The sequence below is a fragment of the Podarcis pityusensis genome (assembly GCF_964106645.2).
Source record: "Podarcis pityusensis genome assembly, chromosome: 12".
Taxonomy (NCBI): domain Eukaryota; kingdom Metazoa; phylum Chordata; class Lepidosauria; order Squamata; family Lacertidae; genus Podarcis; species Podarcis pityusensis.
The window spans coordinates 29236891-29308979 of NC_138037.1; the positions used below are offsets into that span (position 1 = coordinate 29236891).

Sequence of the window (72089 nt, forward strand, 5' to 3'; positions counted from 1 at the left end):
GCTATGGTTTTCCCAGTAGTGATGTATGGAAGTGAGAGCTGGACCATAAAGAAGGCTGATCGCCGAAGAATTGATGCTTTTTAATTATGGTGCTGGAGGAGACTCTTGAGAGTCCCACGAACTGCAAGAAGATCAAACCTATCCATTCTGAAGGAAATCAGCTATGAGTGCTCACTGGAAGGACAGATCCTGAAGCTGAGGCTCCAATACTTTGGCCACCTCATGAGAAGAGAAGACTCCCTGGAAAAGACCCTGATGTTGGGAAAGATGGAGGGCACAAGGAGAAGGGGACGACAGAGGATGAGATGGTTGGACGGTGTTCTCGAAGCTACTAGCATGAGTTTGACCAAACTGCGGGAGGCAGTGGAAGACAGGAGTGCCTTGCGTGCTCTGGTCCATGGGGTCACAAAGAGTCGGACACGACTAAACAACAAACAACATGAGCACAAGTAGTTAACCTTGCCTAGGGCGCAAAAAAGCCTGGCTCCTCCCTCTTGCAGGCGTGAGCGGATGCTGCCCTTTCGGGAACGCAATAAGGTGCAAGCCCAGCGCGGCACAGAGCTTTAGGATGGGTCCTTCTCTCTTTAAAAAAAGAAACTTACTCACAGCTCCCTCGGTCTCCCCACCACCTCTGTCCCTCAAAGCGCAACGCAGAGGGCGGAGACGTCCTGCTCAGCCCTGCCCTCCTCCGAGGCGGAGCTAAGGCGCGATGCCGCCGCCCGGTGCTACAGCTTCACTGCGCCGGCTCCGAGCCACCCGACCTGGCTGCTCCTTCTCCGGCCTGCCCTTGGGAAGCGCCTTGCGGGTAACGAGCTCGCGGCCCCGGGATCCCCCCGACGTCGCCTTCCCAGACCCGGCGGCCTCAGGATCTGGGGCTGGGAGTCTGCGACGCCCGTCCTTTCCTTGCGCGCGTTTTAGGATTGCTCCCCGCCCCCTTCCCGGCTGCACGCCTTCCGATCTCTTCTGGATCCCCGCCGTTTGGTGTCCATAGCGGCGTCTGATCCGGAGTAAGCGCCCCACAGTTCAGTCTGCTGCTCCAGGGACTCGTTGGAAACCCGCTCTCCCGCAGCCTACTCGTGGTTTTCGATACGTTTGCTCGGGAGTAAGCCCCACCGTGATCCCTAGGGCTCACTCGTGAATCGGCCGCCCCTCGTTACGCAGCCATCTGGGAGTAAGTCCCACTGGGGGTGTGCAGGATCACAGCCTTCCATTGACCCGGGTGTCAGCAGGTAGAGTGAGAGGGAAGCATGGGTTTCTCTGAAGGGCCTCCAGGTGAATGTTGGACTCAAAGTCCCAATAGCCCCTCCCAGCGTGGCCAGTGGTGTGGGATGCTGGGAGTTGTAGTCCAACAACATCTGGAAAGCTGCAGGTCCCCTGTCCTTCCACTAGGGGGTGGTATTAATTGCGGTTTAATCCATCCAAGCTACAGTTAAAACTGAGCAAAAGACAAGCTTCCACCACTGTTTGATCAAACTCTGCTTAAAGATTATATATACCAAAGTGTGGTTAGAGTTCCCATTTTATACATAGGAAACTGCCTTATATGGAGCCAGATGATTGGTCCGTTTAGCTCACTACTGTCCACACTGATTGGCAGGAACAAACTTGGTACAATACCAACTATGCTGAGTAAGTTCCCTTGAATAAAACTGGGGCTTACTTCTGAGGAGACATATATAGGATTGTCACCCTGAAACCTCTCAAATGTGACAGCAAACCAAGGCACTTATTTCACAGGGTTTTGCGAGGAACTGTTCAGACCACACGAAAACCTAGTTCTCAGGAACAACAAGTGGAGTACAATCAAACCTCGGTTCCCAAACGGCTCCGTTTTGGAACGTTTTGGCTCCTGAATGCTGAAAATCCAGAAGTAAATGCTCTGGTTTCCGAATGTTTTTCAGAAGCCAAACGTCCGACGCAGCTTCTGCTTGAGTGCAGGAACCTATACGTTTGACAACCAAGGTTTGACTCTAGCAAAATGTGTGCGTCTGGTCTGTACTAGGCCACATTCACACCATACTTTTAAAGCGCTATGGTGCCACTTGAAACAGTCCTGGCCTCCCCCAAAGAATTCTGGGGAATGTGTATTGTTAAGGGCACTGACAGTTATTAGGAAGCCTCTATTCCCCTCAGCTATATTTCTCAGTGTGGTTTAACAAGCAATCCCACTGCCCAGGGAGCTCTGGGAATTGTCGCTCTGAGAGGGGAATAGGGGTCCCCTAACAACACTCCACATCTTTCAACAAACTTCAGCTGGAACAACCCTTCACTTAAAAACAAAGCCAAAACACCTCCTATACACAGAGAACCAGCCTGATGCTTCTCCCTAACATGCTAGCTTTCTGTGTATGGGGATTTTGTTTTAATTTTGTGCAGAGACAAGCAGTCAAACACTTCAGCCCCCTTCTTTCTCTCTCTCCACCCGACTGACAGCCTGAAGTGCTCCAGTCTGGACACAGGTTTCCACGTCATTCTGAAGTGGGGACCCTCTTGCATCTGGGGGACTCCCTGAGCATTTTGGAGAGAAAGTAGATAGCAGTATCCTATTACTTTAAGCAGCCATGACCCCCCCCCCCAATAATCCTGGGGACTGGAGTTTGTCAAAGGTGCTGAGAGTTATCAGGAGACTCCTATTCCCCTTACAGAGCTGCAATTCCCAGAATGGTTCAACAGTCAAGTCATTTCCCAGAGTAGTGAAAAGGTCCCTGGCTTAGTGAGAGAGCATCTGCTTTTTTCCAGGTTCAGTCTTCCACATCTCCAGTTAGAGCTGGGGAAAGATCCCTGTCTGAAAGCCCGGAGAGTTTTTCAAAAGGATGGCTGCGTTTCAGTTTGGATGTTTTTTCAGAAAGTGCAACTTAGATTTACCTTTTAAATGCAAACTCAAATCTAATTTCTCCCCTACCATCCCTAATTGTACCTTTGACACTTTCACCCTCAAGTTCAGCAGCGGGCATTAAAAAAGCTGCCCCTTCTCTCTCCTTCATCCAACTTACTGGTCTTTGAAATTATTTCCCCAGGGCAAACATTGGCCCAGACGCAACCAGCAACACCCCCCATAGTCCTGTTTAGCCTGGTGGCATTTCTCAGCGGTTATGCCAGGCAGCCTAAACCATCATGTATCCCGGGTAAGGACTTTGTACAGGAAGATCCTGCAGTTGCACCGAGCATTGCCACTGGAGTTGAAGACCCTGGGGGACCAGTATGTGAAAGATGAGTTCAGGAGACACAGATCTGTTGGTCCTGAAGAGGCTCAATGCTTCCTGCGGGAATGGGAGGCAAGTATATTTTCATCTTCTGCTTCCCTGCTTCAGTTTTTGGGGATGTGATTTGGGTCTGTCTTACTCACTGTACATGTATATCTTATTGCCCCTTTTCACACATAAAGTTAAGCCAAATCATGGTTTTAGTGTGAATGCTTCAACGTGGGGGCTCCCAGAGAGGAGGTTGCACTTGTTTTGCTACCCCGGCAGTCCTTTTAGCAGACTGTGATGTGGCAGCTAAGCCAAGGTCCAGCTTAGTTCACCATCCAAAACCAGCCTCATTATTAAGCACCCTCCTCTTTAACCACGAGCTGTAGACAAAGCTTACTGGGTCATGTGAACCAGGCCAGTGTCTGCTGGCCTTTTGAATACTCCTGTGTTAGAAGTGCATCAGCTGACATTATTATTTATCTACACTTTAGGTGTTGTTTTGCCAATGAACTGGAGGTTCCTTAAAGGATACTTGGTAGTCAATATAGGAGGGAAAATATATCTTTATTTGAACGGACTAGGAAAACCTCTCCAACAACAGCAACAATAAAAACCCTTCAAACAGTAAATCTTCTTACAACGAGAAATAACCCCAAAGGAACAATTCCCCATCAGACCTTCACCCACATACAACACCAGATCCAGCCATAGACAGCCTCAACAGCATTTGATCCATCATCTTCTTCCTACTTGACCACATTGTCCTGCACTATTTGTACCTGCCTCAACCAGGTGGGGCTGGATGTCTCCACAGCCGCTACCTGTGTCGATTAGGGCTCCTAATCTGGGCAGTCAAACCCCAGCTGGGCCACCCTCAAGGGTAGGAGTGCTCCTGCAAGGACTCACAGAAAGGGTTGGCTGCGTAAGGCCAAACCTACACATCTTCGATTTTTTTCCCTTCTGCGTTTTCCACTACAGGTGTGCAGAAAGCTATAGGAGCACTATTCATTTTCAGATACGTCACTACTAAAGACGCAAAGTCCTGGAAAGAAACCCAGAAAAATAAGGGAAAACTAGGGCCCCCCCAATTTCTCCTTCTCATTTTTAGTCACTGTTTATCCTGTTGAACTTATCCAGGCCAGCTAGGGAGTTTATGGCGGTGGGTGAGATTTGAACTCAGATCTCCAAGCCCAGTGCTTTGTTTCCTTTGGTTTTGCCATATGAATGTTAGAGGTTTAGCAGTGTTGGAAACAGAGATATGAAAGCTAGGAGCTAAATGGCACCTTAAACCTAGGTTATGGGTGCAACAACGGAATGTCTAGGTGCTCTTTTTTTATAACGAGAATACAAAGCTGAAAAGGAATGAACTGCAGCAAAAATATTATGTTCATTTTTCACATGGTCAAGTCCTTCCCTTTCCCACCGCGCTAATATTCTTAAGAAGGTCTCTTCTCCAGTCTTCAGAGTGTAGCTGGAAGTGGGGAGGCAGAAAAAGGTCCTCCTTTCCTTCCACTCTGCAGTTTTAATCTGAAAACTTAGGCGCAGTGCTGTGCCCAGAGCTCAGAAACTGCTTGCACTAATGAAATTCCCTGTCGCAAAATGTGCCTAGAACAATGGGAGTTTCGAACACTGCTCTCTAGCCAGGCAAGCAAAGGACATTTTTATAGTTCAAAGACACATTCTGGCTAGGCAAAAACACTCGCAGAGGGCACAAAGCATTGCATACCCTTCCTCCCAGCCTTGATTTTTTTGGTGTGTGGTTGTTTTTAGCTTTGAAATAGCAGGGAGTCTTGGTTAGCAGCTAATTTTTTATGTTTTCAGGCTTGCTTTCAGATTAATGGGTCCTATCTTGAAAGCCACAGGGAAGTATTCATACCAGAGGGAGGTGTACAAACAAAGTATTGTTTGTTTATGAGGAAATACTGCTCTTCAGGTAGATCCAATCAGCGGCATCTATTATTAGCACATCCTTCTTCCGATATAATACATGCTTACTTTTTAATTAAAATAATTGGCACTCTTTACAAAGAGGCAGTTGGCATGCGTGACTTGATCGTGGCTATTACCCAAGAGTGTTATTGAATTAACGTTGATAAGTCATGCAGCCCATAAGTCATGCAAAGCCCTGTGTGTGATAACTATGTTTTGTTGAGAAATTAATGATAACAATTAAAGGTAATACTTAATTCTCTATGGATCTGGTTTATCGTGACAGATGAACACAGGCAAGACTTGGATTTGTGTGCTTCCCCTTCTCCCCATTTTTCTGGCATGGCCACTTTCGCTTCCATTTTTGACCAGCCACGGTTTAGAATTGCTTTTGATCCCTAGATTGTGGTTGTTAACTGTGGTTCATAAACCATAGCTTGGCAGATTTGGAAGACATGTGCATCACCAAAGAATGTGAATCACCATTTTGAAGTTCAAAGGGGAGACTGTGCGGTTGTTGCTATAGTGATCTGCCCTGGCTTGATTTTTTAGTCAACATTTCTTCATCTGTGCAAGCCTTTACAGCAGTGATGGCCAAACTCGGCCCTCCAGCTGTTTTGGGACTACAACTCCATCACCCCTAGCTAACAGGACCAGTGGTCAGGGATGATGGGAATTGTAGTCCCAAAACAGCTGGAGGGCCAAGTTTGGCCATCACTGCTTTACAGGGTAAGAAAGTAGATCGCTTTTTTTTGCTTGCATACTTTTGATTCTTACCACTCCAAGCTGAAAATTCAATTGTTTTGCAGAAAAAAGACACTATGTAAGATAGAGTTGGCTAAAGTAGGCATAATGCAAAAGTGAGTGTACTGCCTGGAATTCTGTAGCCAGAACCTCAACTTACATATTTAATAGAAATTATGCTGACTGGTCCATTGGTCCATGTGCATCCTTATAAGTTCTATGCATTATTTCCTTTGCAAAAGGAACTGGGAGTTACTTAATATACTCCAGGATTTGTGCTGAGTGAAGAAATACCAGCCCCACTAAAGACAAGAAGCAATGCTCAGGTTTCTTTTTGTTTCTAAGAATTTTATGAAACTGGACACATATTTCCGTGGTTTTCTATGAAACAATAAGTTATACAATCCCCACCTTTTAAAATAGTCTCAGATCTCTTATCGTGGAGGCTATCTTTAGACACTTTATTGTACACCTACAAGTTGTAATTATGTTATTCTTGCTCTCTTACTCAGCACTAAATGCTGAAAATGTGGAAATGGAAATGAGAACACTTTATTTGTTTCTGGATCATAGGTAGGCCCAAGAGAGGTTCCTGAAGGGGGGAAAAGGGAGGCATTACATCGGCGGATGGAGTATCTGACAAGATAGCAGGGGGAAACCAATGTGGTACCCTCCAAATGTTGTGGACTCCAACTCCCATCTTCCTTGGCCGGTGGCCATTCGAGCTGAGACTGTTGGGAGTTGGAGTCCAGCAACATCTGTGTGCCTTCTCACATTGGCTTCCCCTGCCATTGAGGCAGTCGTCATGCTTTACTGCAGTAGTCTTCTACTTTTTCTGATCCAGGACTTGCCTTTGACTCAAAGATGCATTTGGGAAGCCACTACTTAATTATTATTTTTACCATATATATATGAATAGTTGTAGTGCTGCTGTTGCAATCAGGCTGTGACACCCAAGTAAGTAGATCCTGACCCACCTGCTGAAGGTCAGTGTTTGCTGCGCTGCAAACCCCAACACCCCTGACCATTAGGAAAGCCTAGGGCTTGCCAATTGGAGGTCAGCAGTTTGAATCCCCGTGACGGAGTGAGTTCCCGTTGCTCGGTTCCTGCTCCTGCCAACCTAGCAGTTCGAAAACACTCAAAGTGCAAGTAGATAAATAGGTACCGCTACAGCGGGAAGGTAAACGGCATTTCCGTGCGCTGCTCTGGTTCGCCAGAAGCGGCTTAGTCATGCTAGCCACATGACCCGGAAGCTGTACGCCGGCTCCCTTGGCCAATAAAGCGAGATGAGCGCTGCAACTCCAGAGTCGGCCATGACTGGACCTAATGGTCAGGGGTCCCTTTACCTTTACCTTAGTCTAATAACATCTGAGGTCCCAAGGTTGAAGAGCCCAGGGGGTCAAAGCAAGGGAACAAAACACTGGAAAGGCATGGGAGTAATTTTTCTTGTGGTCCTGGTCCGGGAGCGATCACTTTCTGTTTCCTTAGACCAGGGTTTCCCAAACTTAGGTCTCCAGCTAGTCCCAAAACAGCCGGAGACCCAAGTTTGGGAAGCCCTGCCTTAGACAAACATAGGAAGCTGCCTTGATGCTGTTGGTCCATCTTTCTCAGTAGTGCCTACACTGACTGGCAGTGGCTTTCCAGGGTTTCAGGCATGAGTCTTTCCCAGATTTACCTGCAGATGCCACTGGGGTTTGAACCTGAGAAATTCTGCTTGCCAGGCAGATGCTTCACCACTGAACTACGGTCTGTTCCCAAGGCAGTGGGTGTTCCGAGGTCCCTAGAGATTAAAGAAAAGGACTTAGATTAGGACCGGCCCTGGGAGATGACAACCCCAGCTCCTGAACAACAGGAGAGTGGGCTTTTTAAAATGGCAGCTATGCCACCACAACCAATTGACCAGTTTCTGCTAATGAAATGATGGGTCTTTAGTGGTGATGTTGTCCTATCAGTGTGCAGTTCCTGGAGCTTTCCACACGGTGGCACCAACAGTCTTTGCCAGGTGTTTCACAGGGCTCATGAGTTGCTGGGACAGATGTGGCCAAGGCGGGTCACGGCAACAGCTGCTCTGGCCTGTCATCATGATCCGTAGCCCGGTGGGGTTGATTAGCACTGCTTTTGACCTGAAAAGCAAGCATCGCCAGATGCTTTGTTGTTCCAGCATCACCCAAAGGCTTCCATAAACGCAGAAACACTGGGATCTGCCTTCAACCAGATCAGACTTCCTGTCTGTCTAGCGCAGTGTTGTCTCCTCAGATCGGCAGGGACTCTCTCTCAGGCAGAGAGCCTTTCCCATTGTCTATGATGTCAGGAGCAGAGAACCTGTTGCATTGACAGGTAGCACAGAACTGAGTGAGGAACCCGCAGCAATCCAGATGCTTGTGGACTCCCCTCTCCCATCCACCCCAGCCAGCATGGCCAGTGGTCAAGGATGGTGGAAGTTGTAGTTCCTCCCCTCTGTGCTGCTTAATCCTTTTAACAGGAGACACGGGGGATTGAACCTGAGACCTTCCGCATGCCAGGCATATGCTCTGCTACTGAGCTATGGCCCATCCCTATACCTTTTAGCTGTGATTCCTGCATTATAGGGAGTTGAACTAGATGACTCTTTGGGTCCCTTCCAATTCAACATTTCTTGGTTTCTGTGATTTTTAGATGCCCTTTAAAATAAATAAATAAATAAATGAGTTGGCTCTTAGTATAGGCTTCTGTATGCAAGCATGTGTTCTTCCTCTGAACTATAGTTTTTTCCCTTATACAGTGACGCCTCGGGTTAAGAACTTAATTCGTTCTGGAGGTCCGTTCTTAACCTGAAACTGTTCTTAACCTGAGGTACCACTTTAGCTAATGGGGCCTCTCATCCTGAAGCAAAGTTCTTAACCCAAGGTAATATTTCTGGGTTAGCGGAGTCTGTAACCTGAAGTGCCTGTAACCTGAAGCGTCTGTAACCCAAGGTACCACTGTAACTGCAGCAGTCTTTTCATTTGAATACAGTTCATTATAATAGGAATTAGGATGGAAGCAACGAAGCTAGGGTTTCAACATATGGCTTTTCCTAAGCACTTCAGAGGCTAAATAATGGCCATCATAGCTTTACCACAGTGCTAGTGTGTGTGTGTGTCTGTGAAAGAATTTTCCCTCTGGGAGATGTTTTTAAAAAGCTTTCTGATAGGGAAGGCTCCAAGGCATCATGAAAAGGTCTCATTGTGATTTCAGTGACATGGTGGAAAATTCGGTTGCACCTCTGAGTGTACATGCCTAATATATATTTAGGATACAATAAGTTTCTTTACGCAGCATGGGCTCCATTTTGCTGCGGTAACTTTCACCATTTATTTCCTTTGTATCGCTTCTCCCTTTTTCTGATTTTGCCATTATTAGAATAATGATCCAAGCTAGTCTCTTGGGAATGAGTCTTCTTGATTTAAATCAGTTTTGAGCTGGGCTTATATCATTACACTTCATGGAAGAAAACTTTTTATTTATTTAGGATCAGACCTGTATTGCTTAATTTGCAGTTTCAGAGAGAGAGGGAGAGACAAAATGAATGTAATTAAATAATTTAGCCAATTTAGCCAAGTATTTTTCGCCCTATAGGACGCACTTTTTCCCCTCCAAAAACGAAGGGGAAATGTGTGTGCGTCCTATGGGGCGAATGCAGGCTTTTGCTGAAGCCTGGAGAGCGAGAGGCGTCGGTGCGCACTGACACCTCTTGCTCTCCAGGCTCCAGGAAGCTATCTGCAAGCCTTGCACACCCAGGGGGAGTTCCCCCGGGCACGCAAGGCTTGCGGGCGGCAGCCTGCAGCGCGGAGCATGGGGCGCCCTCCGGAGGACGCCCCGTGCTTCGCGCAGGTGTCGGCAAGCCTTGCGCACCCGGGGGATCTGCCCCGGGAGCGCAAGGCTCGCGGGCGGCAGCCTGCAGCGCGGAGCATGGGGCACCCTCCGGAGGACGCCCCGTGCTTCGCGCAGGTGTCCGCAAGCCTTGCATGCCCGGGGGAGATCCCCCCCCGGGCGCGCACGGCTTGCGGGCAGCAGCCTGCAGCGCGGAGCATGGGGCGCCCTCCGGAGGACGCCCCGTGCTTCGCGCAGGTGTCTGCCGCCTGGCGCGTGGGGCGCCCTGAAGCAGAGCGCCCCTTCATGCCGGGCAGACATCGGCCAGCCCCACAAGCTCGGGGGACAACGGGGAGGCGCAGCACCGCCATCCCACTGTTCCTCGACCTGGTTTTGGGGGGAAAATAAAGGAAAAAAATTTTCCCTTTATTTCCCCCCCAAAAAAGTAGGTGCGTCCTATGGGACGGAGCGTCCTATGGAACGAAAAATACGGTACATTTTTTCTTTAAAAAAAATAATCTGTCAGTGTTCAGTTACTTTATGTATCATTTACGAAAAGAGATGTTTGGTTCAGTTTTCTTTTCTTTTCACACGCACCTATTTGACTAAGAGTCTAGAACTCAAAAATGATTCCTCTCAGCCCCATAGTGAGCATGATGGAACACTAAGTACAATTTTCCTTGATATATTGCTGAAGGATTCACATGCCTTTGGTCAAAATAAAGACAGTAAGGGTGTGAATGTGGACATGGGACAAGTCTTGCACTTTAGAAGTAAACAATTGCTATCTGCCTAGCTAATATACCGTATTTTTCGCTCTATAACACGCACCCGACCATAACACGCATATAGTTTTTAGAGGAGGAAAATCCGTAGGCATGCCACCCGTAGGCATTTCCTCCATAACACGCACAGACATTTCCCCTTACTTTCTAGGAGGAAAAAAGTGAGTGTTATGGTGCAAAAAATATGGTATTTTATTGCAAAAAGTGATTCTAGTGGTCTTGAAAACTCAAAGCTGGGGACATGGGTGTGTGATCTATAGGTGGGATCCAGAGTGTCCCATCTGTGGAAGTAGGAGGACTCCCATTGGAGAGACAGGGAGCCATTTTTTTGCAGATTCTCCTTCCTCTGATAGCCACCCCCCTTGCAGCACCTCTAATACTGTTTTGGTGCCCCCTGCCCAACCCTCTGAAGCAGCTTTTCAGGGAGAAGACATACTTGAAGTTTAAATAAAATAAATACGTTATTTTATTTTTAATTGGATCCTTTTTCTGCTTATGTGTTTGCTTTCCTGTGCCCTCTTCAGAAGGAAGGGCAGGATATTATTATAAATGATGATGAATTGTCAGAAATCACCCCCTCCCCTACCCGGCACACAACATCCTTCCTCTAAGCAGGGGCATGATCCTGATTTAGTGGTCTGGGTCCAAGTTGGTGTAAACTACCGGCGAAACATATTACGATCCAAAGACGAACTATTTTCTTATCTGAGCATTAAAAGGATAATTGCTTCAATCCTTCACCTCTGATGTGTTTATGAGAATGCTTCAGTTCTTGTGTCTGTACCAGAGTCTTAGTAATATGCAAGCGCTTAGGGAAGAAAAAGCCTTCTGATTCAAAGGCAACCGCTCTGCCAAAATTGGACTCCCCCCCTCCCCACAATCAGTGTCACAACTAGGTTTCAGTGATGGTATAAGAATTTAGTTGTCGGCTCTGTATCCCATTTTCTCAGATGCTCCTATCTATTCTCTTCCTTGCCTTGCGCTATCAAGTTCTCAAGAGCTGTCACTTTTACGTAGCCGCCTTCAGATTAGGGAGTGCTCTCTGTGGAATCTGAACGCAGTTCTAAAAGCTTTAATAGATACCTCTTTCTGAACTTCCTCCTCTGGTGTCAGGCTGTTTCCTGACTATTAGAGAAGTAGCCCTACGAGCCATTACCTTAGCAAAAAATAAAATAAAAAATAAGAGGATCTCTGAGCAGGGCAGTCTAGCTATTACAGAGAGAATAACTCTTGACTATTCCATAGAGACAGCTGCTCCCCACTCTTCCTCACCACCGTATTAAGGACTGTGATTGAATTGCTCTTTTCAAGAGAATTCATGTGTTCTGTGCAGCATCAGAAACCTTCCCAATTGCTTCTGGTGACAAGTAAATGTAATGGGAGAGCATTTAATTTGAACCATAGAGTTTCACTTCAGTTGCATTAAATTCAGACGCCCAACATGGTACTACTGCATGGCAGGGAGGTCAATGGGAAAGGAAGCCTAGTATATGCCGAGATTATGTTTTGGATGAAAAAGAACATTATTTGGACGAGGAAGACATTATTAGACCAGTGGTCCATCCAGCCAAACTTCCCCATCATTGGCTCCAACATGGAAGAAGAACATAGAGTTCCGCAGTTGTTTTTGGACTTCAGCCCCCATCACTCTTCAACGTTGGTCATGCTGGTTGGGGATTATAGTCCCAACAGCATTTAGGGACCCAAAGTTGCGGGAAGTCCGATCTATTCCATATGAATACATGAAGGTGCCTGGTCTCACAATGGCCAAGCAGGTGCCTATGGGAAGTAACAGCACATAGGTTGGCCAACACCTAGTATGCAGAGGCATGCTGCTTCCAAGAGTAAGGTAGAAAATAGTCACTTGCACTGATTGATCGCCTTATCGTCCTTGAATTTGTCTCTTGCCAAACTGGCAAAATCTTTTTTTTAATTCTTTTTTTAAAACCCATATAGAAAAACTCTGCAATTCCTTATTAGACTAGAGAAAGACATAATGGATTGACACATTAATTGTTCCCTTGGCGGAGAATAAATATTTAATTTGATAGAAAATTAAACACATTTTCTCTCGCTTGGCACTTTGAAATAGATGATGCCATGTTGGATATTATTCATTTTGGGTTTAATTCATAGGTTTGAACGTGTTTGCATTTTATTTTTTTTAAGATAAAGAATAGCATTATATCACTGTGTGTTTGACAGAAATAGCTTGTACAGGCACACACCCCCGACTTATGCGCGGTTGACTCACGCATACATGCGGCGCTGGGAAAAAAATACATAAATTCCGAGCTGAAATGGCGGGAGAGGGCTGGGAAGTCCTTGTGGCTTGCGAGGAGACCCTCCCCAGAGCCCAAAGATGACGCCAGTGAGCCAAAAAAGACTCGCAAGGCCTCCCCAATGGTGTGCAGGAGCTCTTGTTGCTGCCACACTACCCCGCTCAACAGCTGTTGGGCGGGAAGCTGCACGCTTACACGCATTTCACTCATGCACGCAGAGACCCGGAACGTAACCCTCCTGTAAGCGAGGAGTCGCCTGTGCTACAAAGGTAAGTAGCAAAAGGCAAGATCACAGCAACATCACACAGACAACTCCCCCATCTGATGCAGTTTATGCAACACTCCTGATTGCCTACACTTGGTCAGGGGAGGGCAACCCGTGTTCCTCAAGATGTGTTTGGGCCCCGACTGCCAGCATGGCCAGGGGTCAGGGATGATGGGCTCTGTAGTGCTGGCAGCATCTAAATGGCCGCCAGTTCCCTCCCACTGCTCCACTCTGGGATTTTTTTTTGGGGGGGGGGACAAGGTCTTCATTCAAGAACCTATCACCGCAACACTGACGCAAAAACTCCGCACATAGAGGAAGATGAAGAAGAAGAGGAAAATTTTGGACTTGATATCCCGCTTTATCACTACCCCAAGGAGTCTCAAAGCGGCTAACAATCTACTTTTCCCTTCCTTCCCCACAACAAACACTCTGTGAGGTGAGTGGGGCTGAGAGACTTCAAAGAAGTGTGACTAGCCCAAGGTCACCCAGCAGCTGCATGTGGAGGAGCAGAGACGCGAACCCAGTTCACCAGATTACGAGACTACCGCTCTTAACCACACTGGTTCTAAGTACACTAAGCAAAAGAATGAAAGACCACTGCCCACTTCTTTCTTCCCCCACCTCTCTCCCCTGATTTTCTCCCCACCAACCTAACAGTGTCTGTGACAGCAGCGTCTCACACTGACCTGTAGAAAGGACTCTCTGAACTGGAAACAGATATGTCGTATGTACCCTTGTTAGAAGTTGTACCAGGGCCAGGATTGTGCCTGTTTTCTCTGATCCTGACCTTTGCCATCTTTCTCATCTTCTGATCCGAGTCTATGTATACATGTGTTAGATTTCTGTGTGGTTCATGGCTGCTATTTTCCTATGTGCATAACTCTTTGGATCTGGACATGCATCTATCAGGGGAGATATTTTGTAGATGTTGCTTTATAGAATCCATTAGCAGCTGAATTAATAACAAAGAACTGCATGTGAGCTTAATTGGTGGAAAACCGATAATAGCGTGTAATGGGTTTTAATTGCTGTGTGAATAGGTGCTTAGAATTTGGTTTGTGGTCTCTGCTTAGTGCCTTTGTTCTTTTGCCCCATCAAATGTGTTCAGAGTCAGCTCTGCAGTTGGTGTCGTCATGCTCTTCTCCTAATTAGTCTATCCCATTGGTTAATTAAAGCTTTCCAGAGTGTAGTATGCCTTGCAGTGTCTGCCAGCCTCTATAAACATACCAGGTACGTTCCCCCCCCCCCCCCAGTGTATGCATCTGTTTGCATTTCTGTCCAGATAGCATCAAAACAGTTCCGTAGAAAATGGAACGAAGGAGGTAATTCTGAGAGAGGTAGTGGTAAACATTTCTCCAGGAAGATAATGAAATTCTAAATTGATGACACTTTGGCTTTTTAGATAAAATTGTTTTGCAGATATTGTGCGCAAGAAAAACCAGTAGTCATATTTCTGCTTGTGTATGTGTGAATACATTACTAAAATTAATTCCCTGCAACTGTGTGTGAGTAGATATATATATAGATAAAACAGAAAAAACAAAAGTAGTAACTAATTTCTTGTGCATAAAGGAGTAACCCAAAGGACTAGGTCTGCAGCATTCCGAGGCACTTTAAATGCACACACATATACCCACTGTGCAAATTAATTGAAACAAAGCATGTTTTCTATCTTACTTGTAATCCTGTACTCAAAACAAACACGAAAAGTCAGTTGATCATTATGGTGTCGGAAGCCTGCAGCCAATGGAAGGAATGATGCGCTTGCCACAATATATTGAGGTTCTACGAAAGAGAGTTATTCCAGAGCTGGAAAAGAGGTATCCTGATGGTACTGGGATATTGCAGAAGGACCTAGCCCCCTGTCACACATTGAAAGTGGTGAAGAAATTTGTGACAGAGCAGCAAATACAGGTACTTGATTGGCCAGGGAATTCCCCAGACATAAATCCCATTGAGAATTTGTGGGCTATATGCAAAAGTCGCCTCCATGCTGCAGACTGTGTGACTATGGAGAAGCTCATTCAGGTGCTGATTCAAGTGTGGTACAGGGATCCGAAAATCAACAGTGACTGTTCGAAACTAGTAGACTCGGTGCCAAACCGTGTTAAAATGCGGCTTTAAAAAAGCGGAGGTCGTATCGGTTAATAATGTATGCATATGTGAGTTTTGTACATGTATATGTGAGTTTTGTACAATAAACTACATTGTTTGTTTCAATTAATTTGCACAAGGGGGTATGTAGAATTTGTTTCCTTGGAAGTAAGCGCCATTGATCGCAGTGGAAAGACTGATCACAGTCTTTCAAGGATCTGTGCTTGGAGTCAGTCCCTAACACCCCATCAATCCTATGCACATTTACTTTGAAGTAAGAGGAAGTGGTTTAAAGTGCTGGAAGAAGCACGTTCCCCGATGGGGAAGTTCTTAGTGCAGCCAATCCCAAGGGGCTCCCTGTCGGCGCTGCCAGGGAGCCCTGTTTTCAAAGGAACAATCAGGAGCTCCATTTAACTGTAGCTGTGTCCGTACCTGCCCCACACCCAGTGTCACCTGATGTCAGGTGTGGGGAGGTGTGTGGGGCAGGTGGGCATGGTTTATGTGCTGGGCCAACTAGGCTGCAGACCAGAGGTCCCCTACCCTTGCTATAGGCTATAACCAAAATGTTGGTGTATCTAAGTGAATCAAAACTCATTAATATGACACGCCGTGCTTAACTTTTCTTGGTTCAGGGCTGCAAAGGTAGAGAACGCTTCATTGTATGAGAGTAAGTCACGTTGCTATGGCAGCTGAGGCAGAGGAGAAGAAGCTGAGATTTCTGTTTTATTTCTAAGAAGGTGTATTCATTTTAAACACTCCTTTATTTGCAGCTTCCAGAGCTACATAGTTTTTCAGGAGGCAGGGCTCGCACATTGTTTGATTGCTGTCAAGAGCTTAAAGAGTATTTGAAAGCTTTTCCTTTTTCGAAACTTAAAGAGAGGGGGGCAGGCTTAACCTTACAACTTCGTATTGAAATCCAGGCGTGACGAATGGCCTCCTGCATATAAATGAATTAACATTTGCATAACATTTTATCTCTTTTGAGCTCTTCTGTGCTTCTTCCTAACGAGTAGTCATTATTGTGTTTCCTGTATATTAAGTTGGAAATTAGAAATATTCAATATATAACAGCATAATTTGTGTGTGTTTCACTTTGAAATGTTCAGTGGGGCTCCTTGCTATAAATCTAATAATAAATAAATAACACATGGAGAAGAATGCTGCTTTGCTTCCCCAATGGGAAATCTATTGGGAAAGTGCAGGATGCTTGGAAAAGCAAATGGTGTTTTGAATTGCTATTTCATGGTGTATGGCAGAGATGGATAATCTCTCCAGATGTGGATGACAACTCCCATCATCCCTGCCCATTGCCTACATTGGTTGGGGGTCTAAAGGGAGTTGCTGGACGGTCACATATTCCCCGTCCTTGGGGTATATAAGTAGGGTTGCCACATAACAACCTGGGTGCTGGACATACAGCCAGTGATGCAGTAGATGAGATAGCTGCACCTGCTTCCACTTGGACCCTCCCTGGTCCAGTCATCTATCTTTCTTCTTCATCTGCTTTGTGTCTCTTGGCAAGTTAGGTAGAGGGATAGGTAGCAAGCCCAAAGAGGGAGTACATAGGAGTTGCTACAGCAGCTCATATCCTCCAGCATCAGACATCTACAGATGCCTAGGTAGGCATGCTATACAAAGCTCAAAATATTTGGCAATCCTATTTTTCTTTAATACAGTGCTTTAAGAATACTTTAGACCAGAGCTTTGCAAATTGTTCATGTTGGTGACACACTTTATCGACATGCATCATTTTGCAACACAGTAATTCAGTTTTACTAGCAAACTGGAGGTTAAACTTAACTCCTTTCCAGCCCCGGGAGGAGCACGGGGAGTGTTTGTGCGACACACCTATACAATGCAGCTGACACACGTAACGTGTCGTGACAGAATTTGGAAAACTCTGCTTAGGGGCAATCCCTTAGATGTGCACGTTTCAACAAAAATGTTACACACTTATTGGGTTTCTGTAGTCAGTAGGATTAATTTTTTTCATACTGTCCTGAAAAAAAAAGTCAGTGTTGCAATTTGATTAGATATCCTTCCCTGCGATCATTTCTCATGCATCTGGCCTCTCCCTGCAATGAATCTTTGTGACAGTAAAAGCAGAACGCAGTTCTCTGTGGAAATAAAAGATTTGTTCTTGACAAGAACGAGACTGAATACCGAGTCAAAGTAATGTATGGATTCTATGAGTTGAAAGTGCCATCTGGAATCAGTAATGTTTATATTTTGGATCTGGCAACTGGGAAACCAGTGGTGTTGGCTTGGAAACAGTATTTTCTTGGCACATTTAAAAACATACTGGAATAGGAGCGAGGGGTCCAAGTGCATACTGATAAATTTAAGTTTGCCCAGTTCAGATATTCTAGTGCAACAAACCCACTTGAAAAAAAAAAGAAACCATCTTTTTGCAGTTAGGAAAGTGATGAGGAAATCCATTGAAATGTGTGGTATGAACAAACAACCAACCAACAGGAAGACTCAGTGCAAAACAAGATTTTACACAGGAGATGCAGGAATTGTCTTCCTGACTGCAGGAAGCTGTGGGGTGCTCTACATTCCTCCCCTTTTCAAGCAAAAGACCATCACACAACGTTAAAGCAGTGTGCATATTTGCATGAAACATGTAGTTAAACGTTACAGCTGAAAACAAGGTGGTCAAAACAGTTTCAGTAGATCCCAAGTTAAGTTTTAAAGGAAGCTCTCCTATTCTTTTCCCCAGTGCTTGTTGTGGATTTGTACAGTGGAAATATTTTCACATGATTTGGGAAAGTTCTTTTACCCAATAAGCATGTGCTTATTTCTTTGGGTGAACACTCCCACAGGGTTTTCTGTCTGATTTGCTCAGTATTCTGGTGAGATACAACTCAGCTGCTGTGTGTTCTTTGGCATTAGCATGTGGAATACTTTGAAATACCCAGAGTGCGGAAGTGATGTTTTTCAAAGCTCTAAATGTCTTTGAACTGCGCAAGCCTTTCTATCAATTGAATTTTTAAAAGGATCCCCAAATTAGTACAGTACTAGATTCATTTTTTTTCAATGGACTGGGAGCATCCGATTCCCTTTGAACATCCCAGCCTACAAGGATGCCATTCTTGCTGTTTAAGGCTGGAGAGCTTCATACCTGGCCGGTTTACTTCTTGACTATGGAACATTGAGAACTAAGTTTCCTTCAGTACTTAGTTGTCATTGACTTCAGTTGCTCAAAGACTGAAAGTAAGAAACTTGATCATAACCCTTCTAGGTACCAGCAATCCTTTACAAGCAGTGGAACAAGAATTTATTTGATACTTGAATTTCTGGGCAGATCCACACATTTTTTCCCACCCGACTCCTTGGAGGTATTGGTGGATTCAGGCAACCTTCCCCACTTCCCCAATACGTACTGATTTTTGTAGTTTCCTATGGGCAGGAGTCAAGTTGAGTTAGGTTGTCTGAAAGGCTCCCATAAGTAATGGAATCCATAGGTGCTCATTTTCAAAATCATCTATGATTTTATTCACAATTTTCAGAAGCGGCTTGACTGGAGGAGAACACTGTTACTTACCGGGAGGCACAAAATGCTGGGCATGAGGCCATCTATTTTTGTCCCTGCCAATTCATTTGCACTGCACTGACCTCCTGCAATTTCCACACCCCATCTCTCTCCTAGTAAGCAGTAACTACCCATCTGCCAGAAAAGTGGCACAGCAGTACTTGTGATAATTTTATCTGTACTCATGATGCAGATTAACCATAACTTGTTGGGCTCATTTAATCAAAACTGGAAGCAAAATGATCTGCATTGGACAAAGAGGAACTAGGATGGAGTACGTGAGCTTGGCAGGAGGCTAGACTTCTTTCCACTAAGAAATCCAAACACAAACAATACAGTAATTTGATTTTCTCAAGGCAAGAGCAGTGAGGGAGACTGGAGCTCATCTCTTCCATACCTTTATTTGTGTTGAATGAGAAAGTGGTATTAAGTAGGCTCCCCCTTTCCATCATGCATCATTGCTGATTCTCATAAGTAAATCTTGTCCACATAGTTTCCCATGCGGTGTTGACTGATGCTGCTAAGGATCAAGGAATCAACAACGACACTTGTGACATGGTTTGATAAAAACTGTCTAGATGTGATGAGACAATCAACGTGGTTGGCAAATATCCACAGTGGGTGGATGGAGCACGGTCCTTGTTTACTTAAAAGCAAAGGAAATAAACACACAGAAAAGCATTCCATCCTTTGCCAAAAGGGGGGGGGCCCACTCACCCCGTGATACGTTTAATAGATTCATTTCACTAACAAAGGCAGCCTGAAATAACCTGATGATAAATTGCTGTTGGTGACTTGGTACAGGAGTTCAAATTGAAAAGCAAAGTAACTGTCAGTTCAAATTAGCTTCATTAATTGATTCTATAATTTGATCTACTTAAGTGTTTCTTTTGAAATCTTAATACATCCTTTTAAATTTCTTGCGGAGTGTGGGCTGCTGTGAAGTTGTAGCCATTGCAAAAGTGAAAAAATAAAATATAGCAAGTTAACCCGACGGGCTGGTAATGTTTATAGCATTTACTGTTATCAAAATACATCAGTAAGATGAAGGGCAATGAGGCTTATGAAGATTACAGAGGAATAACTTTGTTTGAAACAATTGCTTCAGAATGCATCTATTGACAGGATATATGATTAGGTTAAAAAGATAAGAGAATCAACAGAAAGCTGCTAATAAAATTTCTTAAAGGTACAAGTATTAACCGAGCATGCAATTATATAGAAAAGAAAGTATTAACCGAACATGCAGTTATATAAAGTATATGATGAATGTATTCTTAAAATTTATGGTGTCTTAGAGTGGCTGGGGAAACCCAGCCAGATGGGCAGGGTATAAATAATAAAAATACTATTATTATTATTATTATTATTATTATTATTAGACTGGGATGGGGAAGAATTTTCAGGCTGAGGACAAGCTCCTGAGAACCACATGACCATGGTGGGTGATACCACTGGCAAAATTAATGTGGGGCAATGAATAGAACCATCATCCACTCCACCCTCAAATCTCTCTGTCCAGACATGCAAGAGGCGTTATCATTGTTCAAGGTCAGAGCCAGGCAGAACCATTGGATAAAGGAGTGGAGGAGGGCTGGGAAACGGTGTGGCCATAAGAGAGTCACATAGACCAGCTAAAAAAGAACTGGATGGCCACATTTGGCCCCAGGCCTGAGGTTCCTGACCTCTGCTGTAGTCTGTATGCTGGTATTTTTTATTTGCATTGATAGGAAGGATGTATCTTTATAATCTTCTTCCGCTTCACATACTTAAGTTACAGTGGTACCTTGGGTTAAGTACTTAATTCGTTCTGGAGATCTGTTCTTAACCTGAAACTGTTCTTAACTTTAAGCACCACTTTAGCTAATGGGGCCTCCTGCAGCCACTGCGCCGCCAGAGCACGATTTCTGTTCTCATCCTGAAGCAAAGTTCTTAACCCAAGGTAATATTTCTGGGTTAGCGGAGGTTGTAACCTGAAGCGTATGTAACCTGAAGCGTATGTTGTTGGGATACTGCCAGGGAGACAAAAGCCATCATGCCCCCAAGCCGTCTCCGTTGCAATCCATCGACCTCCCGTAGATAACGCAGCATCAGTCAATTAGCGACACAAAGCTTCGGAAATAGCTTTCCACATTCCAGAGCTCGTGCACGTTCTATCAGCAGACTTTTGCACAGCGAAAGATGCACTCAGGAGAGCATATTTACAAGTTTATTCAGCGTTGGTCAGAACAAAGAAAAAAACATGACTGCCTGCTTCAGTGTCTCAGACACACAGAGAGAACAAAAGCAATAGACAAACAGAAACTTCCTGTGAGCAGGAAATACGTAGGCTGTGACTCACAACAGCCTGTCCCCTTTTTAAGGTGGAACGGAAATATGCTAACATCGTATGTAACCCGAGGTACCACTGTATAAGTAAGTTAGCCAAAATTCAGACCACAGTTAGTTACGCACACATGCACAGAATAGAAAATAAAGAAGCAATGGGACGTAAGTGTGCATAACTGCGTGTGAGTTAATGGGGTTTATTGGTAAATATATACATCATGACTAGGGATTTAAGACTGATCCAGAATGGGTTTGGATAGAATACTTCGGGAATCAAACTGAACATACCAAAATGTAGTTGGCAGCCGATGGCCAACCACAGGTTTCTATAAACAGTGATGCTTCTCTACCGCCCATCATGTTTTAACTACCTGAAGTGTGAAGCTGTTTTCAACATGGGAAACAGCGGCAGATAAATAAATATATGGGGGGGGGGGGTTTAAAACCATTACAAACTTTTGATAAATTATCTGTGAAAATAGTCCTGCTTTTTAAATAAAAGTCCCTCGTTATCTCAATCGCTTCATGGCTACCATGGCAACAAACAGGAATATAAACAGAAGACCCTGCCATACTGCAATTATAACGCCATGTCTGTTCAATGCCACCATTACATACCCCCCTTAATAAATTCTGCTCTAATATTAGAAGTTGCTGGAGCAAAATACACAACTGCTTCTGTGTAGAGAACACAATTATCACCAAGGAAATAAAGAATAATACGGACAAAGGTCAGATCTTGCCTAATTGACCTCAAGATAGGAGGACAGAATATCAGGTAATGCAAAAGATGTTACACTCCCCCACACTTATAAATAAACTTAATTGGCTGGCATCGTGACCGTCAAACACGGAGTACAAAAGTAGTGGTTGTTAGACTTTCTTCTCCTTCATGGACCACTTGAAAAATTGCTGAGGGACTTGAAGGACTACTTAAATGATTTTTCTGCCTGTTGTAGCAATTGTAATGCGCTGAGCAAAAGCCTGCATGACTTTCAGTCGTATTTATATTGCTTCTTTTATTGACTGTATATTGTACTTTATTGTATTACCATTTGAATTCCTCAGACTTCAAATTATAGCACAATAAAATGCAATATAACAAAAGAACCAGTAAAAGTGCAATTAAATATCAATATGAATATTTAATGCAAGGAATGTGCCATCTCCCGTCTTTGTCCACAAATCCATAGACACGTTGCAGATCATCTAAATAAAACAGAGGTCCACGGACCAGTTTGGGAACCTAAAGGGTTTATTTTTATTTTTTAAAAGCCAGCTATTTGGTTTTTTTTTATTGAATTATATACCGCCCTATACCCGGAGGTCTCAGGGAGGTTCACAGAACAAAATCAAAATATAAAACCACAAAATATGTAATCAGAATAAAAGAACCCAATAATCCCCCCCCAAAAAACCCCACAACCCAGCACATTTAAAAAGGGTATGGGATGTTGATCAGGTCAACCAAAGGCCTGGTTAAAAAGGAGCATTTTTGCCTGGTGCCTAAAGGTGTATAATGAAGGCGCCAGGTGAACTTCCCTGGGGAGAGCATTCCACAGATGGGGAGCCATTGCAGAGAAGGCCTGTTCTCGTGTTGCCACCCTCCGGACCTCTCGAGGAGGAGGCACATGAAGGAGAGCCTCAGAAGATGACCTCAGGGTCTGGGTAGGTGCATATGGAAAGAGGCGGTCCTTGAGGTATTGCGGTCCTGAGCCTTTTTATAGGTCAAAACCAGCACTTTGAATTGGGCCCAGAAACTAATTGGTAGCCAGTGCAGTCGAACTGGGATCAGTGTAATATGCTCAAAATGTCTTGCTCTGGTGAGCAACCTGGCTGCTGAATTCTGCAATAGCTGAAGTTTCCAAACCATCTTCAGAGGCAGTCCTGCATATAACACTTCACAGTAATCTAACCTTGAGGTTACCAGAGCATAGACAACAGTGGCTAGGCTATCCCTGTCCAGATAGGGACATAGCTGATGGAAGGTACTCTGGGCCACTGAGGCAACCTGAGCCTCAAGTGGCAGCAAAGGATCCAAGAGTACCCCCAAGCTACAAACCCGCTCCTTCAGAGGAAGTGTAACCCCATCAAGAGCAGGCAATCTCCCACCCGTCAGGTCTAGGGAACCACCCACTAACAGTGCCTGAGTCTTACCTGGATTGAGCTTCAATTTGTTGGCTCTTATCTAGTCCATTACCGAGGCAAGACACTGGTCCAGCATGTCCACTGCCTCACCTGCAGATGTAAAGGAGAAATAGAGCTGAGTGTTATCAGCATACTGCTGACAACACCTCTGGATAACCCCACCTAACGGGGTGTTAAGCAACGTGGGGGATAGGATTGAGCCCTGCGGAACCCCACATTGCAGGTTCGGTGGTGCTGAAAAACATTCCCCAAGCAACACCCTCTGGGAACGACAATCCAAGTGGGACTGGTACCACCACAACACTATAGGTTGTATGTGTGGAAAGGATGTTAAATGCATAGAGCCATTTAAAACAAAACAACAACAAACCTAGGGTGATCCATGGTCTTGGATTTCCAGTGCTAAATTGAAAAGCTATTTCTGAATTGCAGGACCATAATGGCTTGCTTCAGCCCTGCATCTTTAAGGCCCCATTTCCCCCTCATGAGAAGTTTCATTTCTACTTTGGCTTTGGCAAAGTAATGAAACAATCCACAGATCTCATCAGTGTTGCTCTGATACATTCATTCTAGGTTCAGCTTCAAGGGGGAATTTTTGCTTTTCATCTATACAGTGTTATTTGACTACAGTATGAGTTCATTTCATATTCTTTAAAAAAATATTATTGACCTACATTGTTATTTTCACTATCAATATTTACTGTTTCTTATATTGTTTGGGGGTCCTGTTGATCTGGTTTATGGATTCTGAGACCCATTTTCGTGCCATTATATATGATCTTGACAGCATGAATAGTGATCACAACTCAATGAAAAACAGTCCCAAATCTTACACTGGACACTGGTTCTACTCCCTCTGGAATATAGCCGTGATGGAGACATTTACACATAATCTGATATTTTGACATGGACTAGAACCCTCAGACACTTTTTACATGAATTCCTTTAGTTACATATACATCAGAACCATCATTTTCAAGACAACCATCAGCACTAGCCTGACAAATCTGGAACTATACTTGGCAACCAAATAACACTAACATTATTTATTTAACTCTTATCCTTGCTTTTCTTGCTTTCTTTCACGACCACACTTTGTTACCTAAGCCATATGCAACTGTATTTATTTTATGTGCCTGTTTTATAGTTCTGCTTTTTTATGTTTTAATTTTCACTGGTTATTAAAATTGTTCCGTCAGCTTTGTATATATTCTAAAATGAAATAAAAAATTATTTACAAATAAAAGGGAAAAGAATTCCCATCACCTCCTCCTTCCAGCAGCTCCCAGGTTGTTCAAAAGAGTCCCTGCCCTTTAAGAGATTGTTTTTTAGGGGGGCTCAAGGAAGAGAAGAGCGAGAAGCTTTCATTCTTAGTGAACTTCCTTAACGTGGGTCCAATCCACAATCACTGAAGTGTTTCCTCTTTTTCTTTCTTTTTAGAACTATGCAGCGACGCTGTCGCAACAAACTAACCCAAAGGCACAGAACTCTACAAGTCACCCTCGTTTTGGGTCCCACCTCCCAGAAGAAAAGCTTCATGCCCTACGAGATGAGCAAGTTGGGCAGCTCCAGGAACTGATGCAAGAAGCTACCAAACCCAAGAGACAGTTTAATATTTTGGATGACACAGATCACAAAAATTGACATATTACTTTGGATATGCTTTAAGTAGGGAGGTGGGGTTTTTTGTTTTTGTTTTGTTTTTGGTGCCTCTTTAGCTCTGTTTTGGAAGAGATTTGCAGCCCAAAGAATAAATGAAACTGATGTTCACCCTTTCTGTTTTATTTCAGCCTCCAGGGATATGTATGACAAATACACATGGCCCCATTTATCTTAATTACAGCCTAGCTAGTATTTAGAATAAAGGAACATTTTGGTTGTGTTAAATTTGTCAGATCCTGGGGTGGTGGTAATAGTGCAGGGATTAAAACTAATGTCTTTGTGCTAAGACTGGATTTTCTGGGCGAAGAACCCATTAGCATATATTCCCCAAATGATTGAACAGCCCTTCTCAGGGAACTCTGGGAATTGTTGCTCTGGGAGGGGAATACGGGTCTCCTATAATCTCTAAAGCACCTTTAACAAACTGCAACTCCCAGAATTATTTTGTGGAAGCTGGCTTCTGCAATGGACATAGCAGAAATGATTAGTGATTTGTTTTGAATGATCTTATTCGGAAGTATGTCAGCTTGTCAGAAAGCTGCATTAGTTATAAAAATATGTAGGGGTGTGTGTGTGTGTGTGTGTGTGTGTGTGTGTGTGTGTATATATAATTTTGTTGATCTCTTGTCTGCTTTTTCATTCTATTGATCAACAGTCTGTGGACAAAAAATAGCAGTTATATCATTGAATCCAAGACTGCACAGTTCCTTACACAGGAGTTCTGCTCTAATACTGAAGTTAAAAATGAAATTCCAACTCTACAGTTCTTTGATTCTACGGCATCTTAAATCTTCATCTTCTAGAGTAGCTAAGACTCCAATATTGACGTTTGGAAGGAAGAATCTTTGGGTCGCCATTATTATGCTGAAGTTTTATGTCATGGCAGCTAATGTTGGTATTAATTTTTCTCTCTTTCCTAATTACAAAAATCATTACATCTGTACTTAATTAGCCTCATATTTTTGTACTAATTACTTTCACATGCCATTGACTGCTGTTAATGCCTTTTTTGGATGGCGGCAAACGACGTTTTTTATTTATGTTCAGTTTGACTACACTTTCTGCCTCCTAAATTTGTAGCGCAGCAGAACATGAGCCCCTTTCAGGCATTCCGCATGTGCAGGTACCGAATGCATGAAGTAGCCAGTGAGAATGAGTGGATAGCTTTACCCCAGAGGCCTGTGCCTCGTCTAGGAGGTGTGTGATTGGCTCCAGTCTGAAGGGGACTACATACATACATACATACATACATACATACATACATCAGGATGGGGAACCGAGTCAATCTGGGTTCCCAGCCCCATGCAGGGAGGCCTAGTAGACTGGACACACATGATATATGGATGATATATCTGCTACAATGTTTTGCAGTAAATGTGCCTTCCCTCAAGATCCCCACTTCTGTCGTACAGTATTGCGTCTACCCAGAACAGAAGGTTGTATCTAACTAAGTTCTACTCATTGAACTTACTCTACTCATAACCCATTGAACTTAATCTACTTAAGTTAGTCATCTCCATTCATTTCAGTGGGGCTACTCTGAGGATGACTAATATTTGGATAATGTGATGCTTCCCCAAGTCCTTCTGTTGTTGCTGTTGCCCCAGTTCCTTCTCAGGCAAACGAGTGAGTGAGTCAGTATGTTCTGTAGGATAACTTAGAGCCCAACAGCAGGTACTCGGACTGGATCCAGACTACAGCATTTATTTGCCATTATGAATAAGAAGGATGTTTCTTTGTTAATCATTCTTCAAACCTTTGCCTGCAGTAGCGTTCTTTGTTAAAGAGCATAGACGACAATGACGTTAAAGGTGCGTAAATACAGCATCTCTATTATTTTGATGACAATCTTTGGCATCAGGCGTGAACAGATCAAGGTCCCCATCAAACGTTTTTAAGATTGACAGATGAGGCAAGATGAACTCTCCCACTCACTGTGCTGAAAATGAAAAGCAGGTGTGGGCTGGCGCGTTTTCGGTCACGATGACTGCAACTTTGCTGCGTGGCTGCCTTTATTTTATTTTGAGAGCTCCACAAATTGTACTTCTCCACCTTCCAGTTGTCCTTTACTTCCCTGATAGCCCCATGGTGAGCCCAACTGTGTGAAGATTTAACCAAGGTCTTCATGGTATGTTTTGAGTGTTCACCGTACAGAAAGTACCTTATATTTTTCATATTAAGTCTATACCGGTGTAGCCAACCTTGTACCCTCTGGTAGACTACAACTAGGGCTTTTTTTCAGCCAGAAATCAGTTTTGGCACCTCTCAGGTGGGCGCCATAAGAGAACAAGGAAAGTATTCATGGTGAGTTCTGGCACCTCTTTTTCTAGAAAAATAGCACTGACTAGAACTCTTATCAGCCCCAACTGGCATGACCAACGACCGGGGATGATGGCGTGGAAATTGTGGTCTAAAACATCTAGACTGTATAATGTTATATGTCCAAACTATAGACATATATGAGGCCCCCATGACACTTGTCAGCTGCAGGCACCCATAAAAACAGACACTGGCATAATATCCTAGAAGCAATAATAACAAAGCAGATATTAGCAGAAAGCTGTAGCTCAGTGGTAGAGCTTCTGATTTGCACACAGAAGGACCAGGTCCAATGCCCGCTATTTCCACGTAGGGCCCTGAGCACATTATTTGTATCAGTACCAGACTTTTTAATAACGTGGTCCATGTCACACCCTCTTAAGGATTTCCAGTTGTCTAACTATTATAACCTGGTTGCTAATAAAAGCTGGCAAAATGCTGAAAATGCAGGGTCATATTGTCCATAAGTAAAGATTAAGGTAAAGCCAACTCTGAGCCTTTTGTTATGTTTTATCCAGGTATCTGTCTAATTTTTTTGAATGCTGCCTCCCTGAATGTGGCTACCTTTTCACAGGTCCACTACATGCACCCACTCCATGAAATTGCAGGGTGAGTGGGTCAGACAAATGAGTGAGGTGCCTCTTTTCCATTTTCCATGCCCTCTTTTTCATCGAGGCTGACACTGATTTGAAGGGAAACTTGCCCCACATGGCAGCCCAGTCTGCCTCTTTGATAGAAGATTGCCAGTCTGAGTACCAGATAAGTCACAGCCCATTAGCTGCACCCATGTCCTGCTGGAGTAATATATCCTTTGAGACCGGCCCATGGTACAACCTTCAGGAATATTTTGAAAAACAATGAAGTTAAGAGCTCATCTGCATTTTGAAAATCTCATCTTTCAACAGGGGAACATTCAAGCACCATGTGCCGGAGGATTTAACCACATTAGGCAGCTGCATCACAAGAGAAACCAGAGCACATGATCTGAAATAGCAGTTGTATTACTATGATATGCAGTAACATATTGAGATAAGAAAGAGGCAGCAAGAAAAAAAAGTCTAACCAAAAGCAATTTTGAGGCATTGGCAGGGAAAATAATAATAATGACCAGCTGGAATGGAGACAGCTCTGTCTGTTGGCCCAGCTACACATTATTTTATTGGACACATCAGTGCCTCAAATAAAATATTGTGTATTTAGGCCAACAGACAGAGCTGTCTCCATTCCAGCTGGTCATTATACAAACAATTATGTAACCCTAATATTTGCTTACATTTATTTGCCTACGTTTACTTGTTGTCCCCCCGCCGCTTCCTTTTAATTTTGTGTTGTGCCTAGTAGGTTGTAAGCTTGCAGGCCCCAAATTTTAGGTGCTTTTAATATGAAATTATTAATAGTGTTAATATTTCTTTTCTTTTTACCTTTAAGTGAAATAGGCACATTTCTGCACCCACAAGCAAGGCCTCTGTATAAAGAAAATTCATCCTGTTCCTCATTGCCACTTTGAAGGCTGTACATTAGGTGTTGTCAGGGGCTTGTGAATACTTGTTGTATTCTTATTGTTTGAAGTGTTGGCCATCCACAGCATCTCACAAACAGCTTTTGATTTTTCCACCCTGTTTTAAAAAAAACAATTTTCACTGTGACAGGTGGGGCTATTCTTGAAACATAAGTCCAAAAGTCCTCCCAAGGGCACTGAACTAGTCATGCCTATAGGTCTATACCAATATTATACAAATCCAAGGAATATAGATTCCTCCATGACTACCAGGCAGAAGTGATCAGGGAATGCTCTGTCATCATTAGGACATTCCTTACTTTATATTGCCACAAGTTCAGAATGACATGCAAAAGATCTGTTTATTGCACATTTTTTTTTCTTTTTAAAATAGATTTCTATTAAAGATTTCTTAGTTTACAAAAATATGTGCATTACCTTTTTTCAAGTTGTGTTTTCTACAGATCAGCTTCATTTCTTTTTCATTTCTTGTGAGACATTATAGAATTAGAATTTCTGAGGGCATATTTGCTTGCGGCTCAGGTCAGCTTGACCTGATTTGCTAGGATGCATCTTTACACACACCTGATAAATCCACCTACAGCAACACTGATAGTAAATTGAATACAGTGCAATTAACTAAGGTTAAATAATCTGTAAGATACCTCTGGTAGGATATTTATGTTTTTCATCCATTACAATTGTTAGTGACACCCCCAACCCCACGCGGTCTTTCCAAAGGACAGAATCTGAAACCAGCAATGTTTCAAAGAATACCTAGGCTTTCCTTTTACAGTGGTACCTCAGGTTAAGTACTTAATTCGTTCCGGAGGTCCGTACTTAACCTGAAACTGTTCTTAACCTGAAGCACCACTTTAGCTAATGGGGCCTCCTGCTGCTGCTGCGCCGCCGGAGCACAATTTCTGTTCTCATCCTGAAGCAAAGTTCTTAACCTGAAGCACTATTTCTGGGTTAGCGGAGTCTGTAACCTGAAGCGTATGTAACCTGAAGCGTATGTAACCCGAGGTACCACTGTATTATGGAAAACTAAAGATAGGATCCTGACTTAAGAGTGCAATCCTAACTATGTCTACTTAAATGTAAACCCCACTGAGATCAATGGCCTTTACTCCCAGGCAAATAGGATTAGGACTGCAGCTTAGTCACACTGAAATCAATGGGACATATTAGTCATGATTAATGAAATCCTACTGATTTTGATGTTACTAAAGGACGACTAACTTTGTCTGGATCCAGTTAAAATAATTTCAAATTCTGGAATAATTTTTCTGGCACCTCATTTGGATATATAGTTTCTCTCAGTAAAAGTAATCTGGTTGGCCAAAATTATTGCACATGTCATCACATCTATCTAAATCTGAAGGCATAGGAGCCCAGAATCTTGCTGCAGGTCTGGGGTTGGACCTGGGTCCTCTGATAGAAGAAAGGTGTCAGAAACTAATTATCTTGCAGGTGCCCAGTGGGTCGATTTGCTTAATAAGATATGATGCTAAGGTAATCACTGTTAGCAAAGTCACTTAAATAATGCAAATGTCCAGAGAAAAAATAACACTTTACTGACGAAACTGAATGAAAACAGTGTCTAATTTGAAGAGAAAACTTGTTTGTAGTGAGCACAAACAGGAACACCATTGCTCTGCCCCACCAATCCCAAAGGGCACCAGCCATCACTGCCTCCTCTGGGTTTGAGTGCTAACTCTACTCTGCCAAAACCTTGGTATGAAGCCTGTGACATGGGCCCTGTTGCAATGGTTCATTTATTTATGGTTTATTCTTCCCTATTACTGAGTTTTATTTTAAATGTCTCATATTTTATTTACCGTTTCTTTCCCTTCTCTTTCCCCAAGATTCCAGAGCATCAATATTTGAAAAAGTGTCTTCACATGTTTCATTTGTTGCCTTTAAAAAGTGAGCAGGCAAAATCTTAATAGCAGAAATAAACATCAACAGGTTTCTGTGGGTGCGTTTTGATTTCAAACCCGTCTTTCTTCGAAGTAATGTTCCCAGGGTGGATTACAGTATAAAATAGGGTTGCCATATGTCCTGGAAAACTCGGACATGTCCTCTTTTGGCGAACCAACATGCCAATCTGGGCAAATTTTTTCATTTTAAAGGAAATGTCTGGGTTTGGGGGGATTTTTTGGGCTCGGGCTGCTTTGCATACCATGACCACAGCCAGTCCTCTTTTTTGCACTTCAAGATATAGCAACCCTAGTATAAAATCCGGTAACAATAAAATCATATTTTTAATGCTGGCAGGCCCATGTAGCTGTTTATAATTTTCTTGAGTAGCCAGCCATTTTGATTATAGTTTTGTTTTGCTTTTAATGTCTTTTAGATCACTGTACACCACCCTGACATTTTGTGTGAGGGCAGAATATAAATTATTTTATAAGCACTTAATAAATATAACAGGCGAATTAAAAATAAAAACTGAAGGAGGCAAATGACGAAACAGAGGAGGCAGACAACAAATTAATTCAATTCAATTTCTCCTGTCTTCCTACAAGGGCTGCTAGGGATAGGTGTCAGCTGTGGCAATGGAAGGCAACTTTCAGGATTTTGCGTTCTGGATTTCCTTTGGACAATCAGTCCCATGTGGAGCGGCCATTACATCTAAGAAAATCTCTTTAGGACCACAGCCATGGTTTAAGGTTAAAAAACAACAACACTTTTTAAACCGTCATTTAGAAAACTGGACTTCTATCTAGACTTCATTCCATTAGCTTTAATGGAGGAAACAAAATCATTCTTTGATTGTGGGCTATAAATTAAGTCACTTTATTGAAGCAGTATTTTGACCCCCTCAATTTTTCTTTATTTACAGGAAACCAGTATTCACAAGTGCCTATTTCAATTCATAGCCGTTATCGCACTCCTTCCACAAATCAAGACTCCATCTGCACATGGTCCAAGGTTTTTTTTTTAAATCAACTTGAGTCATTTTCTGGTGGGCCAGAGGTTATTTACTTTGGCAACACTGTAATGAAATTATGTAAACTAATTAGCTTCACAGCTCACCACATGGCAAAATGAGTCTCTCTCATTTTGATTATGAGTATCTCATATGCTACCATTCGCTTGTCATTTTGTTTTTGAATTGTCTGGAATTGCTAGGTAATACTGAGGGGAAACAGTTCTTCTTCATTCACCCAAATAAGATGATGTTTGCGTCACTTTATTTGGATTTTAAACTCATTTGATGCATTAGATAAAAGTTTGCATATGACAGACTATACCTTCTTACAGGAAGGGGGCCATTCCTACTATTAGGCAGAGTGAGCTGGCTGCCTCAGGCTGATAATACTGAGTGCCATTAAAGAGCAGCAATTTGTTTAGTTAGCTAGTTTTATTGCTGTAGTTTTACTCTCAGTGAGTAACGCTTATGGGATTTTCTGTCTTGGATGCCATCATAACTTGACCCATCTTGAGGGAGAGGGGCACCATTTGCAATTCTGCTTCAGGCAACAAAATGCCTTGGGTTGGCCCTGCTATTGTACAGAAGTATCCAGATGCCCATTAAAGGCAGCTCAGCTGAGGTTCACTCATTTTGAATTTTCACGACTCAGTAGGAACTGCTGAGTAATAAAGACCATCAACTGTTCCAAGGACTCTGGTGGAGGAAAGAACATAAAGTATAAGGTTACATCTTCCACATAACCTCTTGTTCTATTTCATTTCTTTCTACTTTGATTTGTCCCTTGGCTCTTCTTTCAGACTATACTGTACAGTACTTATATTTTGTGTGTAAGGCCAGGAAACACAAGTAGCACTAAATATCTAAATGGAGATATAACAGAGACTCTCAACTGATTAAAGACTTTTTGATAGATTAAATAATGGCCTTTTAATTAGTAAACAACACCATTGTAATACAAGTCCCCTTTTCTGATGTACTGAAGAACGTATGAGATTTTAGATTTTAATAAACCAAAACTACCACCCATTCTTAGCGGAAAATGCCACACTTGTTATGCTCTTTCACATTTGCCTTCCTCATTACAGCAACATACCAGAACAAGAATAGCCTCCAAGTGTTTACAAGTGCGTTTAACTATCAACACAGCCAATTAAAAGTGACTTCCACCAGCTAATCAACTGAAGATGACAAGACAGAGCAATTGAAGTATTCATTCCTCATAAACACCCAATACACATTTTTATTATAAGTTGGTCCTGTTTCAGATGTACAGTGGTACCTCGGGTTAAGAACTTAATTGGTTCTGGAGGTCTGTTTTTAACCTGAAACTGTTCTTAAACTGAGGTACCACTTTAGCTAATGGGGCCTCCCGCTGCCGCCACGCCACTGCCACGCGATTTCTGTTCTGACCCTGAAGCAAAGTTCTTAACCTGAGGTATTATTTCTGGGTTAGTGGAGTCTGTAACCTGAAGTGTCTGTAACCTGAAGCGTCTGTAACCTGAGGTACCACTGTACATCCAACTCACAGGATCTACTGTGATGGGCACCCCTCCCTGGCAACCATCTGCCCTGTATAATAGGTTTGTTAGAGAAATATTGTCTTATCACATGAAAGATCACATGGTGTTTTTCTCCCCTGAAGGACTTTTGGTCATGCTGCAATTCAGTGAAATTCAGAAATGCTCATAAGCTCATAAGTGCATTTGCTGAACTCCAGTACTTCCTTACAAACATGGATGTTCCAAGGTGCAGAGAGTCTTTATGATATGTGGTTCATTCACACACATATACAAGTTGAACCTACAATGGAGGGGCTCACAGCATTAACACCCCAAGAGGGCCTTGCTTCTTCCATAGCCACAGCCTCGGATTCAAACAGTAATCAAGCATGGCTCTGTCTCTTAGCTGCCCAGCCTGCTTCTAGCTTCTGTTGTTGTTGTTGTTTAGTCGTTTAGTCGTGTCCGACTCTTCGTGACCCCATGGACCAAGCACGCCAGGCATTCCTGTCTTCCACTGCCTCCCGCAGTTAGGTCAAACTCATGCTGGTAGCTTCGAGAACACTGTCCTCTGTCATCCCTTTCCCAACATCAGGGTCTTTTCCAGGGAGTCTTCTCTTCTCATGAGGTGGCCAAAGTATTGGAGCCTCAGCTTCAGGATCCATCCTTCCAGTGAGCACTCAGGGCTGATTTCCTTAAGAATGGAGAGGTTTTGTCTTCTTGCAGTCCATGGGACTCTCAAGAGTCTCCTCCAGCACCATAATTCAAAAGCATCAATTCTTCGGCGATCGGCCTTTATGGTCCAGCTCTCACTTCCATACATCACTACTGGGAAAACCATGATTTTAACTATACGGACCTTTGTTGGCAAGGTGATGTCTTTGCCTTTTAAGATGTTGTCTAGGTTTGCCATTGCTTTTCTCCCAAGAAAAAGTGACCTTAATGATTCACATTTAGGCTATAACCAGGAAACCTGCCTGGCTATTGCAGCACTTGAATCCTTGCTGGATCCAGGAATTAAAAAGGACTCAAGCATACGGCCTACCCCCATCCCAAACTAACAACAATATATAGAACAAGAGAAGATGAGATAAAAATTATTGGGGAGATTCACTGCTTCATCTTCCTTCTTCACACAGAACATTGGGGGGTGGGAATTGAAAAGCTGTCTTTGCTAATTCCAGAGTTTAATTTCTGATTGCAGTCAATAATATATGTGTATTGTTCACCATCTGTACCAAAATCAATCAATTCAGCATGGAGGTGACATGCTGATGAAATGTCATGCTGCATTCATCCCAACCTTCTCATCAGAAACTCAGGATTGTACGGAGTGAAGTCTTTTCAAATCCTCTCACATAAAGCCTGCAATTATTTTATTACTCAATGTACGTACACGAAGATAAGTAATGATTATTCAGAGCACTCTTATGGAAGAAAAAGTCAGTTAATGATCAGAGGCAGCTCATTTTGCCATTTTATGGAGAAGTAACATGAAATTATTTGTCTCTTCTGAACCATCTCTGTTCTCTGCTGTGATCTGATAATAGCAAGTTTCACTTGCCTCTCTGGTGAAAGACAAATATGTATTAAAAACAGTGTTGGAGTTATTGTTTTACTGGTTAATCACCAGTTTTGCTAAGTTTAGACTTGAGTCATAATTTCTTGCCTGGAGAAGCTGAAACCATCTGCATGGATGATTCAGAGATGCTCCTCTGGAAGAAATCACCGTATGCAAGGCGGGCCATAGAGGGGCAAAAGATCTCTTCTCAGGAGTATCAGCGTTGAGAGATGGCTGGAGAGGTGAGACATTCTCCATCCTATGTAGGCATGCTGGCATAGGGATGGGGGAGGGATCTGATTCCGTTCATGTTAATTGTGAACTTAACTAATTTGCTCTTTCCAAAACAAACCCGAAATACAGTCCTCCTTTGCAAGTTGTACTTCTCTGAATTTTGTAATGAAGTTCTCCAGCAAAGTAATGTGTTCAGAAATGCACATTATTGGGTGAAGTGGGCATATAAACACACATATTATTGGAGTGCATTATATTGGGGGGGGGAGTTTCAAAAAATTGTGTATGCATACAAACATGGGCATATTAGGAGAAATTAATATTAAACGGTGATGAATTTTCACAAGGATTTATTATTATTATTTTAAAAATGCAAGTGGATGTGCCAATCTGGCAAAATGAATTTAAGATGGGAAAAATAAAAAAATTGAACTTGATGTAGTTACCCATCCTTATGCTGGAGACATGTCATACACTATATAGCAGGGGTCAGAAAACTTTTTCAGCAGGGGGCCGGTTCACCGTCCCTCAGACCTTGTTGGGGGCTGGACTATATTTTGGAGAGAAAAAAACCCACACAAATTCCTATGCCCCACAAATAACCCAGAGATGCATTTTAAATAAAAGCACACATTCTGTTGGGATACTGCCAGGGAGATAAAGTCCATCATGGCCCCCAAGCCGGCTGCCGGACGATCCATCGATCTCCCGTAGACACGCAGTATCAGCAATTAGCGACATGAGCTCCAGACCATTCTAGAGCCGATGTACACTCTTTATCAGCAGATAATGCACAGCAGAAGTCGCACTCAGGAGAGCATTATTTACAAGTTTTATTCAGCGTTGATCAGAACAAAGAAAAACATGACTGCCTGGTTCAGTGTCTACGACACACAGAGAGAGAAACGAAAGCAACAGAAAACATAAACATCCTGTGAACAGGAAATACGCAGACTCTGTGACTCTCAAAGCCTGCTCCCTTTTAAGGTGGAACGGAAATATCCTAACACATTCTACTCATGTAAAAACACCAGGCAGGCCCCACAAATAACCCAGAGATGCATTTTAAATAAAAGGACACATTCTACTCATGTAAAAACACCAGGCAGGCCCCACAAATAACCCAGAGATGCATTTTAAATAAAAGGACACATTCTACTCATGTAAAAACATGCTTATTCCCGAACCATCCGCAGGCCAGATTTAGAAGGTGATTGGGCCAGATCTGGCCCCCTGGGCCTTAGTTTGCCTACCCATGCTATATAGTCTAGTAAATTCACTGACCCATACAATTAGGATTTATTTATTTGTGTCCATTCAACAGAGTCCTCTAGGTCAGGCATAGGCAAACTCTGGCCCTCCAGATGTTTGGGACTACAATTCCCATCATCCTCGACCACTGGTCCTGTTAGCTAGGGATGATGGGAATTGTAGTCCCAAACATCTGGAGGGCCAGAGTTCACCTATGCCTGCTCTAGGTATTTCATAAAACATAATAAAGCTACACTCAAAAATGGAATTCTATTAATGCATTAAAACACACACACATGCAAAAATCAACATAAATACAAATATTACATGATACTAGGCTAGATCCAAAGGATATTCTCCCATGCACTTTCTCATTTCCATTCCTATTTCCCACTTCGCATGTCCCCTTCGGCCTTTCATTTCATTTACTCAAGCAGTAAATTCATCACTATTCTTCACCACTGGCCCACATAGTAAAATACTATATAACAGAACCATCCGCTTTCAGTATCCGGGGTATTTGAAATTATACTTGTCTAGATTTGCTTACCATCAAATCAGATGTGGCTGAGCCTGTGCCGATGAAATGAGAGGGACTGTATCCTTAGGAGAAAATAGGGATGAATGGACCAGTTTCTTTCCAGTCCATGCCCCATTCATTCACACAGATTTGTTCTGCCCCATTTCTCTGTTGAGCTGCATTTAAAAACAAGTAAATGAAAAATTGCATTTAAATACAGTTTTAAATATGTACAGTTGAATGTGTTTTTGCTCAAAAGATCCATGTTTAAATGTATTTTAATTGGTGGTGGTGGGAGTATGAGCCAAGAACTGCATCAGAAAATTCATAAAATTAAGCAATTCTAAAATACATTCATCTGCAAGTAATGTACATAATAGTGGAATTCGCAAAAATTGAATGCCTCAAGCACCCTCTATTAGCTACTATTCAGCAAGGTCAGAACGGAAGTGTGTGTTTGGGGTGGGGACTATACAAATATTAATACTCAGGGAGTTCCTCCTCAATGCTGGACAATAGGCTTTGATTTTCTTTGTGACTCTTGGGCATATCGTTATTAGGCAAGCTGCATGATTCAGTTGCCAGCAGCAATCTGAGAGCAGAGAGTTACTTGTGCCTTTTGCTGCCGCTCAAGTTGAAATAAAGGTAGATTACAGTGGTACCTTGGGTTACAAACACCTCAGGTTACAAACACTTCGGGTTACAGACTCCGCTAACCCGGAAGTGGTACCCCAGGTTAAGAACTTTACCTCAGGATGAGAACAGAAATCGCGTGCTGGCAGTGCAGTGGCAGTGGGAGGCCCCATTAGCTAATGTGGTACCTCAAGTTAAGAATGGTTTCAGGTTACAAATGGACCTCCAGAACAAATTAAGTTTGTAACCAGAGGTACCACTGTACTAGGTGTGATGCCCCAGGAGAGACTTTACCAAAAGGGCTGTATAGGTATATATGAGTGTGAAAGTAAACACACACACACACACACACACACACACACACACATCCTGTAACTTTAACAGCAGAGTGATCTGCAGATTAAGGCTGCACCTGCTGGGCATTCCTAAGCACACGCATATTCACTATTCATGACCCAGTTTAATATTTCAGTACTTCTACCATTTAAAGTAGCTTCTGGCTGTGTTCTTAAATGCAAGGCTCATCCTGGAGTGAAGCAAAATGCATAGATATTGGGAATGATGGTTGTTATTTATTATATTTATATAGCATCTCAGTCTACTTATCACTTATCACAGCGTAAGGGGGGGGGAAATAAATCCCTGCCCTGAGCTGATTTCAGCCTATATTTAGCTTCTCTCTGTGTATTTGCAAAGACAGAGGAACAAGCTGCTGTACAGATGCCCACTCTCTAGGAAATCCTTTTGATATCCGATTCCAGGGAGTCAACCTTGTGCCTTCCAGATGTTGTTGGACTACAAATCCCATCAGCCCCAGGCAGCCAATGGTCAAGCATGATGGGAGTTGTAATACAACAAGTCAGAGGGCACCAGAATGGCTACCCCTGCCTTACACTTTTTACTTCAAGCCATGGTTAGATCGTCTTAAAATAGCTGAGTAACAGCAGTCCAGTGAAGGTATGAATCTATGGGAAGTCTGGAAACCAAGTTCTGCCGCTCAGAAGAGTTTTGTCATTTTTCTACTTTTGCACAAACCACCATGAACGCAGATGGACAATAGAACTATTCTGAGTAATACGAGCTCAAGCCCAGCTTGCGTACAGAGTGTACCTCCAAGGAAGTGAAATGGAACATCTATGACATTAACTCGGAGGCTCTTCCAACAGAGGGCCGTATGAGTGTCAGGCATACCAAATCAGTGCTTGACCTCGACACCTGTGGCCCACACAGAGGTAGCGCCAATCTCTGTTGGATCAAAGAGACTTTGGACCACTTTTTATCAAACCATTAATTCTGCCCCTTTAAAGAGAGCAGCTGCAGCAGCCAGGTGTGCTGAGCTGCTACAACCGATTTGAATTCAGTGCTCATTTCTGTGAGAGGAGTCTGACCCCTTTTCCATTATTCTCTTCAGTTTCGCTGTCCAAAGCAATTTGTGACTGGTGCTGTGCTTGTGCTGGGAATTAGATCAAGTGAACTCTGTCACCTCATTTTATTTTATTTTATTTTTATGGCAGTTTGTGGGGGTGGCCAAGTCCTTGGCCTTAAACACACACACACACACACACACACACACACACACAACAAACCACTGACAATTTTCACTTGTTCTCCCTTTTAACAGAATGCTACAGGAAGTAGAAATGAATGAAAAAGAAAGATGGTGGCCTCATAATTATTATTTTTTTAAAGTATGAATTCTAATAGGGGTTGGGGGTGGCACAGGGTGGTGAATACTCTGCTGCATCTGATGCCCTGGCAAATTCAGCAAATGGTGGCTGTTGTTTCTCCTTTTTTGCTGCACCAGCTCCTGGGTGGGCAAACAGAAGTGTCAGACGGATGCCAGCAACTCCCACAGCTGGTTGCCCAGGAAAGCACAAAGACAAGGAATGTTTCTTACCATCCGGTTTTTATTCAATATTCACAGAGAGAGTCTTTGGAACACAGCCTCTTGAGTAATGGCCGGAGTGAATCTCCACCTCCTTCTCTCCCACTTCCTCATTCGTCATCATCTTCATCACCCCCTGTATGGGTGCTGCTCAGGGCCATTTGTCTCTAAGCTCTTTGCTCTCCTACTTTCAAGGCTCGCCAGGTTCTGGGGTGGGTGGGTCTTGAATGCTTTTTAAAGAAACTGTGTCCATCAGCTGTCGTCCTCCTGGTGCTTCTTCTTCTTCCTCCGCCTCCTCTCCCATTATTTCCCAGCTTTCCCCCTCATCTGCCTCTCAGCTGTGACCTCCCTCAAACCCCTGTTGTAATTCTGAACTGTTGTCCTCTTCTCTGGAAGGGTCAGGCTGGGGAGGGTCTCTCCACCATTCCTTCTCTGCCCAGTCCCTTACAAGAGGGGGCTTTGGACCCCTTGAAGAATCTCTGGTGATCCACCCCAAACTGCCCCATTTTGGGGTTTCCCACTGGCTACTGCTGGCAGCAGAACCACTGGTGATAGATTCCTGCCTGCCATGGCAGAGAGCCCCCTTCCCAGAAGCTGGCAGATAATGTTCTGCATGCCACCCTAAGTCCTCCACTGGCTGTATCTGAGGGCTAAGATTACACCCCAAGAGCACTGATGGATTGCCCCCTACTTCAAATTTCAGGACTGAATATACACTGCTGCAACACCATTAGATCCTCCTGTTGCTCCTTCAATAATGTATATATTTCAGTTATTTCTAAGCTGCCTTTCAAGACGACAGACTTCCCAGGGCAGTTTATAATTAGTAGCAGATATATAATTCACTGGCAAACAAACATGCGCTTCTTAACATATGTCTAATGCTCACCCTCTGAAATAAATGGAACTTAAAAGTATTTAAGTACAGCAGGATCATGCTCGCTACAAAAGCATGCTATTAAAATATGAACTTTGATATATTCCCAAAGATCCAAGGGCTGTGCCTTCCAACAGTCTGTTCTAATATGTGCAGATTTCTGAGTATCCAGGCTATGATGGTGTATAAAAAGATTTTTTGAGGGCATTTGGTGCTATCTGGTAGGGCTGTAATAAAGCAGAATTTTCATTCTTTTGGCAGCAGTCTGGTGGGCTCAATGGAAGACAAGATTGGTCAATTTCGTTTCTCTCAGTTTTCCAGTCTTAGATTCTGTTTTCCATGTTTGCACATGAATTTGCCATTTTTAAAAAATCCCCATAATTCACCAGCATTTTAGTGTGAATTTCTCCCAAACACATGCTTATGTAACTTAGTAACTAACGTACATATTTTTGCAAGCATTTTCCCTTAACAGTTTTTATTTATTTCTTTTTTGCTATTTTCACTGATATATTCATTTTTATGCCTACACTAATGCATGCATTTTGGTAAACACTGGGTTGCAAAATTTGGATACACACACATTTTGAAAGATGGCTGTGTTTCAGTTCACATATTGTACTGGAAGGTGCAAAATTAATAGACTTACCTATAAATGTGAAGTGAAGTAAACAGAAGAAGGGATGGTGCTATTGGGAGCTGAAAGCTGTCAAGGAAACAAAATAATCACCAGCATGCAGATATTTTTATTCTGACCCATCACCAGGGCAACTGGGCCCCCTTTGCTGCAATTAATGCACCTCAGGATTGCTTCTCACTCTTGCTGAATGTGAATTAATCACCCAGAAGTAGCAATTATCCTTGAATCAACATAAACACACACATATCCTATTTATCTACAAAAGAGAAGTGTTAATATTCCATTGTTGTTTCTGAATAAGATGGGATGGTTCTTTCTTGAGCAGATTGCTGCTGGAATTCCAAGGCTACATTCTTTGTGGATATTCAGCTAGTTACCCTATTCTTTCCTGAATCCCTAGCCTCAGCAAGCTACTTTCATCTGTGAAATGTGAGGCCCATGCTTATGAATTACGTACTTGAGAGTGCAACAGAATTACTATTAGCATTCAAATAGCCCCCACAAAGAGCAACTTCTGAAGCCACTGTTGTTATCCAAGACCTTCAAATTAAGCCCAAGACCTATTCAAATGAACTGCATTTGTTGTAACAGCTGAACCATAAAATGACTTTCCCCACACAGAAAATGTTTCAGTGTGTGATCACACAAAGGACACGCGTCCAGACCGGCGCCATTCCTTCTCATGAAATTTTAGTTTTGTTTCTCCCTTTCCTGGTACTAATCTTTTTACGTTCCTCATGTTTTCATCCTTTTCTTCTCATGAAATTGCAGGCCTCTAAACAAAGTTTATTAACAGGGTCAGCAGCGGTCATAGAGCCAACTCCTAGGGGCTGAGGTCCCTTGAGCTCCTCCAATAAAATATTTGAACAGACCAGCCCTCCCCCCCCCAAAAAAAATTGGTGGGTATTGCCATTCATATGGTGTGTGTGTGTGTGTGTGTGTGTGTGTGTGTGTAGCATCATGTTATTGATTATGTGAGGCGCGGCTTACTTGCCACTCCTATTTTATTCAAGTTGACACCCCTGGCACCAGACTTTTGGCATGAGGTTACAGATGGGTCCCAGTCTGGCACCACCATGAGCCCCCCCCCCCAATGTCAGTGACACCTCTGCTGCCCCACCCACCAAACACAACCCCCTACATTGTGTAGCATGGCTGCTTGCCTCTCACTTCAGCGCCCCTTGCTTCACCACAGACATTACAAGGACGTGTCTAAACCACTGAGCCTCTTGGGCTTGCCAATCAAAAGGTTGATAGTTCGAATCCCCGCAATGGAGTGAGCTCCCCTTGCTCTGTCCCAGCACCTGCCAACCTAGCAGTTTGAAAGCGCACCAATGCAAGTAGATAAATAGGTACCACCGAGGCGCGAAGGTAAATGGTGTTTCCATGCGCTCTGGTTTCTGTCACGGTGTCCCGTTGCACCAGAAGCTGTTTAGTCATGCTGGCCACATAACCCAGAAAGCTGTCTGTGGACAAACGCCGGCTCGCTTGGACTGAAAATGAGATGAGGGCCGAGGGAACCTTCCAGGGGTCCCTTACCTTTTACCTTTACCTTTTACCACAGACAATGTGGTTGTGGCCTATTACAGGAGACAGCATGTTGTTTGGCAAAGATCACCTACTCCCCTGTTCATGGGGTTTGGTGAGGTAAGTTCTGCTTAAAGTGTCTACCTTAAGCAGAGCTTACCTCACCAAACCCCATGAAGAGAGCTCAGTAGAAAAGAATCAATAAATATGTGGCAGTACCTACCAATTTCTTGGCCCTGCCTACAAACAACACAGGAAAGTACAGCTCAGGGCAGGAGTCTACAGAGAGCCAAATGTATTATCCTTGAAGGCTGGCCAGACTCTGAGTGGAAGCTGCCCCCTATTTTTCAACGAGGGAGGAGTTCAGTGTACAAGACAGGGTTATTTTTAAAGACAACAGAGCTATCATTTCTGCAGCATTGCACTTAGACATAATGAAAAGAGCACACTCCTCGCACGGGAATTGAGAGTTGTCTCTGAAGAGGAAGGGAATGTGTATACTGGTCTGGCATGAATGCCCAGCTGAAAGCATCCATGTGACTCACATGGAGACAAAGGAGAGTTTCCACCTACCTAAGGTGCCAAGCTGACCCTGGAAGAAAGTGGGGGTAGATTTTTTTTCACATGAGAAGAGAAAGATTATCTCATCACAGTAGACTGCTACTCCAACTTTTGGAAGATAGACCTACTGCTAGATATGAGATCATAAAGAGGCTAGAGATCCATTTTGCCTGCTGTGGAATAGCAGACATTGTATTCTATGATAATGGATCACAATTTGTGTCAGAACATTCCAAAAGCAGCAGGAATTTGATTCACCTGCCTATCCCCAGGGCAATAGGAAAATTGAATCAGTCGTCAAAAAGGCTAAGAGAATTTTGACCCAAACCAGAAAAGCAGAGACTGATGCATATCTAGCTATCCTGGACCACTGGAAAACACATTCACAAGGTTTGAATGGGAGTCCAGCATAGAGAGCACTCTTGGTAGTTCAGGAGCTTGAGGGGAGGCATGGGAGAAGACATTCTCTGTGGCAGCCCCTAATTTGTGGAACTCCCTCCCCATAGAGGTACTTTTGGCATCTTCAACATAGAGCTTCCAACAATTGCTGAAGACACATTTCTTTGCCCTGACTTTTGACAATCGAGGGGCATATATTTAGAACCCACCTTATTTCCGTGATTGTAAGTTGTTTTGAAATGTTTTTTATATAATAATAATAATAATAATAATAATAATAATAATAATATATTATTTGTACCCCGCCCATCTGGCTGGGTTTCCCCAGCCATTCTGGGCGGCTTCGATAGAAACCAAAAATACAGTAAAATATCACAGATTAAAAACTTCCCTGAACAGGGCTGCCTTATATTAACCCACCCTGGGCCTTTGGATGAAGGGCGGTACTAAGTAAATAAATAAAGTTGGTGATCCACCCATTGGGGCATGTCCACAGATTATCAGTTTCTAAGAAAGGGTTGACTAGTATCCCATATCAGGGAAGGTCTCTAAACTATAAACTAGCTCTACATTGGCAACTGTTGTCTTCGTCCATGGAGTTTTCTTGGCAGGGATACTGGAGTGGCTTGCCGGTTCCTACTCCAGGTGGATCACGTTTGGTCAAAACTCTCCACTATGACCTGTTCATCTTGGGTGCCCTGCTCGGCATAGTTCATAGCTTCTCTGAGTTCTTCAAGCCCCTTCGCCACGGCAAGGCAGTGATCCATGAAGGGGGATGGGCGAAAGGCTGGGCTGGATGAATCCCTAGCCGGAATTAAGATTGCCGGAAGAAATATCAACAGGTTGAAATATCAACCTCAGATATGCAGATGACACAACCTTGATGGCAGAAAGTGAGGAGGAATTAAAGAACCTTTTATTGAGGGTGAAAGAGGAGAGCGCAAAATATGGTCTGAAGCTCAATATCAAAAAAATGAAGACCATGGCCACTGGTCCCATCACCTCCTGGCAAATAGAAGGGGAAGAAATGGAGGCAGTGAGAGATTTTACTTTCTTGGGCTCCATGATCACTGCAGTTGGTGACAGCAGCCACAAAAATAAAAGACGCCTGCTTCTTGGGAGAAAAGCAATGACAAACCTAGACAGCATCTTAAAAAGCAGAGACATCACCTTGCCAACAAAGGTCCGTATAGTAAAAGCTATGGTTTTCCCAGTAGTGATGTATGGAAGTGAGAGCTGGACCATAAAGAAGGCTGATCGCCGAAGAATTGATGCTTTTGAATTATGGTGCTGGAGGAGACTCTTGAGAGTCCCATGGACTGCAAGAAGATCAAACGTATCCATTCTTAAGGAAATCAGCCCTGAGTGTTCACTGGAAGGACAGATCGTGAAGCTGAGGCTCCAATACTTTGGCCACCTCATGAGAAGAGAAGACTCCCTGGAAAAGACCCTGATGTTGGGAAAGATGGAGGGCACAAGGAGAAGGGGACGTCAGAGGACGAAATGGTTGGACAGTGTTCTCGAAGCTACCAGCATGAGTTTGACCAAACTGCGGGAGGCAGTGGAAGACAGGAGTGCCAGGCGTGCTCTGGTCCATGGGGTCATGAAGAGTCGGACACGACTGAATGACTAAACAACAACAACATTGGCAACTTTCCCCCCAAAAGCACTTATGTCAGTGTTCAACCCATCAAAGCCTACCTGAAGATGGAGGAACTTAAATGGTGATGGTAGGTGGACACAATCTACTGGAAAATTCTCTAGTTCAAGTCATACAGTGACCAAGAACTGTAGAACTTGCACATAATGAACTGATTTAATCTACAAAATAAAATGGTGATAGACAAGCTCTAATTTGTTACCCCCAGGAAAAGAGTTAAGATATCAACTTTTGATCAGTGCTCACTGGACAGGAACAAATAGGATATGTTGTGTTTGATGCAGGAATTAATTCTAGAAACTACAGTTATACTCTCTTTCCCCCAAATCTTCCACTGCGTAACGGTATTTTCAAAATCACCATCTTCTTTTCATTTCATTGCTTTTCTCTGAAGCAATATAAAACTATTTCACAGGCAATTAAACACAGCATGACTGAGCAGGTGTACATAGTGATTTGCATGCAAATAACAGGAATGTATCTAAAATAATCTTAGGTTAATCTAATTTAATCAACCACCTTTGTTGCCAGGTACCTTTCACACTAGTTTTGATTTGCAAGCAAATTACTCTCCCAGGCAGGAAGGAATTATAGTAGCTTCTGTATTTGCAGCTAATAGTCCCTTTTCATCTCATTCTTTCTTCTTACATACACATGCATATATGATGGATAGATTAGCCTATTTCTGTTCCATGGCAATTTGGGATGCACTGAATCATAGACTTGTTCCATCCAGGGTTGTTGTTGTTGTTGTTGTTGCACATTTTGAAACAAAAAGCACAATCTTGCATGCATTTGTAAACACTGTATACCTTCCCCCTCTAAAATATTGTATGATTTTCGATGCTTAAAATATTGTATCATTTTCTTCGATTCAAAGAAATGCATTTTTTGTGCATTTCTAAAACTGAATTTCAGCTCAAGATTTGGAGAAGTGTGTAATTCAATCAATTAGGTGTGTTCTAGTAGGGGACTCGTTAATTAGGTTGGTTTGCTTCAACCAAACACACTTTTCCACCATCCCAAACATCATCTTTATCAAATATGCATGCACATTTTAGTCAGTGGGTTGCAGCCAATGTTACTCATACTCAGAGTTGACCCACTGAATGTGATGGACATGACAAAAGGCTTAATCTGTACTGTGCATTCAAAGCATATTATATCACTTTAAACGATCATAGTTTACCCACAAAGAATCCCGAGAACTGTAGTGTTTTATGGCAGTTGAGAGCTGTTCGGAGGCCCCTCTTCCTCACATTAAGCTATAATTCTCAGAGCTGTTTAACAAACAGTCCCTTTTCCCAGGGACCTCTAGAAACTAGTTCTGTGAGGGGAATAGGCATCTTCTAACAACTCTCAGCACTTTTGACAAACTATAGCCCCCACCCCAGAATTTTGGGGGGCAAACCATGACTGTTAAAGGAGGCCTCATTAATTTCAATTAGTCTACTTTGAGTGGAAATGAGGTGGGTATAACCCAATGCTGTTTACAAGTCACAACTCACTGAAACATCTAAACACAGAATGATTATGAAGAAGATACACAAATAAGGTCAGATTCCTCTTTTTTCTTTTACATCTCCCCAAAGTATGTGTGACAATATTGCAATTGTCCTTCCTAAGGTAAAGCTAAATCAAGTTAACAAAATGCGTCACATTTTGCTCTGAGCCAGGCAACTTAATAAAGCTCTGCCATTAATGCAACCTCTTGATATTTGCCTCAAGATGTGTTATTTTCAACCTCGTGAGGGAAGTAGGGGTGGCAAACCTCCAAGTGTGACCTGAAGACTCCAGGATCCCTCCAGGTGGCGGGTGGAGAGCCTGAATCTCCAGGTGTGTGTGTGTCTGTCTGTGTATGGGGGGGGAGGACTACAGCTGGATTCTACACACATATTTTAAAAAGCTGTGAAAATGCTTTATTTCAAAACGTTTTGAAAAATGCATTGAATTTTGCATAACTCACTTTCGCATCTAATGTCACATTTGTATATTGCACTTTACAGCACATTTAAAACGTTTTATTTGCAGCTGTGTAGCTGAGTCCCATGTAGCTTGCAAGCTTCAGCCCAGGAGGAGCTGGCTGCAAATTATAGCACAGGCACTCTGAGGTGGTAGGGACTGCCGCCATCCACTCCACTCTCCCAATTAACCTCCATCTCCAGGAGCTGCCTCAGGTGACCTTCCCAAGTTTGGGCCCTGATATCTCAGGATCTGGGATGCTCATGACCTGGAAATCCTAGAGGGAAGAGGTTGCTATTGATCTCTGTTATTCATCCTTATCTATGGCAAAACTGACTGGCTACCTACACATCTTGTTATAATCCTCTGACATTTTTCTTGGCAGATCTGCATGGGATTGTCAGTAATTCACTTCTGAAGCCAAACAAACGTTGCCTTCAAAAGAAAGACCTTCCGTTTTTGTAGGCTAGGGGTGCAGCAGAGCAAAGGAACAAAGTAAATGCAAACAGAGCCTTACAAAAGAAAATGAGAGGCATGTTAAATGTAGAGAAAATCACGAGCTGGTAGAGAATGTGAGCAAAGCATCTTGTGAAAAACCATGTCAATCTGGAAGGCTGCCCTTGATAAGCTTTGGATAAGTCCTATAATTAAATGACTCTTTTTTCTGGTCTGATAAGAAATGAGTTGGGAAAATTAAACCCCCTTTCTGTTTTCAAAACTGGATATTTTTTAAATTTAAATTTTAAATTTAGTTACCGTATTTTTTGGCCCATAGGGCACACCGGCCCATAGGGCGCATCCAGTTTTTTGGGGGGAAATAAAGAAAAAAAAAATATTTCTCCCCCAGGCACGGGGCTGGGGCGGGGGAAGCCCGAGCTTCCCCCGACCCCAGAACAGGCAGCTCTCCACAAGCTGTGGGAGAGCTGTGCGAAGCCCGAAGACTAGGGAGTGCTGAGCTCAGCGCGCCCCTAGCTTCTGGGTGCAGGCAAGCTCTCCGCTAGCCATGGGAGAGCTGCGTCTTCCACGGCTAGCGGATAGCTTCCTGAAGCCTGGAGAGCAAGAGGGGTCGGTGCGCACCGACCCCTCTCGCTCTCCAGGCTTCAGCGAAAGCCTGCATTCACCCCATAGGACGCACACACATTTCCCCTTCATCTTTGGAGGGGAAAAAGTGTGTCCTATAGGGCGAAAAATATGGTAATTGGCTGATAGAATATCTCCCCTCCATTTCCATCTCCCTTGTTTTCCTCCCTGCTTTTTATGACTTTTTTGTGATTAAGTGCATAGAAAAATACATGAGAAGCTATTGCAAAATGCGTAGAGGCCTGCTGGTTGATATGTATAGATGAGTTTATTATTACAGGGAGTGCAGAAGAATCTCTGTAGGAGACAGCTGCAACTACTGTATAGACCTGGGTGGGTGTCTTTGTGTTCCTGCAATATATATATAATGCAGGAACACAAAGACACCCACGTACGAATCAGACACAAACACATGGGAAATCACTGATAGCCAGGCTGATGCATTGGAACTTCTATCTTATAGTTAAATGTTGAGATGTTTCTGCAAAATGCAAGGTACAAATTTCAAGCAAAGAGAAATTCCAGTGGCACTGAACCTCTCCTCTTTAAAAACGATTTCATTCTGCTATCCTAAGCAATTTAAATTGGGGAAAAAATTTTAGATTATATATCTGATTAATCTATCAGTTAAGTCAAGGAAGCTTTGCAGACCTGTCTGGAATCCTAATGTAGCCAACAGCTTGTGTACTATCTTCCTCCTATTCCCAGGGAGAAGCTGCTATCCAGCACTTTCAAATTGCACCTCCTACCATTTTATTTTAAAATCCAGTGCTAGTTTCCACAGACTAGGTGGTTTCTTTAAGAATGCCTAAGGAATATTCTGCTACAGGTCCACTCATATAACCAATTCTGTGAATATATAAGGTTGCTCTTTGACTTTTTTTCCCCCTGTTAAAAGAGATTATGTGAAGCCACTTCTAAAATACTACAATGACAATGACTTTGGCATCCTTGAAAATGCATGCTTGGATGATATTTTGTTTTAACTTAATTGCACGAAGACAATTAAGTAACCTGCAAGATGGGAGTACAGTACTGGGGACATATTTAATAAAGTTGAAGAGAATAAATTATTGCATTCCTATGTCTCGAGCTGCAGACAGATATTAAAATACTTCCCTTATCCGATTTCTGAAGTAATGATAACTCCCAGAGGGGTACGTTAGGTAAGTCTCTTGCAGCATATACAACAAAGGATGGCTTTTCAAAGACCCTGTAAACTGTTGTAAACTCCACTGCAGTCAGTGGGACTTATTCCCAGGTATGTGTGTGTATATATATATATATATAGGATTGCACTTTTACACCGTATTTGGCTTTCACTATAACCTATGGTTTATCATTACATAACCAAGTCTCAGGCTTGTGCACCCCACCCCACCCCCCGCTTCTCCTCAAGCACAGCTATGAAATACATATCAGAAGCTTTCAACATTTTCAATGAATCCCAATATTGCACTACATCCAAACACTAAACAGCAGAGAATGATTAAGATAGTGGTTTATTAAAACAATATATGGTTTATTAAAACAATCCAGCTTCATAAGCCAAGATCTGGAGTAGTTTTGTTTCAGTATACCTTCATTAAGACCATGGGTAGGCAAACTAAGGCCCGGGGCCCGGATGCGGCCCAATCGCCTTCTAAATCCGGCCCATGGACGGTCTGGGAATCAATGTGTTTTTACATGAGTAGAATGTGTGCTTTTATTTCAAATGCATCTCTGGGTTATTTGTGGGGCATAGGAATTCGTTCATTCCCCCCCCCCCCAAAATATATATATATAGTCCAGCGCCCCACAAGATCTGCGGGGCAGTGGACCGGCCCCCTGCTGAAAAAGTTTGCTGACCCCTGATTAAGACTAACAACAGTCAAAATTGAAGCATAACTCTTAATTGCAGTTAACTGAATTTCTAATCTCCTCATAGCTGTGCTGGAGGAGAGGGGAGGAAGGCATTGTGAGGCTGAGGCTGAGGCTCATCTGAGCCCATAGTGTGTATATTGTAGGGTTGCCATACATCTGGATTTTCCCAGATAAATCCGGGATACTGCAGTCAGCATCAGTGTCTGGGTGGAAATCGGTAAAAATATAAGGGAAAATCTGGATGTATGGCAGCCCATGTTGGCTGTGCCATTTCCCCATAAAAAATAGCTCAAAAACGTCTTTTTTTTTTTTTTTTTTTTGCAATTTTGCCCAAAAAGCTTAACAACTTTGGCCAAAAAAGAAAAGCTCACTGATTTTCACTGTTTGAAATATGGCAAAACCCTAGTATATTGTATATTGAGGCATTCCTTTAAACCCAGTTCTTACTTACTCTTGCCACTAAGAATAATGGTGAACGAAGGACTGTCAGCTCCATGATGATAAACCAATTGCACATTTAAATACAAATAGGTATTTTAATTGCTCCAAGCAAAGTTTTTAAGGCAAGTCAAAAACATGCTCACTCTTTTGTGACATTCTTGTAGGTGTTGTCCTACTATGGATCTGTTTACTCAAAGGGCAACATGGCCATCTTTGTTTTTTGCCTGCATTATTAGCCACAATGCATAGAGCAGGCAATCTCATACACAACTAAAGCCAATTAGCCCTGTATGTTATCAGTATTTACCTTTAACATGACTTTCTGCAATGTCTGTGTTTTGAAAAACTAAAGCACATTATCCATCTAATTAACTAACAATTGACTTTGCAACGGCCCAGTTCTCTGACCGGCAGGGCAAGACCTGTCACACTAGTACGAGGGCAAGAATAATTATTGTGCAATATAAAACCCAGTGCAACAGTTGTGCTAGTGGAAGCCTGTTGCACAGCAGGAAGTATTGGGGCTACAACAATTTGTTGCTGTCAGGGACTGGACTGAAGGGGACGAGGTTGAGGAGGAATGATGGGGATCACTCCCCCCTTCTCTTCCTGAAGCTTCCAGAGAAGAGGAAGGCAGTATTGAATTACAGCAGTGGTTTGAGGAAGGTCACAGCTCAAAAGAGTTGGGCGAACAAAAGAGTTGGGAGGTACTGGGAGAAGAGAGGGCAGAGACAGAGACAGAGCAGCCAGCTGACATGTTATCACTGGAGAGTATTTCTGACCCCCCCTTCTCCCAGAACTCGGCATTCACTGAGAGTGCAAGAGCAAAGGACTCAGAGACAATTAGCCTCTGGCAGCCACCGTAAGGGGAAATGCTGTTCCTAGGGAAGGAGTGGAGAGGAGCTCAGTTGGAGCAACGCCATTAACGGATACAGACTGCATTCCTTTGTCTCTCAATGTGATGATTGAATAAACTCATTAGTAAGAACTCTTCTTTGTTTTTCTCTACTTCTTGCTGCCACCGGGGGAGAGAGAAAATTCCCCAAACCTGACAGTTGTTCAACCAGACATGGCAACCATTTTGGCTTCCTATGCCTTCTCTTTCTTTATTTTTATATATTGTGTCTACACCCTACCTTTCCCTCCAAGGACCTCAAGATGGCATATATAGTTCTCCCCTCCTCCTCATTTAATTCCCACAATACCCTGTAAGGTAGCTGAGGCTGAGAGGTAATGAATGGTCCAAGGTCACTGAGAGGGAATTTGAACCCATACCTCCCAGGTTCTAGTCCGGCACTCTAACCACTACACCACACTGGCCCTCTTACACATGCCATTCCCCTAGCGCAACTAGTATAACTTTTGACTCTCCTGAATCTTGCAACGTTCAGCTGCACTGGATGGTCCAGAGTTCTAGTATTATGAGAGAGGTCGAGATTTTCTTAGGTGTAGCATAGCAGGAATAGTGGACTGAGGGCTGTCCCTACATGTGTCTTACTATGATCAAATGCTGGTTTTTACCGTTAACAGTGGATCATTTCCCCCAAGGCAATACAATAGTTTTATTAAATTAGCAGTAGCAGAACCACTCCTAAAGATTCTTTATGGTTTCTACTGGAGGTCATATTGCGGCATGGACAATGAAGTATAATTACAGAACACACTCTCTAGCTACACATCATTTGTATGATCGGCTGGCTACTGAGCTGCATAAAAAAATGCTTTGAGCAAAATGTATACACTTCCTGTAAGATGAAGTGTTACTATGGCAGCAAACGATGTAGCTTACAGAAGTTCCTTCCTGGTATTCATGAATTCACTTGATTTTGTATTCATAGCTTGTTGCAATAAGAGGTGAAAAATATCACTGCATTGTATACACCTAAATCACTTCTACTCCCACAGTGTGGCAAGCAAGAATTATTTTCCAATAGGGCATAATAAGAAATTACACAGAGTAATTTCTTTGCACACTGTAGCTTGCTTTGCTTAAGCCGTGATGGAACATTTCCACAGCAAAAGACTTTTGTGCATTAATCTTACTGGTGTTATGGAGATTTATTGGAGAATTCTTGCACACCAGGATTCAGCTTTGTCTTTTATGCCTATGTTACTCTAGGGAACTGGAGGCATAGCATAAAACTGTATGATACCACTACACATTTTGAATCCCTTTCTTAAGAAGTTATCTACCTGTGTAGTATAGAATAAGTTGGTAGAAGCAGGAGAGAAGAATGGACGCTACCAATACATTAAAGGTAGATGCAAGATCACATTTTAAAATATTCCCCTATATAATGCTTTGCTAAAAGTAGAAATCTCTCACAATAAGGAGAGGGCTGGCCTAAGTTATCTAAAAGGTAAAAGACCCCTGGATGGTTAAGTCCAGTCAAAGGCGACTATGGGGTTGCACTGCTCATCTTGCTTTCAGGCCGAGGGAGTCTACGTTTGTCCTGTGGCCAGCATGACTAGACCGCTTCTGGCGCAACGGAACACCATGATGTAAGACAGAGCACACAGAAAAGCCATTTACCTTCCTGCCACAGCAGTATCTTTTTATCTACTTGCACTGATGTGCTTTCGAACTGCTAGGTTGGCAGAAGCTGGGACAGAGCAACAGGAGCTCACCCCGTCACGGAGATTCAAACTGCCAACCTTTGATCAGCAAGCCCAAGAGGCTCAGTAGTTTAGACCACAGCGCTACCCATGTCCCTAAGTTATCTACCTCCAAGGAGCTTTATACATGGGGGAGTATTCAAAAATAGCAGTCCACCACCTTCTGAGGCAGCCAAAACAGCTCTTATTGTCAGAAAGTTCTTCCTAATGTAGGAAAGTAGACCTTCTGCAAACAAAACAGATGGTCTACCACTGAACTATGGCCTTTCCTGTTACCTGCTATGGCCCTGAGAGGGCAAAGTGAGCACTCACAGAATATCTTGCTTGAGGACTTCACCCAGGGAGCTGAGTTCATTCATTTATGCACTTCATGGCCACAATCCAGCAAACAATTACTTACGATCTCATTTGCCTCTGTGGGACTGGGGCCAATTCATTTGGCAACTCCCGATTCAGCTAAAAAGGGGAAGCGTGTGTAACTGAGTGCTAAATTTCATGGCGGCGTCTGGGTCACATTTATGCAATGGGCAGCGTGACAAACTACATGTGTAAGCTCGATGTTTGGGAACACATTTAGAATCCGTAATCAGGGCTCTCGCTTCCTGGATATCGGAAATCCACATATGGCAGATAAGGAACAAAGAAAAAGAAAGAAAACCATAACAAGATTTTTCTTCCAGGCTGTGCCACCAACAGCTCTTCTGGGAATAGGATGTATTACTCATTTTTTGTTTTATTGATGTTTATTTTATGCTCATCTCTCCTTTGTGGCTACAACTATCACACAGTGCTTTGGTTTCTGCACAGCAGAAGTAAAGTAATGGCTAATTGTCACTAAGCAGTTGATACAGGCAGAGTTGCTAAAGTCCATGGTAATGTAATCCTTTGAAAATGAGCCCTCGCTATATTACCAGTGGATTGTTGCCGAGAACTGGCTCCAGGTTCCAGGGTAAGATGGAACCCTCTAGTAAACCCCTACTGACTAGGGATGGGGGGAAATTGAATTACTTTGTATTTAAAAGTGAATCTACCAAGTGTGCACCTCCCAAAACAATATGTGTGCCAGAATGCAGCCATCCTTTGAAAGTTGCACTACCACTGAGCTAAGGTTTTCCTTCAAGTCCTCTTTGTCCTTTCAGGCCCTCGGCTTCCACCTGAGGGCTTTCTTTGGACCTGCTGGAGTTATTTTCCAGCAGTTTGTAGGAAGCAGAAACAGAAACCTCTGCCTGTTGTATTGTTCGGGGTTCTCTCCAATCCCAAACTCCTGTGATTTTCCCAAATGGGAAACCTAGGCCCTTGTTAGAGGCTTCCCCTTTTCTGCTTGAAATACCAGTTTGCTGTCTGATATGCCATCTATAGGACACAGCAGTCAGAAAGCTAGACAATACAGTCATACCTCGTGTTGTGTCTGCATCTTTTCGAGTTACGTCCCGCGGCAACCAAGAAGTACTGGAACGGGTTACTTCCAGGTTTCGCTGCTTGCGCATGCGCAGAAGCGCTAAATTGCGCCGCGCACCTGTGCAGATGCAGCACTTCGAATTGCGGGCATTTCACGTTATGGACAGGCCTCCGGAATGGATCCCATCCATAACACGAGGTACCACTGTAACTTTACCCTCTTTCTCAAACAAGAACAGAATAATAACAGGAAACTCCAGCGCCACCTTGTGATTTAACTATATAATGACAATATCCATGTACCACCTTTCTCAGTCACTTGGCCATATATAAGATACTAAGTTCACATAGGACCTAATAATGGACATCAAACTTCCTTGTCTTGAGTCTTGTCCATCTACTAATGCCCACGTCTCTGTACCAGCAAGTCCAAAGTTTCATTTCTTATGCTATTTCTAGGTGGAAATGATGTTTGCCATTTCTTCTTGGTCATAGCTCTCTGCACATTTCTTAGCCAAAAAAGTGATTTTGCTCCATTTTCTGATAAATTCCATATGCACCACATTTGCTTTTGCTCATTGTATTTTGCCTAAGGAAAGTGAAGCTCTTTTCACCACAGATTTCCAAAGATTTCTGTAAACATAAAATGCCAGGCGCTGCATGCTGGCCATTTCCATCTTTATGATTGCTGCAAAAGAACGACTTTCAAATGTGCTTAAATAGGTTTCCAAGGGGCATAGAATTTGGTTCAAGTGGGTAGCTAGATAAAATTCAAAACACAGTAATGTATCTTCTGGCATGGAAATTGCTTTGCCTCATGACGATTTGCAGCTCCTTCATAAATGTTATGGTTGTGTGGGCTAAAGAGAAAAAATATATATGCAAAAGTAATAAAGGTTTACATTTTCCTCAAGAGAAGCTGCTTAAAAAAGACGGTTTGTTCATTTAAAAAGTACATCCTGTTCTTCTGGACCTCCAGGAATGCTAGCAATCATTTCAGTGCCAATAATTGTGAAACAAAATCAAGGCAATTAAGCAACAAACAATGGGTAGCACTAAATGGAAAACACTTGTTCTTGTGCAAGACGGGACCCCAATTTTTGCCACCTTCCCTGTCCATTGCAGTGCCCTGTGACTCTCAAAAAGCTGTTTCAGAGGGATGATGAATGCCCTCCTCCAGAACAGTAAGGACAGGTAGAGTCGGGAATATCCCCTGGAGTGACGCTGCCAGTCAGTGTAGGGAATACTGAGCCAATACTTCAAAATGATTGCAGACAATATGGAGCAGTGCTTCAGTTTGGTATAAGACAGCTTCATGCATTCCTAAGCACGTGCTTGCCCTGTTCACTCTAACTGCTGCATCACACAGATTCCTTCTCATTTAAGACAGGGATGGGAAACCTCAGGCCATGGGGTCAAATTCAGCATTCCCACTGGGGTCTCTCTAGGCCACACACCCCACCCCAGGCCTTGCTTCCTGTTTTTTTGGCCATGCTCCTCACCAGTCCTGTTCCTTGTCTTCCCCAAGGCTCAAATATGGCCTTAAGCCATGATCGTGGTTCCTGGTTCCTGCTTCTCTCTCTCTGTCTCTCTCTCTCTCTCTCTCTCTCTCTCTCTCTCTCTCTCTCTCTCTCTGTGTGTGTGTGGGGGGGGGAACCCATTGACTTTTGCATGGCTGGAATGTAGCCTACTATATAAAGGGAGTAGTTCCATCCATTGTCCCAACCACTTATATTTCTGGTGCTGCACGGCAACCCACAACATACGCACTGCCTCCCCCCCCATTAGGCTATGCATGCCTTGGGCTGAAAAACATACTCCACCCCAATGTCAAAACTCCTGAATTTTGGAGCAAGCCCAAATCATCCCCATACTCGGCTACACTCTATTTTCTCCATTTATGTATCCCTCCAACTGTCTACTTCAACAAATAGCTCTTGATACAAACCTGTAATTTCAATTACTGCTTCTTTGTATGGCTCACAGCACAGTGAAATCTCATCTTTGCGGTCCACTGCCATGTGCTAATGATCTGTCACAGAGTGAGTGTGTGTTCGTGTGTGTCGAAAGGGCGGGGGAAGAGCTGAGCATAAAATAAATCCAATCTGAGCTGCATCATCTCTTCCTTAGAAATGTTAGTGGCAGCTTCTTCTAATTATGATAATAACCACCAGCCTTAGGCAGATGGAATCCTGCCTACCTGGGCATCAGCAACCTATACTGAGGGCACAGAAGATTTCAAAACAACAGCACCAATATCCATAGTGTCAGTTGTCATGGCTTGCTGTTCATGTACATATTATTAATTTGATTTCTTTGGTGGGGAAGAGAGAGAGAAGAAAATTAGGTTTCTTAAAAAAGAAGAAAAGGCCTGTTTTCAATCAATTTCATTTCAGTTGTCTCACTTTAGAGAGGAATTATACTTCTGTATGGAGAGTTGCATATAAAATTTGATTTTAAAATTAAAAAAATGACCCCATAAGCTGATCTTATTGGATGTTGGACGTATATAGACTCTAATTCCAGCACAAGTACCCCAGTCTCTTTAAGATGGGGCGGGGGCTATCAGTTGTTGTTTTCACTTAAGGAAGTTGGGGAGAAGTCTGCAGTTGTGGCACATGTGAACTTTGTGGGGGATGAATGTCACCCATCTACATCTGGAAGCACGGGCAACATTTAAGCCACTTCCACATTACAAAGGGAAGAAGGAGATTCCTCAGTCAGCCCAGCTAGCAGCGCAGAATATTGTTAGAGGAGAGAGAATACTTCTTGACTGGCCTCATTCATGCCTCCTCTTTCTGATGTTCAGGAGTGTGTGTCATTGCTTATGTGGCTGAAACAGAGTCAACCATGCACAAGAGAATGGTATTGGTAGGCTTCAGAAAATCCAGAGATTTGCAGAAGTACAGAAAATTCTAATGGGGGCGAGGAAGAGATTGAGGGAAGCGGAAAACCACAAAAAACAGCCTAATGAGAACTGAGCATGCTCAGTTGCTGTGGAAAGTTGAGATACTCTTGTGCAGGGAAAGCAAAACAAAGATGGAAAAGAAATAAAATGGAGTATCATGAACATGAACACTCCACACTGCAAACTTTTATTGCCAGTTACAGTTTTCTTATTTAATCGTTCTTCCAGGCTGCAGGTGAATGCAGAAGAGTTGTTTAGCATCAGCAAGAGGAATCACACCCAGCATCAATGGGGAAGAAGAGGATTTGCCCATTAGCAGCAGTGGGTTTGATTTGGACTTTCATTATTGTGGGTATTAGCAGTCTGTATTAGATTTTCTGAGTGCAAGTTTGAAGGGTTACTGATGAAATCATAAACATTGTACAGGTTGCTCTTGAGGCATTCATTATGATGAAGTATCCTTCATTTATTATAATAAAGAAAAGAAACAAGTATGATCAAGTATGATAACTTGGGTTCCAAGTTACTTATTTTGTCAATTATGATAGAGTATGCCATAACTGAGAATCAGATGCATCTGCAAATTAGTTGAAGGACCTTTTTTGTTAGTCAATACTGTCCAACAGATCTCAAGAGTAAAGGACCCCTGGATGGTTAAGTCCAGTCAAAGGCGACTATGGGGTTGTGGCATTCATCTCGCTTTCAGGCTGAGGGAGCTGGCATTTGTCCACAGACAGCTTTCTGGGTCGTGTGGCCAGCATGATTAACCACTTCTGGAACAACAGAACACTGTGACAGAAACCAGAGCGCATGGGAATGCCAGTTACCTTCCCGCCACAGCAGTACCTATTTATCTACTCACACTGGTGTGCTTTCGAACTGCTAGGTTGGCAGAAGCAGGGACAGAGCAACGTGACCTCACCCCGTTGCGCAGATTCAAACCACCGACCTTCCACTGTTATTAAAAACAAACAAACACACACACACACAGATGAATGGCTTTGAGCAAGTCATTGTCTCTCAGCTAGGGATGGGCAAATTTGTCAATTTCAGTTTCTCTTGGTTTCTCATTCTTTTCTGTCTTAATTTCAGTTTCTCCAGGGGGTTTTTTTTTGGTACACATTACTTGGCTGGAGAACTGCATTGCAAAATTTGGGAAAGTGCGAATTTTGACAGATGGTTGTATTTCAGCTGGTACGTTGTTTCAGAAAGGATGGTTTTCAAGAGGTTCACTTTTAAATGCAGACTGCATCAAATTTCTCCCCAGCCCTACTCTCAACCATGGTTTCACCTTGTAGCAACCTACCTGTGACTTAAGATTTGCTTCAGAGGTCTAGCTCCCTCTGAAGACCACAGGGAAAAGCCTGTCTTTTCCCTGTGGTTTTTAGTGACCGCCAGACTGTCAGTATTTTATGGGCATTATTATATTCAAGTGCATACCAGAAATTAGCTTTGCACAATTAAACAGGATAAAGCACTCCATTGCCCTAGCACACAAACAAAAATCCAGATTTTAGAAAGTGGTTAGGAAAAGATTTTCAGTCCGGAAACTGGCAGGGAAATGCACTTAAAAGTGTGGGGTTAATAGATTATTATAAACATTTCCCAAGCAAAGGAAGATGCTGAAGAAAATCTGGACATAGGGAAAAGGGGTGATCTCATTTTAAGTTCCCATAATACTGCAGAATGATTTTACATTGGAGGCCTTGTGGAAGAGTAAAATGGCAGCTTGACCAAGCCTGTTAGAGCCTTGAGCTCAGGGCAGATGTCGCTGGTGGGCACTGCCAGGACATTGGGGCCCCAGCAACGGCCCAATGACGCCAGGTGGTCATGCCAGCCCTAAGCATACACATGACCTGTCTACAGGTCATCCATAGTTTATTTCCTTGATGGTTTATAATTCCCTTTCCCCTGACAATGTAACTTTCAGTTTTGCATTCCTTCTGAGTCATAAAAGTAGTTTGCCTTGTGTAGGAGTACTGAGTAATAATAATGAAAAACAATACCAAAGCCCCACTAGATCAGACCAAAGGTCGATCTAGTTCAGCATCTTACTTCTTTATGGTAGCCAGCCAAATGTCTCCAGGAAGTCTACAAGCAGCGCATGGGACAAAAAGCACCTCTCAGTGTAGGGATTCAGGTAATAATGTTTCTGATGCTGGAGGATCTATAGAGTCATTATGGTTAGTAGCCAGTTAAAGAGCCATCCTCCATGGAAGTGTGGAATCCGCTTTCAAAGTCCCCTAAGTCTTTCCCTTTACCTTTTTTTACCTTCATAGCTTGCAGCTAACATCATTGTTTAAAACCATCAAGTCCTATACAGTTGTGCATCAAAAAACCCGCAAAAAAGAGTGTTCAAGGCAATGTAAGATGATTCATGTTCTAGTTCATAAAGACTCTTATCATAAGACTGGTTTGAATCTATAATCAGGATCTATTTTCTGTATTAAGATACAATGAAGTGATTACGTTTGCCATTTAACAAAAATAGTCATTATCCTGTTCAATAAAATGCCGTCATTATCGGTGCAGAGGGGTGTCTTTAACTAAATTTCTGGGAGCCCTATTATTAGGGCTGTATTTTTCCATTCTTTGCCCATGCTGTATTTTTAATACACAAAACTGCCTCCTTTAGCAGTGCTTTCTGTAGTACTCATAGATCCAAGCAAAGAAAATGAGATGATAATAATAATAGTGTGTGTGTGTGTGTGTGTGTGATGCCATTCAATTGTGAAGATTTCGGAATACAAATTATGTGGGGGAGAAACATCTTCATAAATATCCATTAAAATGAAAGTTCTCTTTCAACTTTTTATGTGGCAAATTGGAGTTTTCTGAAACTTTTAGAATCATTTTCAGTGAAGCAGAGCGTGATATGCTAAATGTGTAATACTGATTCTTACCCTAATCCAGTGCTGCTGGTTTTGACTCCCCCTAAACAGCTCTCTAGGGACGCAGGTGGTGCTGTGGGTTAAACCACAGAGCCTAGGACTTGCCGATCAGAAGGTTGGCATTTCAAATCCCTGGGACGGGGTGAGTTCCCGTTACTTGGTCCCTGCTCCTGCCAACCTAGCAGTTCGAAAGCACATCAAAGTGCAAGTAGATAAATAAGTACCGCTCCGGCGGGAAGGTAAACGGTGTTTCCGTGCGCTGCTCTGGTTTGCCAGAAGCGGCTTAGTCATGCTGGCCACATGACCTGGAAGCTGTACACAGGCTCCCTCGGCCAATAAAGCAAGATGAGCCCCGCAACCCCAGAGTCGGTCACAACTGGACTTAATGGCCAAGAGTCCCTTTACCTTTACCTTTACCTTTACCTTTAAGCAGCTCTCTCACTCCACAAAGCAACAAACCCTTTGTAGGATGGAAAAGGGCACAGGCGACACCAGAGGGGTTGTGGGATAGCAGGGGCCCACCCCCTCTTACTAAAGAGGTCAGGTTGGTTCCATAAGCTTAGTTTGGAAGGTTCATTTTTGTTGAGATGCTGGGCCTTTGCATAACAAACGAGATGATCAAGTACAGGTGATTTGTTGCCATACCACCACCCAGTTCAAGGTGTTGTTGTCATAGTGCCTCTCTCTGTGTGAAAGAGGACAACAAATTGGCCATGCTAAGACTTAAAAAGATTGTTTCTCTTTGAGAATCCAACACTATAGTATTGGGAGATTCCCTATATATTTTTTTAGGGAGCAATACCTCTTGGAATTAATGCTGTGTTCTTAATGCTCTTAAGTTCATCCTAAATGTGCGTGTAAACAAAAGAGTTATTACAAAATTATTAAGGATTTTTACAAAATTACAAAATTTTACAAAAACCTCTCACTGCTCCACAACTGGGGGATGCATAATGCACATACATCCATATATCCACACATGCTATAATTAGTGAGCTATTTTAATCAGTTATGTGGGACTTTATATCAAGTTTCTATGGTAGTTGCATAGTTGATGCTTCTTACTCAGGTGACAAACTTCTGTAACAAAATGTCACATTTCAACTTGTTCAGAAGCACTTCTGGAAGGAACCTCTCCTTTGGGAGAAAGAAATTTGGCTTGCTCATTAAGTGCTCAACCCTATTTTTAGAAAAGGCAGAAGGTGAGGAAGTTAAGTAAAGGCTTTCTTGAACAATTGTTGAGTTTCAGAGAAGTGTGCCTCTGGTCCCACTGCAACAGAGAGAACCGAGCTTAGCATAGACAATTGTTGGCATGCTGGCCTCAATTTTTCTTTGAAAATAAGCAATGGAGATGACATTGGGCAGGATTAGCATAGCAAAGGGAGCTCCCATAAACGACCTGGGGCAGGATTAGCCATGGCACACCCTAAGCTTGGGTTAAAGTCTCTGCCTGGCTGAAATCTCTGCCCAGAGTGGCCTTGGTTGTCCCATGGCAACATTCAGTACTGGGTGACTGTGATGGAGTGGTTTGGGCACTCCCCCGCCCTGACAGAATGCTACTCCATCAGCAAGGACTGAGTGGAACGAGAAACTCCTCCTTGCTCTATTGCCATGCCAAACCCATTCACTTCCTGATAAAGATTTGGCCTGATTTTCACCCAAGACCTGTCCCAGTTATTGCAAAACTCTCATGGGCCACAGACTGCACCTGCCTGGGCAATACAATTCACCACATATTATATGCATTTCTAAATGTATTTTATTCTAAAAATATGTACATTTCTTTCTGAGCTGAGAAATGTGTTGTAAAAGTTGAGGAAGTGCAAAATCTAAATGATAAATTACTTTCCAATAAATGTCTAAGTCCATGGGATGTGAATGAGGTGCTGAAAAATGGCGACGGACTCAAATTCTCCTCCATCTCCAGTGGTGCACCCCAGTTGTGGCAGGCCCTCAGGTTTTAGCCTTTATTGCAAATTTCCCAGGGTCATTGGGTGACACAGAGGTACAATGAAGCATAAATAAATACATAAAATAATTGTGTACACCCCCAGCCCAATGGAAGCTAAGCCTTCTGAAGTTCAGATCAAACTTGTAATAGGCTTGACTCTCACTGTCCAAACTTACCAGTGAGTAAGTCATGTTTCAACACCAGTTGAATGATGTCTGTCTGACTATACTGATTTGATATTGCTGCAGTGGCTCATGGCGAGTTGGTCTCCACAGACACTATCTTGGTTAAATACCCTAAATGCAATGAGCTCGATTTCAGCAAATGTAAATCCTGAAAAATGGGGGCAGATAAATACACAGTAGAAGATGCAGGACTGTTATTTTCTTTTTTTAATTAAAAAATATTCATTGTTGTGGAAACAAGAGATTTGATGCAGCAGACTGATGTTCTCTCATTCAGTGAAACTACAGCAGATGCTAAGGCTCAACCACGTGGTCTGTCAGACTTACTTATGAGGCCAGAGAAGTCCCAAGGATCATGTATGAAGAGAAAAGGACAATTGGACATGTGCTGTTTCTAGATACCTAGACACATTCTGCCCCTTCTCATACAGAGTATTCATGGGGGATTCCGGGCTTCAGGTTAAGGAGTGCAGCCAATGAGAAATAACTGTTTCTAAGGTTCAGACTTTATTTAAAAAAAAAAAAAAACTAAAGGAAATTGGAAACTAAAGGAAAACTGGGCCTAAAGGAAATTGATATCGTTCTATGAACTACCATTGTAAGGACATGAACAATGCTCAGAAAATAATTATATATATAAGTGCTGGGGGAAATCTCAGCAGCAAGACCTATGTTGCGGAGCAGGGAGGTGGTGACAGCAGCAAGTCCCACCTTCTGATACATATACATATATATGTATATGTATATGTATATGTATATGTATATGTATATGTATGTATATTCATTATATTGCAGAATAAAGGACCCTCAAACTTTGCCTACAGAACATTCATGCATTCATTTTGTAAGCACCTAGGGACTTCACAGATGGTGCAATAGATGTAAGGAGGGGCAGAGCATAGTGACACAATCCCATTCCACTCCTCTACCCTGAATGCATGATCACTGTATGTGCAGCATTCGTCTGCACACAGCTATACATTCAAAAGTGGAAGATCCTATTCAGCCAGAAGCAGAGAGTGTGGGGGGTTTTTTTTGGGGGGGGAGGATAATATTAAATAATTTTAAATATATTCCAATTAGCAAAAAATAAAAAATAAAAATAAAATTAAAAGAAGATGTTGAGAAGACTACTTTTAATGAATTTGGTTAATGTAGTTTAAAAAATGTTGGTCTATTTTTGAAACTAATTTCCATGCAGATTAGTTTAGAAAAGCAAATGTGGGTCTGCAAACTTCATAGTTTATGATGCTTATTTTCAGCCACAGGTTTGTCAAAAGTGCAAAAAATGCCTTTCTTTTCTGCAAGAGGATAGTCTACAGACTTCTCTGACACGGCTTTCTAACTGTACTTAATTTGATGAAAGATTGCACCTTCTAATGCAAATCTTAATTTATTAAGCTCCTCAGTTTCCCTAATTCTTTTCATCTTCAGAAACCACTCACTTTACTGATCCTTGCTTTGCCAGCGCAAACTCTGTAACCCTTACATCTGTCGTACACATCTTTCATCTTCCTTCGCTTGTAAAAGAACATCAAGATCCATTTATCAAGAGTGGGAATCTCAGATGGCAGCTGCTGATGTCTTACTCCCACTCAAGTCAATCGATGTCATTAATCATAAGTTGGATGGGTCAAGACCATGGCGATGGGCAGCCTATAAATCAGCTTCAGCTTCAGCTATTGCAGCACGGAAAGACATTTGCTCTTCAAATATTGCACAAACTTGCAGAAATTATATGTACTGCAAAATCTTAACTGCTGTAAAAGTGAGAGATATCCAATTCTACCCTTAGCACTGTATGGTTTGATCTTTTTTTTTTTTTTTTTTTGTAAAGCACTTTGATATTTTTTTAATGAGAAAAGCAGTCCAAAATATTTATAAATAAATAAATAAATAAAGTAAGTTGGCTATTTCAGTTGCACATTAGCAGATGTTTCTGAAATGTCTTCAGAGGCAGCCTCAAATGTACCACATTGCAGTAGTCTAAGTACCTCTTACTGCAGATTTGTATCAAGCCTAAGCAAGTGTAAGTCTTCTGTTGCTCTGGGTAATAGCTACTTTCTTTTTTTCCTCAATGGAAATGCTTCGCAGGAGTGAGGAACTCGGGAGAGTTTGTGGAGCAGAAGCGGTCCCTACAGCACTCAAATGCAAAGCATGAATTCAAGCATCTCAGATCCAAAACTGCTCATCTGAAAACTAATTATGTTAATCTGAGGCAAGCAAAATATCCACCTGAGACATCTTGTCACTTCTTGGTCTTCCACTTGCAAATGAGCAATTCTCCACGATGCGATTGGGGGACTGATAAAATATGTAACAACCACTTTGTGCTGTGAGTCGACTCAGCTTTGCTGCATGAAATGATCTGTACAGGGCTGGATAAGAAACAAAGGAGATAATAAACACAGCTATGGGTTAATTACGGAGTTTGGTACAAGACTTTGATGGCCTTTTTTCTTGTGTTAGCACATATCTCTATCAGGCCCAAAAGGCTTGAAAAGGAAGCAAATGGGAAGAAAATCAATATCTCTTCTTTTTAAATACCTGGCTCTCAAACAATGCCATCTCCCTTGAAAACGGTAATCCAGAACTATCCATCATGCGACCTATACTTTCTGTTTCCTTCATTGCAACAGCCATGGGAGCAGTTGTTAAGTAACATGTTCTTTGAGCAAATTAAGCTATGCAACAATTCTTTTCTTTGAAAGACACACACTGATTCCCTCCCCGCAATTGGGTCAAGGTGTGGAGGTGCACAGATCACATGGCTGGCAATTTTGCAACATCATTGGCAACTATCAAGAGTCCCAAGGGCAAGATGGAGAGACTTGGGGTGGGGCATTTTCCCACTCTGCTGCAGGACATCAGGTGGCTCCAACCCACTTTTGCCTGAAGAGTGGGTCACAAATGCTCTAAATAAATAATATATGGGCCACCATGGATACATATGGTGCTTGTACAATGGGAAGCTGCAGTTGTTTCTTCATTTTGGGGGGGGGTGAGGGAGGGAGTTGATTGGTCAATTTGCCTTGCAGCATAGTGCACCAAAATAGGCTCAAAGTATAGGTTTTAAGATTTACTTACATACCCCTCAACTGTCCTGATAAAGGAGAACTGTCCCGAAAGGAGAATGTTAGCCGCTTTGAGACTCCTTCGGGTAGTGATAAAGTGGGATATCAAATCCAAACTACTACTCTTCTTCTTCTTCTTCTTCTTCTTCTTCTTCTTCTTCTTCTTCTTCTAAAACCACACGTTTTGGGGCACCGTGGCCTTGAAAGACACATCTTTTGGAACTGGACAAGATCGTGTCATGTGATTCACCTGGGAGCACAGCCCAGAAGATGCACAGCCTGGGTTTTGTCCTGGACATCTTGAAAGTTATGTTCTCATTGTATAATTTGCAAGTCTTGAACACTGTCATTCCGAAATGGGTTTTTGCTTGTTTGTTTGCTTGTTTGATTAGGGTGTTTCATGTTTGCCCTTCCTAATCAAAATGCCACTACAAATGTTTGGAAAGCTATTAGCATCACTGGGCATTAGAACAGATCCAGGCAGCTCCATTTTAATGCCCACATTGTTTGTTCTAAAACAAACAATTATCTCTTCACAAATGATTTATGAGGCTGTGCTCATTACTCATTTGCAAGACAATGTTTGTGACTGAGCGAGCTTAAAGTACTTTGATAAGCTAATGAATAACAATAAGCACATGAAAAGGGTGAGAGGGACGATTTCATCCGAGGAGCTGAAAGTAATATGATGTAGTTTCATCTAAGGTTATATGGTCTTATGCACACCTAGCTGCGAATAAGCCTCACCAAACACAATTCAACTTAGACCCCACCTGCACGATACATTTAAAGCAGTGTCGTGCCACTTTATTTTTTATTTTAATTTTTTTAATTGAATTTTAAAATTTAATCAACATAATCCAATAACATAAACCACATAGAGAAATAAGCATACATCCCCTTTCCCCCTCCCCTCCCCCCACCTAAAGACTTCCCTCAACTTCCCCTTCCAGTTCTTTCTAATGTTTTCTCATTCTGCATATTCTAATCATTCTGCATATTCTACTCTGCTTTCTTCCAAATTTTTTATACCAAACCGTTTAAATCCCATACTATACTTGTTTATTTCTGCATCATTCTTCAACATCGACCACATTCTATTTTACTCAAACCCTGCTAGTGAGTCTAGTTCTTTACAATAAAGTGCCATGTCACTTTAAACAGTCACAGCTTCCCCCAAAGAATCCTGGGAACTGCAGTTTGTTATGAGTGCTCAGCGATGTTAGGAGACCCTATTCCCCTCAGAGAGTCACCTGGAAGACGTATTGATTGTTGAACCACTTTATAGTTCTGTGAGGGGAACAAGGGTCTCCTAACAACCTTAGCAAACTACAGTTCCCAGGATACTTTGGAGGAAGCCATGACTGTTAAAGTGGTGTAAGAGTAGTAAAAGCTATGGTTTTCCCAGTAGTGATGTATGGAAGTGAGAGCTGGACCATAAAGAAGGCTGGTCGCTGAAGAATGAATGCTTTTGAATTATGGTGCTGGAGGAGACTCTTGAGAGTCCCATGAACTGCAAGAAGATCAAACCTCTCCATTCTTAAGGAAATCAGCCCTGAGTGCTCACTGGAAGGACAGATCCTGAAGCTGAGGCTCCAATACTTTGGCCATCTCATGAGAAGAGAAGACTCCCTGGAAAAGACCCTGATGTTGGGAAAGATGGAGGGCACAAGGAGAAGGGGACGACAGAGGACAAGATGGTTGGATAGTGTTCACGAAGCTACCAGCATGAGTTTGACCAAACTGTAGGAGGCAGTGGAAGACAGAAGTGCCTGGCGTGCTCTGCTCCAGGGGGTCACAAAGAGTCGGATACGACTAAACGACTAAACAACAAGAGTGGTTTACATATATGGTGTTATGATCTACACATAGGCTCACATTAATTCCTACAAAGAAGTGCCACTATCTTGTAGCATGTAAAGCAGCAGACAGAATTTCAGCTTCTGGGCTATTGGATGTGGTGATGACTAGCTGCTTCCACTCATTGTTCTCCCACTATAAGCTACATAACTTTTCCAAGCACCAACAGCCACGCTGCTGCTATCTTCTGTCATGTAAATGTCTGCTCACTTTTTATAGGGCAAAGATTGTCAATTCACCTAGTGTGGAAGAAATCTGCACTGTGTTTACCAAGCTGCAGCATTTTCCTTTGAAGCTGAAAGCTGAACTCGGCTAATGATTCCTCCCGAGCTGAAAATGATCCAGAAGAAGCAGAAATTTCAGAGGGTATGAAAGCTTCTGAAACTCTGTTGCTGTGCTGTCAAGCAAAGAAGGGTCTCACAATCTTACTCATGCTGAGATGCCTGATGAAATCTGTGCAGGGTGAAATCTGAATGCCACACACATGCTCTGCAATGAGATTTACAAGTACCTGCTTTTGATATTGCATTGGTGATAGTGGTGAGTTCCTGATCTGATGCATGAAAACAGATGGCGATGAAGTGCCGGCCAACAGAAAGCCAGCAGGACCAGTATAGTTGGAGGGACACAAAGATTAATTTTAGTTAACTTAGTAGCACTGTTAGCAGCAGTGGCTTGCATTCTCTATAGGCCTAACAAGCCACCAGAATCACTTTGCTCCTCCATACAACCAGACACTCCAAGTGTCCTTATTTTCCAGGGACCTTCCTGATTTAGAGAAGCTGTCCCGGTTTCTGATTTGATCCTGGAATCTCCCACTTTTCCTTAGGATGTCCCTATTTTCATTGGAGAAATGTTGTTATCCAACCCCTGAGCCGTCTGAAGGCAATCCTGTATAGGGAAGTTTTTTTTAAAAAAAAAATGTTTAATGTTTTATTATGTTTTTATAAATGTTGGAAGCTGCCCACAGTGGCTGGAGCAACCCAGTAAGATGTGTAGGGTATAAATAGTAAAATTATCATTATGGAATGGTGGGACATCCCTATTTTCTTCGGAGAAATGTTGGTGGGTATGTACAACTGTTCTCTGTAATACACTAAGGGAAATGGCAAGGAACCATATGTTTATTTCACTCCTCGTGGCTCTTGAGCCTTCATTTTGATTTATTCTTTAGTTTATGATTTTCAGGTGTCAGCCTCTGGCTTTCTTCCATCCTAAGTTGCAGCTTTAAGGGAAAGTGTAGCTCATTAAGCAACATGGAAGGCAATGGATTCATCTTCTTCACAATCTCCTTCTCACACGCCATTGCTCTAATTGCCCGAGATACATGTCTAGTTGTTATGCTCGGTGTTTATGCCCACTCTTCTTGTTTAATTTTCCTCTCCTCGCTCTGATGAGCATGAAAGTCAGGCTGAAACTGTAGCTTCTTAATCCTTTTATAAAGCAATATTAATTAAAAGAGCAGTGCAAGGAAAGAAGCATCAGACTGTCAACGAACAGGATAACTCTATGCAGTCCCTATGTTCTGGATCACACAAAAATAACTGAATACATAGAGAACTGAGGGCAAGGGTATTCTTTATCAGTTTTCCAGGCAAAATAAAGAGCTGTTACTCGGAGCTATTTTGGTACACAGTATAGACTGTTTTTGTATTGTGTGAATTAGAACAGCCTCCCCCAACCTGGTGTCCTTCAGACATTTTAGACCACAACTCCCATCAACCCTAGCTAGTCATGCTGAGTACAGCTGATGGGAGTTGCAGTCCAAAATATCTGTGCAGCACCATATTGGGGACTCTTTGAATAGAGAATTAGTCTTCAGACTGGGAAATCAAATTACCGTACTAATTCCAAGGGGTAAACTCTGCTTGGCTCAATCTAGAACTGGCTTGGTATTTATGATCTTTCTAAGAATTCTTTCCCAGCTGCTTATTTTGATGCCTGATACTGTCCTGATACTGTCCACATGTGCATTTTCATAGTGCCCCATGGGAATTGGCACACAGTTTCCACTGTCTACAATCTCTGTATTTTTGCCAGCTATGGCAGAGAAAGAGCTGGAAATTCAACTGCCAACTCACCAGAGGAAGAGAAGGTTTTTAGATCCGGGTGGGAGACAGCAACCCATAAAGCAATTTGCAAGGAACAATCAAGGCAACCAACAAATGCAAACAGAGAGCAGCCAAATCATATGAAAGGTTGTTTTGTTGGCTACACAGTTGACAGCAATCAATGGCAGCTTCCATGGGTGCAGCCAGGATTTTTGTCAGGGGGGTCAGGCCTTTTGTTGGAGGGTGGGGCAGAACCGACATGATTGGTCAGTTTGTTAAGTATTTCTATTGTTTTACTTGATGGGGGGGAGCTGCCCCCCTATCCCCCCTTGGCTACGCCCATGGCAGCTTCAGCAGATGTAAGAGGGTAACAGTCAAGATGTTCTTCTGCTTGTGTGCCAACAAAGGAGCTGGCCAGATAGACCACAGCATTTCACAGTAAGCAACCAGAGTTTCACTGAGAGTGAGAGGCTAAGCTTAAATAATTTTATATTCCAAACTGTAGAAGAACATTTGAGGTGGGGAATGATGCTCAATTCATAATGTATCTAAGCACTGCAAAGTGGACAGAGTCACAGTGTGCCAGCTCGAGTTTATTATTATTTTTGCAGGAGAGGGATTCTTGGCCAAGAGGCCCTGAGTGGAGTCCCTCTTCCTCACTCTTCTTACTGATGTCCATATGCTGGTCCTCTCTCACCCTCTGACTGCTGATCAGCACCACTACCTAGAGCAAGAGGCCAAGATGAACAGAAGCCACAGAAACAGCAGGCAGAGGAGGAGTAGGGGCTCTGGAGGTTGACTGTGGGGGCCTTGATAGAGCCAGGGACCTTAGCAGATGCTTGAAGATGCCAGCCACCAGTGCTGGCCCTGAATTCTCACTCTGAATTGAATAATTATAAAGCTGCCTTATACCAAGTCAAAATATTGGTCCATCTAGGTCAGTATTATCTACATTGACCGTCAGGGTTTGAGGTAGCAGCTTCTCCAAGACCGTGAGGACTGAACCTGGGATCTTCTTCCTTTAAAGCAGATACTCTACTACTGAACTACAGCCCTTCCTGTGAAATGTCCTCTAAAAATATTATGAATTTCAATAACATCTCTAAAAAGTTGAAATGGGCCAACCTATCAAAGTTTGACACTACACAACACACACACTATGTGTGTGTGTGTGTGTGTGTGTGTGTGTGTGTGTGTGTTGTGGTATAACAAATTTGTGATTGCAGGATTGCCTGCTTCCAACTGAGTTTCTATCTTCCCCTCATTCTCCATTAATTTTCTTGCTCACATTCCACTTTCACTAAAATACATGTACAAATAAGGATGCAAGCAAGGCAGCCAAGAGCCTCAAGGAATGACAGAGACCTTATAGGCCTCATATGATTAGTAAATGGCCAAAAATTACCCGAGGTGTTGCTGCATTTGATTAGGCAAATCTTTCTCACCAGCAAAAAGCTGTTATATATTCAAAAAGAAAAAGAAAAGTTGGAGCAATTAAGGGAATGAGGACTTCTCACATGCTCTTTTCTCAGAGTAATTAAAAACTGAGAAATTTATAGATAACTTTCCCAGCAAATTGGAGACATTAATGAGAGAACTGAGATCTACCAGATTCGAAGTTAATGTTCTTAACAGCATTGTACTAAATCAAGAAAACACACATGCAGAAGAACTAAAGTTTTAGAAAACTACTACTATTATGAAAATTAACAAGAAGTGTGATATGTGATATGATAATTTACTGGTTTTTGGTGACATTCCCTCTCTAAATTAGTTTGTGTTGGAGTCAGCATGCCATTTTTGCTGAAGGTAGTCCAGATTCAGTCTTGGAGCTGAACCTCCAAAGTTGCTCTTGAAGACATCCTCTTCAGTGAGTGCCCTGTTCTGTAATTATTTCTTTACAGGCCATGTACCTACCACCCTGCCTCAGCAGTTATGATGCATGTATCAAAATGGCTGCCATACCTAACAAAAACATGGTGGCACCCATCTGTAGGGTCCTGCAACTGAACTAAAATTCAAGCCCAACAATCTTTATTTCTACAAATAAAACAGGCACACTCAGTACCTCAGTCTAGGGACAGATCAAATCCCATCCTTTCTTTGCTGTTAGGCTATTTCCTAGCAAGCAGTGCTTCAGGTCTCTCATATAAAAACACTACTATATACCTAAGAATACAACATCATCTTTCAACTGGTCTCTGCAATAGATGTATCAATGAAGAAAAGCCAAATGTTGAACAAGAGCTACAGGCTACAGTAAATGCTCTGTGGGGCTTCATTTGGTCCATGTGCAATTTGTAAACCCCCCCCCCCTTAAGTCCAAGTACAGTGGTACCTTGAGTTACAAATGCTCCAGGTTACAGACGCTTCAGGTTACAGACCCCGCTAACCTGGAAGTAGTACCTCAGGTTAAGAACTTTACCTCAGGGTGAGAACAGTAATTGTGCGGCGGCAGCAGCGTGAGGCCCCATTAACTAAAGTGGTGCATCAGGTTAAGAATGTTTTCAGGTTAAGAACGGACCTCCGGAATGAATTAAGTCCTTAACCGGAGGTACCACTGTATACCAATCACACAAGGTCCTCCAGACCTCTCTCTCTGGTCCTTGGTACTCACCCCAGGCCCTGCACTCCACCAACATGTGGGCCTCCAATGGCTGCCCAAAAGAGAATGTGACCTGCAGGCTGAAATAGGTTCCCCATCCCTGCTGTAAACTAATAGAGAAATTGGTAAAATAAAGAAATTAGCAAGATAAAGCAGCTGACTGAATTGAATAAATGGAACTAGAAATTCTCTGAGTGTAAATCTTTATGTAGTTAAAACATGCACCACTTAAGTCAAAGAGGGACCGGGGGAAGGAACCCCAGGTTTGCAGACATACAAAAACATTTTTAAAGTCAAAAAACCTAAGTGGTGTGTGGCGGGGGAGACCTCCAAAACAGCCCAATGAGGACTAAGCAAGCTCAATGGCCATGGGATGCTGACTGACTGTTAAAAATAGTGGAGCGT

General features: G+C 42.8%; 1 protein-coding gene across 3 annotated transcripts; it reads left to right on the forward strand.

Moving 5' to 3' along the window:
• Positions 1-667: 667 nt before the first annotated feature.
• On the forward strand, positions 668-24905 carry SDHAF3 (succinate dehydrogenase complex assembly factor 3). Of its 3 annotated transcripts, none has more exons than XM_080975135.1 (3): positions 668-805; positions 3018-3275; positions 24576-24905. In XM_080975135.1, the coding sequence occupies exons 2-3, from the start codon at positions 3093-3095 to the stop codon at positions 24777-24779; spliced, it is 387 nt and encodes a 128-aa protein (XP_080831261.1). In that variant the 5' UTR covers positions 668-805; positions 3018-3092; the 3' UTR covers positions 24780-24905. The 3 variants fall into 3 exon arrangements, with proteins under 3 accessions (XP_080831261.1, XP_080831262.1, XP_080831263.1); XM_080975136.1 differs by lacking the exon at positions 668-805 and adding an exon at positions 816-1007; XM_080975137.1 differs by lacking the exon at positions 668-805 and adding an exon at positions 1029-1171.
• The last annotated feature ends 47184 nt before the right edge of the window (positions 24906-72089 follow it).

Excerpts from the sequence above, each read along its gene's own strand:
- SDHAF3 (XM_080975135.1), top strand. The coding sequence starts at position 3,093 with ATGCCAGGCAGCCTAAACCATCATGTATCCCGGGTAAGGACTTTGTAC. Across the intron at positions 3,276-24,575 it reads GCTTCCTGCGGGAATGGGAG|AACTATGCAGCGACGCTGTC; the intron begins GCAAGTATATTT and ends CTTTCTTTTTAG.